We start from the raw sequence: 72,089 nt of genomic DNA, 5'->3' as shown, positions 1-72,089 counted from the left end.
ATAGATGCGAAGGTAGGGGTCTTAAGGGAAATTGCAGAAGCAGATGTTGGACCGCACTTGCGGGACCGCAAAAGCGGTTAAGTGAACCACATGTGTGAGATGCCTGGACAAAAGATATAATCAAGGGTTTTGATGATTCTCTCATTTGTGGACTTTGCAAGCTCGGCTAGTGGCAATTATTGAGAGGGGTTTCACTAGATTTCAAGAGGTTAGCAACTTTTGATCATTTCAATTCATTAATGTTGAATACCCATTGAATTCTACACCTAGATTATATGTTTTTAAGGTGAAATTTAGGAGATTTTGGACTAGGGATTGGAGAGTAAGATTTGAGGGTTTGAGGGTCGATTTGTGGTCAGAATTGGATGATTTTGGTATGGTTGGACTCGTTATTTAATGGGTGTTCGGATTTTGTAAACATTTTCAGGTTCTGAGGTATGGGCCTAGGGTTTACTTTTAAAATTTGGTTAAAGAACTTAGTTTTTTCTTGTGGGATCGATTCCTATAGCTTGTTTTGATTATATTAAATTGTTTGTGACTAGATTCGAGTCGTTCGGAGGTCAATTCGTGAAGCAAGGGTTTGTTGGAGCACTAAGTTGCGACTTTGAGGTAAGTAACACTTCTAAACTTGGTATTGAGGATATGAATCCCTAAAATACGTGTTATGTAGTTGGTGTTGAGGTGGTGCACATACAAGGTGGCGGGCGTGTGGGTGTGCACCGTGGTAATTGTGACTCGGTTGATTCTGTGGTACTATGTAGTTTTCTAATCTTGTTTCTATTCGTGAAATTCCTATGTGTTAGAGTAACTGAGCTGTGATGCATGTTAGAAATCATGTTTAGGCTATATGCTTATTCTGTTGGGACCCACTGAGGTCATTTATGTTGTTGAGTTATTTGCTTAAATTACAATTATGTACTCAGTCATATTCATTCATTTTTATATCATATCCCAGTCTCTGTTATCCTTTATTGTTACATCATGTTGTCATTGTTTGGGCTGAGTGGTATGCGATATGTGAACCTGTGAGGCTGAAGCGATTGATTGTGGGTGATATTGTGGATAGGGTTGCATGTCACAGTAGGTCATATTGGCTTTATATATATTAATATTATTATGGATCGGGCTGCACTCTGCAATGGGCATTATAGGCTTTATCTATTATTATGGAAACGGGCTGCACGCAGCAGTAGGCCATATTGGCTTTATATTATCACTTGGGTAGGATCCGCCACTCCAGAGTCTGACATACCAGTAGTGAGCACATGTACCGTACAGTGCTAAGTGATTGTGTGTGATGGGAGTTGAGGCAGACAGATTGAGAACTCTGATAGCGTGAGTACTTGAGATTATCACTGTGATGCATTGCATTTGACATGCATATTTAACATATAGGCATAAAGATGTAACATTCCTCATGCTACTGGTACTTGACATATTTTATTAGTGTTGATCTTGAGTTGTTGAACTTGAAAGCATATCTAATTTCTGTATTGTGTACGAGCTGAATATTGAAGTTCTCTATCTTATTACTATCATTATCTCGTTATATCTGTGTTGCCATTATTTTGATTCAGACTGTATCTTTCTGAGCTCGTTACTGCTTTCAGCCCAAGGTTAGTCCTGTTACTTATTAAGTACATTAGGTCAGTTGTACTCATACTACACTTTGCATTTCATGTGCAGATCTAGGTATCCGGACACGATGGTTGCTAGATTTGGTGCAATATCTGCTCAGAGACTATTGAGGTAGTTACTATGATGCCCGCAGACCTCAATTCTCCTTCATTTCGATTTATTCAGTACTGTTCTATTTTCCAGACAGTGATATTAGAAATTTAGATTGTGTTGACACTTAGTAGCTCATGTACTCGGTGACACCTAGAATTTGAAATTTGTTGTCGTTGAGTTTCAGTTGCTTTTATCAATTATTATGAGATTTTTCCACTGTTGAACTTGTTAAAAGTCATGTTTTTAATTCAAATGTGTAGTCATTATGTGATTGTCGACTTGCCAAATAATGTGATAGGCACCATCACAACAGGTTGGGATCTGGGTCGTGACAAGTTGGTATTAGAGCACCAAGTTACTTTGGTCTCACGAGTCATGAGCAGGTTTAGTAGAGTCTTACGGATCGGTACGAAGAGGTCTGTACTTATCTTCGAGAGGATACCGAACCATTAGGAAACTTCACTTTCTTGTACTCTTCTCGTGCAGATTTGTTGATTCTGGAAACTAAACTTCTATTATTCTACTCTCTCATAGATGGTGAGGAAATGTGCAACCGGATCAGGTATACTGCAGCTTGAGGAAGGGGCTGCGGTAGAGGCCGAGGTGCAGCTTATACTACAGCTAGAGCAGCACCTGTCGAGCCACCAATTTCTCCAGCTCAGGAGCAGATACCAGATGTGGTTGAGCCGGTGGTACCAGCTCAGGCACCAGCTGTGCACATTGTGATTCTAGTCCTTCAGAAGGCTTTGGCACAGGTATTGACTGTATGCACTAGCTTTGCTAGGAGGTTTCAGTACCGTCCGCACCAACCACTTCTCTGGCCGGGTGAGGTGCTCAGACCTATGTCATCCATATTCCAAAGCAGGTAGTTCAGGGACTTCAGACACCGGGGGTACTACCAGCTTAGTCGATTGTAGCTTCTTAGGCCCAGGTTAGCCCATTTATGAATGACGAGTAGGAGAAGAGGCTAGAGCGATTTGGGAAACTCATGCCTCCACAATTTAGGGGCGGAGTCAGAGGATGTTCAGGATTTCTTAGATAGGTGCCAGTAGATCCTTCACACGGTGGGTATTCTAGACACTAGTGGAGTCTCATTTACTACTTTTTAGCTATTGGGGAAAACCTTCAGATGGTGGGAGCCCTATGAGTTGAGCAGGCCAGCCGCTGCTGCACCACTTACGTGGTATGAGTTCTCAGTTCTCTTCTTAGAGAAGTTTGTTCCACAGTCTCACAATGAGGAGTTCCGTAGGCAGTTTAAGCAGCTATTCCATGAGGGTATGTTAGTGACCCAGTATGATATGAGATTTTTAGAGTTGGCTCGCCATGCTGTTTGGTTAGTCCCCACTGAGAGGGGGAGGATTAGGAGGTTCATTTATAGCCTCAACTATAGACTGCGCTTCATCATGACTCGGGAGATTACCTCAGGTGCTAGGTTCGATAAGGTGGTTGATACTGCTAGACACCTAGAGTAGGTCGTAGTCAGGAGCGTGAGGAGAGGGAGGCCAAGAGGAACTCATGGTTCAGGTGGTTTTAGCAGCGCCTCATCTGGATGACAGTCCTACCACAGTACGGGTCGTCCTTATAGGCCCGCTCAGATGGTTCGTCCGGTTCATCAAGGTGCATTAACTATCCATGGTTCAGATAGTTCTTGTCCGGGTCAGTCATCTCTCATTGACCTCCCAGCTCTGAGTTCATCTCGTGCTCTATCGGTTCAGGGTTCATTGGTACCGGGTCCTTGTAGCAGTTATTCTATTTCTTGGGGTCCGTATCCGTCTCCACCACCATTGACGGATTAGAGTTGCTTCGAGTGTGAAGAGTTTGGTCACGTGAGGAGGTATTGTCTCCATCTTTTGGGAGGTCCAGTTCAGCAAAGGGGTCAAGTTATGACTTGCACACCAATTACTTCACCACCCGCTCAGCCAGCTTGGTGTGGGGCCCATGCAGCAAGAGGTCTCCCTAGAGGGGGAGGCTGATCAGGTGGTGGTCAGGCTCGATGCTATGTTTTTCCCACCAGGCCACAGGAACTATTTCAGTGTGCCATAGGGATGCTTCTATATTATTTGACCCTGGTTCCACTTATTCATATGTATCATCGTATTTTGCTCGTTATTTGGATATGCCCCGTGATTCCTTAGTCACATCTATTCATGTGTCTACGCTGGTAGGTGATTCTATTGTTGTGGACCGTGTATATCGGTCGTTGTTGATCGCTAATTTTGACCCTCCCTTTTAAAATAAATTTATTTATACTTAATCGCTTACAATTAATATTTTTGAAAATATTTTCAATCTATAACAATTATTTTGATGTGACTAATTTAGTATTAGTAGTTTTGAAACTAATAATTTAATCATACGGTGCTTGATATTTCTAGAAAATTAATTAATTTTATAAAATATTGCATAGGCTTTATATTTGATTTGATGAATTGTTTCTTAAATTCTAATTAATTGGATTACTATGTTAATAATTTAAAATTAATGTTATAATCCGAAAAATGAAGTATTTATAAATAATTAATTGCAATAGTTATTTTTAGCAAATATACTACTAGGTTATTCACCTGGAAGATGTTATATTTAATAAATCCTAAATTGGGTCAAAGTTACAAAATCAAGTAAAACAACAATAAAAATACGATAAATAAATCCTACAGCTATTGCTACCAAATACAATGTAGCAGTAGCTTAAACATAGATTAAAAGTACAAAGCTAGTAATTTAAAATATTCAAGTGTTGTCGACGATAATAAATTGACACACCAATTGCAAACAATTTGTTGTAGTACCTACAAAGCTCTCACCAGGCGCCATTTGTTGCAATCCAAAGGAGGGTATGTATAAATCCACAGGTTGTAGAGCATTACTTCGACATCTTCACTTTGGGCCTGAATAAATGAAATTCCAGCTTCAATGGTGGTGGACAGTTATTATTACATCGAAAATAATTGAACTTGTGTATTTTAATTTCAAAAGGGATTAAAATGGCTATGGGCTATAATTGCAATTCTATTTTTAGCCCAATGCAGAAAATACCCAGTCCAAACACCCCTTCCTTTCCACTTTGGCAATCCATGCTACTCCTTATAAACCAATGGTGGTGCGCCACGTCACATATTTCAATTACTCACACAACAAACATAATGAATCCAAGTCGTCCATCTTATAGATCAACGGCTCTAAAATTGTCCCCATTTTTCCTTTTAATTTCGATACCCATCATATTTAATCGTAGCCGTTGAAATCGGGAAATCCAACGGCCCACATATTTTTTCCTTAAAAATATTTAAACCCGGAATTATCAAGGCAGTTGATCCAATGATCCAACGGCCCAGATTCATACTCTTAACCCTATCCTAGAGACTAAATACCCAATCCCCTAACCATTCCCTCTGTTGACTCTGTCATCCCTTTTCCTCTTTCTCTCTCGCTTTCTCTCAAATCCTAGACCAAAATCAGTCTCAAACCTTGCAACAAATCGTGCAAGGTGGTGAATCTTGATCCAGAATAGTCCTTTTTGCTCCCCTGTCCGCGAATCCCATCGGAACCTTCCCGTTTCATCACACACATTTAGAATCTTGAGTTATCTGAACTCGAACACAAACATGAAACTTCAAGTCTTCAAAGCAATCGATGTTGCAACCAAATCTCCCATGCATGGCACATCTCATGATGATTATTCTAATCCAGAGTTCAAATGCAATGACCTCTGGACCTCTGGTCTTTACCCGATCGATCTTCACTTATCATGGCTGTCGTGCACTCAGGTAAGAGTCTCACTCTTTTTTCTCTCAGATTCACTCTAATTCACTCTGATTTCACTCTGATTTACCCTCTTCCCTATTATCATCTATCCTTCATCATCTTCCATAATTGATTTTGAATCTCAAACCCTAGGGCTTCACAGCCACTATAAATTGAGGCTTTTAATGTCTTCACCTAACACACAACAAGATATATCTACTAGCTACACCTAACATCTACAAAAGTGAATGCGCAACACAGTTTTTAGGAAGATTTCGACTAAGCTGAGTTCTTAGTCAGTTTTCTTCTCTTCTTTGATTCTGAGTGTATTACTTAAAAAGAGCTTGAGCTCTTACTTTCCTAAAGGCTAATTTGAATACTCGTTTGGTTTGTTGCCCCAAAGGAGTCAGTAAACTTCAACCTTACTCTTCTTTTTAATAGTTTAAATCCTTAAATATGAAATGCTTTACTATCTCTGCCAGTTGATCTTACTGATAATGTATTCATGCCTTTTAGTTGTTTTATGTGTTTGTTAATGACTGATGAGTAGATTCTGCAACTCTGAACATTTTTTAAAATACATTTGAATGCTAATATGCTTATGTTGAGTCATGTCTATTGTCAACTCTGAAATGATTTCATGGTCTGCTAAGATTGTCATGATTATTACACTAACTTGTTTTGAACATCATTCACCATTTACATTGGTTCCTTCAATCCAATAGAGTATGATTGTAGGGGATAAAAATCAAATTATTATTATGGTACTGGTGTATTAGCTTATGGCCTTTGGATCTACACTCATCTTTTTAAAATATCTCCGCAATTTTGTCGATTACTTGATTGAACTCATGACTATGCATAAGGCATATATTGAATTATTTGGATCTTCATATTGCATTTGTGTATGATTCTGAGGTTGCTTTATATTGAACCTAAGGTATGAAAGTTGCTGAAGTATACTTAAGTTGTGATAACACATTTGTTCATTTAAAACATTGTTGCTAAGTTTCCTTTGTACCTGAAGCCTAATCCCAAATATACTTAGCATGTTTCCATTGATGTGATGATATCTTTATCTTTTCTTAGACATCACATGATGGCAATGTTAGTAACAATTCCATGGCATAATCTTTATTAAGTCCCCTTTGTGTGTGTTTGTGATCCTGTGTTCAGCTATGTTATCCATCACCTCCGTTTGACTTTCATGGCTATATGTATGCCTACACTGCTTTGAAAACTTCACTGGTTTCTCTCAAGTATACAAGTCTTAACTCCAAAGGAACTCTTTGTTACTAATGCTTGAATCTAACTGTCTACTTCATTTTAATGAGATTAGTTTAAAGTTAAAACTCTCAAAAGAGGTGGATATGTCGTTGATTATTTGAGACCCTTTTAAACACTCTTAGGAGCTCTAATTAGATTTGTGAACCTGTGACCTTGTTGATGTCCTTAGAATTTCTATTTATAGTTATTTCTAATTTGTGATCCTGTCAATCCTGGTTATAGTGTGATAATTTATGTCAGTACCAGTAGATGTTTTGATTATGGTTACTACTTTTAACTTCTGCCAATACTCCTTGAATATTTTATTCAAAATTGTTAGCATATTCCTCATGATTAAGGTTATTGATCTATACTTATCATTGAAGCTGCTTAAACTGTATCTGTATTAGCATTCTTTGGAAAGAATTAAATGTAGTAATGAACCTGCAATGTGGTTAACACTCTTAGGATTTTTAGTTGTAATTGTTATCCTACCCTCTCCTAATTCTCTCAGATGTTTAGTTGCAACTGTTAGTCCATACTTTTGTTAACATTTTTTCAGAAGTTTCAATCAGTATTGTTAACTTGTGCATACTTAAGGGTCAAGGCTTAATCAATTTGTGATTAGTGTGATTGAGTTCTATTAAAACAAATACGCATGTACTTATGAGTTATTACATACTGGAATTATGTTCTCTCTGTCCTAAAGATGCTTGGCCTCATATGTTTGATTTCTTAACAGCAGCATGATAAAGTATGTTTGAAGCTTATCTTCTTTGGAGTTGTTTGATGTATTAACCATCTATTTAGTTTTGAAAATGGTTATGATAGTGTAGATAAATTGCCATGTAGCCTTATGATATTCTGTTTGGACCTATTAAGAAAGGTATACACTTCTGTTGTGTGGTATTGCTATGGTGATTAGTTTACATTGAAAGTTCCTCATTGGCAGTTAAACTTGTGGAAAAAATGAGTCATTAATGGTTAGGGGTATTTGGGAGTAGAGTTTAACTCTTGGTTGGGATGCTCTCCCTGGAACAAGCATTGCCCTGGGCCTTTGAGACCCTTGGAAACTTTGAAGTGTCAGGGGATTCAAAGGGGCCTTTGACCTTAAGTATAACTCTACCCTTAACCTCTAATCCATTGATATTCATTATTTATTTTGGGTTTAATGTTTAATGACAACGAAATATTTTCAATGTAAATCATTTTACCATATGTAACCTCCACATTAGTATAACCTTTTATAATATTTAAGTACTGGTGGTTGTTATATTTTGTTCAGGTCACTTACTTACCTATTTCATGTATGATTGTATGTATAGAATATTAATGCTAATGACTTTATCTCTTTCTTTTTTGAACATGTACAACCATTGGCCTGCTGAGTTCTCAAGGAACTTAGTCCCAAACCTTGTGCCATGCATCTGAAAATCTGGAGCTTATTGCTATCCATTCCTGCTGATTACTGTGCATACCTCTTTCAGGCACAAACCAGAGTCACTCCTCACCCTTTTACTGCTTCTTTATTTTTCGTTACTTATATTCCTTTATATGTATATGACGTTGCTCTCATCATATTTGATTTAATGCTTTTACTTTATCTTTAGAATTATATAGATAACTTAGGAAAGCCTTGAAAGACATAGGATTAAAAGAAATATTAGGTAGTAACCAATTCTCCATTAGCTAATCATGTAATGTTCATATTACTAATCTGCTACGTTTTGCTAACCTTTTTCATGAAGATTTTGAATCTGAAAATAACTTAGCAAAGACGACAGCCCCTTTTTCAAAACCAGAAACGAATCGCAAAACTAGACTTCTAAAATAAATCGACTCTTTCAAAACTTAAATGCTACCCCCAACAAAGACTTTCAAAACTATTCCCTCAAGTCTAAGATTTAAGTGATTTCAGAAGCCAAGGTATATCTTAGACTCATTTACTTATACCATCTTTATCTTATTAAATTATATGAACATCTATTCTTTAAAAACAATGTGTTTTCGACATGCTTCACACAAACCACTCATTTTTAAAACTCTTCTAATTGCATCCACATTAGTTTTCAAGACTCTTTCTAAACTCTTACCCCTTTTAAATCTCGGATCCCTTTTATTAACATCATACTCTCACTTAGATAAATAGTAAGTCGTGCCTCTCTAATACTAATTAAGTAAAATACAAATAACTAACTTTTTAAACCTAGTCTAAGTCCTATGGAGCTACCTCAGGTGGATTTTAAGGGGTGCCTAATACCTTTCCCTTAGAAGAATAAGAACCCTTACCCAAAACCTCATCGGTAAGTAGACTAATAAAGAATATGACTTTAATAATTAAATAGGTACCCTAGAATTATACCTTTAAATATTAGGTGGTGACTCACTTTCATAAACAACAAAGAAACCAAAAGTTGAATCTTGTTTTGAATCGTGCAAAATAGGGTGCAACAGTCGTGTGTGGTGACTATTGGGGGATTGGAGATGAGAGTTGATCTCTTTTTACTTAATATAGTTGATTTTGACGTTATTCTAGGCATGGATTAGTTGTCCCCAGGTCATACTATTCTGGATTGTCACGTTAAGATAGTGACATTGGTGATGCCGGGATTGCCTAGGATTGAGTAGAGAGGTTCTCTGGACTATGTTCCCAGTAGGGTTATTTCATATTTGAAAGCCCAACGGATGGTTGAAAAGGGTTGTTTGGTATATTTGGCCTTTGTACGGGATGTTGGTATTGATACTTCTACCATTGATTCTGTTCTGGCAGTGCGAGACTTTCTGGATGTGTTTCCTACTGACCTGTCGGATATGCCACCCGACATGGACATTGATTTTTGTATTAAATTAGTGCCGTACACTCAGCTCATTTCTATTCCTCCGTATCGTATGGCACCAGCAGAGTTGAAGGAATTGAAAGAGCAGCTTCAAAAGCTTCTTGATAAGGGGTTCATTAGGCATGGCGTGCCATCTTGGGGTGCACCAGTTCTGTTTGTGAAGAAGAATGATGGCACTATGCAGATGTACATTGATTATAAATAGTTGAACAAAGTTACAATTAAGAACAAGTATCATTTTCCGCGCATTGATGACTTATTTGACCAGTTTTAGGGAGCTAGAGTATTCTCTATGATTGATTTGAGGTCTGGGTATCACCAGCTGATGATTCGGGACTCTGATATTCTGAAGATGGCATTCAGGACCTGCTATGGTCACTACGACTTTCTTGTGATGTCTTTTTGGCTGACCAATGCCCCAATAACATTTATGCATCTGAGGAATAGTGTATTCTAGCCATATCTTGATTCGTTTGTCATAGTATTCATTGATGATATCCCGGTGTACTCATGCAGCCAGGAGGAGCATGCACAGTATTTGAGGATTATACTACAGATGTTTATGGAGGAGAAATTTTATGCTAAATTCTCCAAGTGTGAGTTCTGGCTCTATTCGGTGGCGTTCTCGGGGCACGTGGTGTCTAGTAAGGGTATCAAAGTAGATTTGAAGAAGATTGAGGAAGTTTAGAGTTAGCCCAGACCGTCATCGACTACTGAGATTTGGAGTTTTCTTAGCTTGGCTGGATATTATCGCCGCTTCGTGGAGGGTTTCTCGTCCATCGCTACGCCTTTGACTAGGTTGACCCAGAAGGGTGCCATATTCAGGTGTTCTGATGAGTGTAAGGATAACTTTCAGAAGCTCAAGACTGCCTTGACCATAACTTCGATTCTAGTTTTGCGTTCAGCATCGGGTTCATATACAGTGTATTGTGATGCTTCTCGGATTGGTATTGGGTATGTATTGATGCAGGAGGGTAGAGTGATTGCTTATGCTTCACGCCAATTGAAGCCCCATGAGAAAAACTACCCCGTTCATGATTTAGAGTTGGCAGCCATTGTCCATACATTGATGATTTGGAGGCATTATCTCTATGGCGTGTCTTGTAAGGTATTTAAAGATCATCCTAGTCTACAACACTCGTTCAAGCAAAAAGATCTAAATTTGAGGCAACGGAGATGGTGGAGATGTTAAAAGACAGTGATATTACCATTTTTATCATCCTGGAAAGGTGAATGTGGTGGCCGATGCCTTGAGTAGGAAGATAGTGGGTATGGGTAGCCTTGCATATATTCTTGTTGGGGAGAGATCGCTTGCATAAGATGTTCAGGCCTTGGCCAATAAGTTTGTGAGGTTAGATGTTTTGGAGCCTAGTCGAGCTCTAGCTTACGTGGTTTCTCGGTCTTCTTTATATGAGCGCATCAGAGAGCGTAAGTATGAAGACCCCTATTTTCTTGTCCTTAAGGGCACAGTTTAGCACAGTGATGCCATGGATGTTTTTATTGGAGATGATGGGGTTTTGCGAATGCAGGGTCAGATCTGTGTGCCCAATGTAGATGGGTTACGTGAGTTGATTCTTAAGGAGGTGACGTTGGGCATATTTTCATATGTTTCGATATTAATTAACTCGCATTTTACAGCCTTTCGGTTATATTTGATATTGAATACGCCCAACTTAGCTTAAATTATGGATTTTTATATTTATATGGGTTTTATTGGATAATGTAGGTATTTTGAAGATGAAATTTTGAGCAAAATGAAGAAGTAAAAGTTAGTTATGCATGGCAACGTAATTAAAATTTGAGGCATTGGAGACATTAGTTGAAGAATTGAATGTGGAACTCTTTGTTCTCAAATTGGTTAATCACTACAAGAGTTAAATTAAGCAAAGTCCAAATAGTATGTGGCAGCAACTAAAAATATGATTGGAAAAGACAAATTGAAATTTTAATAATGGAAGGCGTCAAAGCTTGGTTACAAACACACAAAGAAATGAGAAAGAATGGAAAAGTTAGGCAAGGAATGAATAGAAGCAACGAAACATAAGGAAGTCAGGCGGCACAAGGAATTTGAAGGAAAACAATTCTGGTATGTGCGATGGACGCTGGAGGCGGGACTTTTTCTATTTCGCCCGAGACTTGGTTATTTCTGACCTATACACTCCCAACTCTTATAAAAGGGGTCCTAAATCTATTTTGGAGGGGGAGAACGTTTTTGGGAGGAACATTTGACAAAGAGAAATCATAGAGCCGCGATGGAGGCTGAGTTTCATCTTTTCTTCCACCAAACTTAGTAATATTCATATTTCTTTGTATGATTTGTTGTTTGACTACCATGTCTATATGGAGATAAACTTCACATTCTAGGGTTATGGTTCTTTCATGAATATTGTTATTCGAATATTGATTTTAATTTCTTGATTTGTCGTATTACTTTATTTATTCAATCATGCACTTAATTATTTGATTACTTGATCACCAATTGAATACTATCTACGAATCTAGAATTGAACTAGAAAGTAGGAATTCTAGATTGCACATAGGATTGAGTAGAGAAAGTTCTTGACCCTGGGCATCGGGGAACAGATTCGTGGTTAGGATAGACATATACCTAATTGACTTGATTGGTTGATTTACAGCAATTATAAATGCATTCTTGTTAGTTCTAATTCCATAGACATATAAGCATTGGATTAGCTTGAATAGGCGAGTAAGAACTCGTTAGATTCTTATGAGCAATATTAACCTTGTTAACCAATAAACTAGATAAATTAGTTAGTCAATTCAATTGAAGAATACAACAGGAATGTTAGATAGCTCACAACCCTAGATCGTTTTTTATCACATTGATAATATAAAAATCTGCTCTTCCTCTGTTTAAAGTTCATTAGTTGTTTTCTTCTTATTTTAATTAGTTTAGAATCAAATACTTCTAGGTTTAATTCTTGTTTACATAATTAGTATAGTCTAATTTAGTTAATAGTTAGTCGCAAGTCCTAGTGGGTTCGGCATCTGACTTTTAGTCACTTTATTACTTGACGCCCGTGTATACTTGTGTGTGCGTTTGGCCGTAACAAGAGGCCCACAGTTCGCGGTATTCCATTCATCCGAATGCTGCAAAGATGTATCAGGACCTGAGGAAGCACTATTGGTGGAGGAGAATGAAGAAAGATATAGTGGAGTTTGTAGCTCGATGCTTGAAGTGTCAGCAGGTGAAGTACGAGCATCAAAGGCCGAGCGGTTTGCTTTAGAGGCTTGATATTCCTTAGTGGAAATGGGAGAGTATCACCATGGACTTCGTTGTTGCGGTCCCTCGTACTTCGAAGAAATTTGATGTTATTTGGGTGATTGTGGACCGATTGACTAAGTCCATGCATTTAATTCCAGTTGGGACTACCCAATCTTTGGAGCGATTGGATGAGATCTATATCCGTGAGATTGTTCGCCTTCACGGTGTGCCGGTGTCTATTATTTCTGACCGGGGAACGCAATTCACATCGCATATTTGGAGAGAAGTGGAGTGAGAGTTAGGCACACAGGTTGAGTTGAGTACAGTCAAACCTCTCTATAACAACCTCGTTTGTTCTAGATATTTTTGGATGTTATAGCGAATTGTTGCTATAGAAAACATATATTATAATAGAACATGAAATTTGGTTCTAGAGAAAACTTGGCTTTTATAGTGAAGTGATGTTATATAAGGATGTCGTTATAGAGAGGTCTGACTGCATTCCACCCTCAGACGGACGGACAGTACGAGCGCACCATTCAAATATTGGAGGATATGCTACGCGTTTGTGTTATGGATTTCGGGGGTTCTTAGGATCAGTTTCTACCGCTTGCAGAGTTTGCCTACAACAACAACTGCCAATTGAGTATTCAGATGGCTCCGTATGAGGCCTTATATGGGAGATGTTGGGTACCGACTTGGTTTAGGATGCTTTGGATAAGGTCAAGTTGATTCAGGATTAGCTTCGCATGCCATAGTCTAGGCAGAAGAGTTACGCCAATCAGAAGGTTCGTGACGATGCCAATATGGTATGAGAGAAGGTATTGCTCAGAGTTTCACCCGTGAAGGGTGTTATGAGGTTCGGGAAGAAGGCAAGTTGAGACCTCGATATATTGGCCCTTTTGAGGTGCTTGAGGGGATTGGAGAGGTGGCTTACAAGCTTGCATTGCCACATAGTCTAACGCGTGTGCACCCAGTGTTTCATGTTTCCATGCTCCGCAAGTATTACAGTGATTCGTCTCATATTTTGGACTTCAACACGGTTTAGTTAGATGGATATTTTACTTATGATGTGGAGTCGGTGGCCATTTTGGATCGGCAAGTTTGGAAGTTGAGATCGAAGAATATAACTTCAGTGAAAGTACAATGGAGAGGCCAGCCAGTCGAGGAGGCTAGTTGGGAGACCTAGCGGGAGATACGGAGCAGCTATCCGCACCTATTTGAGACTCCAGGTATGATTCTAGTCCTATTCGAGGATGAACGTTTGTTTAAAAGGGGAGAATGTAACTATATGGCTGGTAATTTTGAGTATTGTAGCCCTATTTCCCTATTTATTGCTTATTCTATGTTCGTTTGTTATTATGTGACTTGCCGGGGTGGTTGGTTTGGTTCCGGGGATGTTTCAGAATGAATTGGGATACTTAGTCCCAAGGTTGGAAGCCTAAGTTAAAATAGTTGACCGAATATTGACTTATGGGTAAACGACTCCGAAATGGAGTTTAGATAGTTCCGATAGCTTCGTATGGTGATTTTGGACTTAGGAGTATGTCCGGATATATATTTGGAGGTCCGTAGGTTATTTTGGCTTGAATTGGCAAAAGTTGGAAAGTTGAAGGTTTGGAGAGTTAAGAAGTTTGACCGAGAGTTGACTTTGTTGTTACCGGACTTGGAGTTTGGTTCCGGAAATTGGAATAGGCCCATTATGTAATTTATGACTTGTGTGCAAAATTTGAGGTCAATCGGAGTTGGTTGGGTGTATTTCGGCATTGGTTTTAGAAGTTGGAAGTTCAATAGTTCATTGGGCTTAAATTGGAGTGTGATTCGTATTTTCTATATTGTTTGATTTGATTTGAGGCTTCGACTAAGTTCATATGATGTTTTAGGATATGCTGGTATGTTTAGATGGGGTCCGGGGGCCTCGGGTGAGATTCAGATTAAATTTTGGACTTATGAATTTTCTGCTATGATCAGATCTAGTGCCACCGCACCTGCTAGAAATGGGCCGCGGAAGCGGCCAAGGGATAACAGAAACAGTTCTAGGTGAGTTAGGGCGTTGCGAAGGTATGAGGAAGGTTCCGCACCTGGGAGCTCGCAGATGCGGGAGGAAGGTCGCAGAAGTGGATTATGCGAGGGGCAGGAGCTTTCCGCAGAAGCGGGATCTTGGACGCAGGTGCGCTTCTGCGGAAGCGGAGGCATGTCCGCAGATGCGAAGGTAGGGGCCTTAAGGGAAACCACAAAAGCGGAAGTTGAACCGCACCTGCGGGACCGCAGAAGCGGTTAAGTAAACCACAGGTGCGAGATGCCTAGATAGAAGATAAAATCGAGGATTTTGATGATTCTCTCATTTTTGGACTTTGCAAGCTCGATTAGTGGCGATTGTTTAGAGGGGTTTCACTAGATTTCAAGAGGTAAGCAACTTTTGATCATTTTTATTCATTAATATTGAATACACATTGATTTCTACACCTAGATTATGTGTTTTTAAGGTAGAATTTGGGAGATTTTGGACTAGGAATTGGAGAGTAAGATTTGAGGGTCGATTTGTGGTTGGAATTAGATGATTTTTGTATTGTTGGACTCGTTATTGAATGGGTGTTTGGATTTTGTGAATTTTGTTGAGTTCCGAGGTGAGGGCCCGGGGTTGACTCTTTGGATTGACTTTTTGAATTTGGTTAAAGAACTTAGTTTTACGTGTGGGATCGATTCCTATAACTTGTTTTGATTATATTAAGTTGTTTATGACTAGATTCGAGTCGTTCGGAAGCCGATTCGCGAGGCAAGGGTTTGTTGGAGCATTGAGTTGCGCACTTTAAGGCAAGTAACACTTCTAAACTTGGTACTGACGATATGAATTCCTGAAATACGTGTTATGTAGTTGGTGTTGAGGTGACACACATGCTAGGAAATAGGCGTGTGTGCGTGAACTACGATAATTGTGACTCGGTTGATTCTGTGGTACTGTGTAGTTATCTAATCTTGTTTCTATCCATGAAATTCCTATGTGTTAGTGTAATTGAGCTGTGATCCATGTTAGAAATCATGTTTAGGCTATATGCTTATTCTGTTGGGACCTACTGAGGTCATTTCTGCTGTTGAGTTATTTGTTTAAATTGCAATTATGTACTCAGTCATATTTATTCATTTGCATATCGTATCTGAGTCTCTATTATCATTTGTTGTTACATCATGTTATCATTGTTTGGGCTGAGTAGTATGAGATATGTGAGCTCGAGACTGGAGAGATTGATGACTGAGTTAGGGCTCGAGAGCCATGTTGTGAGTGAGGTTGTGGATCAGGCTGCACGCCGCAACAAGCCTTATGGTTATATTTTGATTGGGTTGCATCCGGCACGTATGTTGCACGTGTATGTCGAACCATGTAATACACGATTTTGTAAAATAGTATTGATATTATCAAAACAATTTTTTTACTAAAAAATTATACATAAAAGAATAATGTACATGTTTCTTGGAATGGCCAATGTGGATCATCGTGCGGTGAATTGTTTGTTGATGTCAATATGATTGAATTTCGTTTGATCTTATAAAAGTAGTTGACAATTCTTCCATTTTCTAAATATATCAAATAATATCTTTGTGTATTATTCTCTTAGTTTATTTGTGTTTCTTTAATTTCATATTGTTTAGTTAATAAAATATTGTATTGAGAAGTAAGATGCCAGTTGAAATTCTATTAGCGCAACATGATATAATATACTAAAAAGATAAATTATAATATAAAACAATTAATATTCTTTAATAATTGACCGCGTTCAGATATTAGTATATAATAGTAATTTATCGTAAAGCTACTTCATTTCCTTTATTCCTAAATGATATGATGACAAATTGGCCATTATGCTATACATTTCTCTTTTATAGAGCAGAACTACATTTTCACATTTTATTGCTTCATGAACTAATACTACCATCTTTTATTTAAATTTCTTAAAATAAAATTTTGCACATTTAAAAAGTTAAGTAAGATTGAATATACCACAAATAAAGTTAGAACAACAAAAATTTATCAAGACTAAAAGGAAAAAACAAAACCCTTTTCATATATTCATTATGTTTTACTTTTTTTTTTTCACAGTTTATTTAGAGATATAATGTAAAGCATAAACACCTCATAATAGGATTAAACTCATACTTCCTACTATTAAAAAAAAAGAAAGACAAAAACAATGTAGCATGTCACACAAGAAAATAATGATAATTTACACACAAGTAAATATTACAACATAGTGTTGTTTGATATTACAACATAGTTTTGTTTGTATAATAAATAAAGATAAAGAAAGAAATTTTACGTTTTGAAACCAAAAAAAAAAAAAAAAAAAATTTACAAGCTGAAAATTAGTATAGGTAGGTTTCAATTATACCTTTTAATGCTGTCATGGTCACTTCTGATTGGCTGCTACAACACATCTTGTAATTAGGTCCCAAATCTAAAAGAAAAATTAATATTAGGACAAAGCCAAAGTTGGATTCTTCAACCCCAGAAAAATTTCAATAGTGAGAAAGATGGCGAGTGGAGGTGCTGCTGGTGGAGGAAAAGTGTCGTTCAAAGTCACTCTTACTTCCGATCCCAAATTGCCATTCAAAGTGTATGTATTTTATTTATTTATTTATTTATTTATTTTTACTCATAATTTAATGTATCACTTGTGTTTTCATATGGATTTTCTCCTTTATTGTTGATATCAGTTTTAGCGTACCGGAGGCAGCCCCGTTCACGGCTGTTCTCAAATTTGCTGCCGAGGAATTCAAAGTCCCTCCCCAAACAAGCGCCATCATCACTAATGGTACAATTCTCCTCTCTCCTTTTGCCTTGTGTTATGGTTTTCTATTTTTTATTTTTGATTAGTCTAGTCAGTTTGGATACACTGGTCTTGTCCGATACACCCAGGTTTGGTTCCCGGAAATTCAAAGTAAATTGTTGACCCAAATTAGGATTGAGGCATATTTGATTGATCCATTGATTGATTAAATAAAATTGATTTTCTCTAGAACGAATCTTGTGCAACTTCAATAATAATATGCCAATGGAAAGAAATTAAAGTTTGTCGTAAGAATGAGACTAAAAGTCTAAAAAGTTGTATATGGGGCATGATTTTACCCAGGCCCAGGAGCTACCTGATGAGGAGACGATAGCCGTTCCCTCAACCAATGTTTGACATTCTAACACCTTTCCACACATCCATGGACAACATAATATGCGAGTCCAACATCAAGTACAACAAGATTAGGGATGGATCTGACTCTAATACCATCTAAATGAATCTTGGCCCTAACTCAACTCAATTAGCTGACAAGGTGAGGATTGGTTAAGACCATATAAGGAAACAACTTCCCATTCTCTCAAACAATTTGGGAAATTCTAACAAAATGCAAACTTCAACTTTGAACCCAATAGCATGCTTGTGAAGAAATGAGGGGATTAGATGATTGTTTATAGCATCGGGTTTAGTAGCCTTAACTTTCTCAATTTGGATTTGGGGTCTTGGGATTTTAGGTGGTCTTGGATGTGCTCTTTTATCTCATGAATGGTGTGTTTTGTCTTGTGGGCTGACCTTTATAGTAAATTTTGGGTTGCACTTTTTGGTGTTCTTTTAATTAAAGTTATTATCTACAAAAAGAAACTTCTCCTAAGAGTTATATAATTATAGACAAACAAATTAATTAAGGTAAGTGACACCAGAGTGAACTCTGTATTAAGTTGGTACGATGTAATCCTTATTGAGTTATTTTTCGTACTTATGAATAAAAATGATATGTAGTGCTCATCAGTTCCTCATAGGTTAAAGTTGAGTTTCAGTGAATCCTAAATTCTCGGGTGACATTTGGATTAAAATTCCGAAAGGGAAGTGATTGAAATATTTCCTGTTAAGAAAATTGATGTTTTATATTGCCAATGTAAATACGGGTTTCCTATTTGGTACCAAGAAAACAATGTCTTTGCTTCCTTCTTCCCAATGTTTTGCTATTCTTTGCTCTTCCCTTTCAATGTACAAAGGGAAGTAAAAGCAACATGCTTATTATTTATTGCATGTAATAATTAGAAAAGCTTGGGCTTTTACTATAAGGTTGTGTTACATTTCCTTTTTTTTTTTCTTTTGTCTTGTTGCAGATGGAGTGGGAATTAATCCTCAGCAAAGTGCAGGTAATGTCACACTTTACATGAATATTTTATAGTTACCTCATCTTTTTTTGTTGGTTGCTAATTGATGGTTTATTTGTTTTCTAGACGATAAGCAATTTTTGGGTATGGATGTTTTAAAATATATATTCCTCGTGTCTGATAAAAATTTAGTGCATTAGAATCCGAGGGATTTTCGAGGCTTAGTGGCTTGTTTACCACAAAACATGGTCTTCTTTGAGCTCCTTATGAGATGCAGAGATCTATAATCAGAATTTCATGGTTTGAACCTCCACTGGAAATTTTCTCAAGTGAGGAAAATCAAATTTAGGATACTCTATACAGCGGTTAAGGGCACTTTCAATAGAGTTATTTGGAAAAATCTAAGTGTACCAATGAAGACTAGAGATTGGATTATAATAACAAACCCAGTGGGATCCCACAAGCGGGGTCTGGGGTGGGTAATGTGCACGCATACCTTACCCCTACCTTGGGGAGGTAGAGAGACTGAATAGAAACAGAGATTGGATTAAGCTATCTTATAAGTTTATAGATGAAGTAAGAGAGCATGCAAATTTATAACACAAGCTTCTCCTTTTTGTTCTTTCTGCCTATAGACTAGAGTAGAAATGCAGAATTAAAAGCTGATAAGTGGAGAAAGAGTTGTTGCATGGAGCTCAAGGTACCAGTTTTTCATAGAAATATTGAGAAAAGGAAACTTGATTAGTTAGTGGAAGAATAAGATTGTTGGGAGTCTCTCTTCATCTTTTCTTTTGTTTAGAGCAATCTGAGACTGCTAAAGATAGTGTTTGAACTTTTTGGTGGAGAGTTGGTTCTTGTCTTTTCCTTGTGGATTGATCTGACTTTTTAGCAACAATTGGCGGCGATTGTTTATTCTTTTACCCTGACATGATTAAATATCTTATCCTTCAGTGCTGAACCTCTATTTTCCTAGATTATCTGGTTTTGGATTTATATGAACTCAAATGTTATTTCAGGTAACGTCTTTCTTAAACATGGATCTGAACTGCGCCTAATTCCTCGCGATAGGGTTGGTGCTTCGTGGATCTCATTCTGAATGTTTAGCTTGATATTTCATCTTACCTAGGAGGTGGGGATATTCTTTCTCAAATGACTAGCACATTATCTTTAGATGTCCTCATCTTTTGATGTTGTAATACTAAGTACAGTTGAGTATCAGATTGAAATGAAAAATATTTATAAAAAGAATGAATAATGGGTTTTGTTGAGAACTGATATCTAACTTGAGGATTCAATTTGCCATGTCCAAATTCTAATGGGAGTAATCAATAAAATGGTTACTCTGTTGCTTCTATTTCTAGCCCTTCCGTTGTGCAATCTTTTGGTTAAAAGAATTGGTCTAGTTTCTGAGATCTTGGCAGGTTTCTAAATGGACATTTTCAAACTTCTCTTCTGCTGCTGTTCGGTTTCTGAATGGTTGGTGAGAAATGATCCCTTGTTTGGGAAGTAGGGAAAGGGAAAATAGAGGAGATGATAAGTTTTCTAACTCGTATTTGCTTGTAGACTTTGTTTACGTTCTAACTGAGGGAAATCACTCCCTTTATTGTATTTACAACCTTTTTTTTCTCACAGATAAATCGATGGACTAGAAAATGTCACCAATTTCTTTCCTTCTCCTGCTTCCGTACGCAGGGTGCGGTAAGAAAGGTGTTTGCTTGTCTAACTACTTTTAATGTAGTTCTAAGTTGTTGCATAAGGGTAAGTATATGGTAAATGGAACAAGTTATACAAAATATTTGGTCTATAAATAAATTCCTAAACTACAGATGAAATTTTTATAAAACTAGTTTTGAAGCTAGTTACTAACATAACGTAGATTAAACAATGCCAAAGCATTAAAACAAATTATCCTAAAAATAGTCATTGCACGACTTAAAAATTATACATCATTCTTATCAAAAGAAAAAAAAAAGGCTCAAAGTTATGCATCATCGTTGAAGTGCTATTCTATATATAGCAACTATTACAAATTTATGCCTCCAATATACTGATTTCAATATTCTTTTGACTTCTTTACAATTTTTGGCAGTTCTAGACAAATAAACCTTTTTCAATTGGATAATAAGATAGTCCAAGAAACATAAACCATTTACTATATCTATCACAATAAGCCTAACGTCCTTTGATTTCCCTATTAAGAAAAAAGGGAAAAAAGAGGAAGTGTGCAGAGTATTAAATCGAAGTTAAAGTGTCCAAAATAATACTCCCTCGGTCCATATTAGTTGCTGTGGTTAGTAAATATATATGGTCCAAAATAGTTGTCATTTTAGAAAATCAAGGTATAATTTATCATTTTTTCCTATTTTGCCCTTAGTTTTAATTGGTCTTGAAAATGAAAAATATTGATTACATAGCATAGAAAATCTAAATTGGAAGAGTACAAACACGTAATGTTATGATTGTTCAGATTGGCTAAACCTTACTCTTTTAAGCATTTAGTCAAGTCCGTTACTGCTCCTGTGAATGCATTTAATTGCTTTGGATCTTTACTGTATTGTTCAATCTCTTATAAAACCTGATCTTAGAACAAATTCCATTATTATGAAATATATTTATAAAAAATATGGAGAGAGAACTAAAAACTCATTTGAAAGTTGAAGATTCAACAAACATTGAAGTTGAAGATGCAATAGAAATTCAATTTAGAAAAACGGTCAATTTCCATACTTAGGTGCAATGTAGACGAAATATTATTTATCCTATGTGTCTGTTTATCTACTCAATGCCAGTGAGTTCTTCATTTGCATCAGCCGACTTGTACATATCAAGTGAGTATCCCTATTGATGGATAAGGCACATAAATAAGGGGAACATTTACTGAGGAGAGATTAATATGTTGAATGATTAAAGATTTAATAAGAGTATACTAGTCAAAATCTCCTATTAATAGTTTAGTAAGGGCACGTAAAAAAGAAACATGACAACTAACATGGATCAGAGGAAGTAAGACTGAAATGTGAAAAGCATGATAGAAAGAAAAACATGTGTACACAATTGAAAGAAATTGATATTTCCCGAGTAGATTAATGTAGTACTATACTACTATCTATAAGAAGAATGGGGATCGAAAAGTTGTGGTTGCAATTTTTCTTCTTCTTCTTCTTTGTTGTTATTTATCAATAAATGTAGAAAAGAATCACTTCCAGTTCATTTTCAGAATGAATTGAATTAAAAAGAAAGAAAGAAAGGAGACATTGAATTACATGTGGAAATTAAATTACAAAACACTTTTGCATGAAGGCCTCAATTCTGTTTCTTATGAGAACTGACTTTCAAAGTTCACACTTCATCCCCATTCCAATTACCTTTCATCTTTGGACCAGTAGGCCCTTCTTCTCCATAAACTTCATTTGGCAATACTTTGACCAATTTTTCAAATGCAGTTTTCAAGTTCCCTTTCAGCAAGCTCTCAATTCTCTTGACTTCATCCCCAAGTGCATAACTTATTTTTGGTCCCCATTCTCTAGTATAATTTAGCCAGGGTGGCTCAAGTATTTCAAGATTTTCAGCTGCAACTACTGAATAATTCTCCCCACAGTCTAAAACCAAATTACTCTTAGCTGTATCATTCCTTATCCCAATATCTCCAGTCCCTTGTAAAACCAGCCCTGGTTTAGGATAAATGGCATGCCCATTTAGTGAAGAATAGGCCACAACTTTGTTACCATTTTGGAATTCCACTAGTGGTGCATTAAGCCATGTCCCTCCACTATGTTCTGACAAGTAAACTTTGTGCAAAACCCCATTGAAATTGCTAATTCTAAGTGTTACATGTTCCCAATCACCGATGTGTTCGCCTATTTTCCCTAATGGTACATCGATTAGGCCAAGTTTAGCTGTTCCAGGTCCATTGAATGGATGGAAGATCCACACAGCTATATCAGTGAAAGTTGCCCCTAGCATTGGTTTGATGTGGAGATACACCTCAGAGCTTAGTAAATCTCCTTTAATGGCTTTCTCTTTGTCCTTGGCGTCAATTGGCAAGTCTAGCCAATATGCACCATCATTGGGGCCACCTTGTGGAAGATTTGAGCCATTTGGTTCAATGGAACTAGGATTGGATTCTTGACCTTTTTGGTATAGCAAAGCACCATTAGCAAAATACCAATTGACAGAAGAAGGAAGATACTTTTCTTTGGGGTGAAAGTAAACAAGTGGAGAGTATTGTTCAAATAATGCTTGAATTTGGCCAAGGCTAGGCATAGAAGAAAAGGTACCAAACTTGTTATTCTTTAAACAAGCAAGGGATAATGTGTTGGAATCATCATTTTGATCACTTTTGATCCTAGCTAAGAATGTACCTACACTGACCCCTTGTGCTTTTATGCCCCTTTCTCGAGGTCTTGTGCTATGAACATTGATACCATTCGCATTGCTTGTTGTACCTTCACCCCAGATCCAACTCTCAACCTCTAATTTATCGGTAAGATTGGATTGAACACATTGGATTTTGTCCAAGGAAGGTTTTTCAGGTGAGGTTGTGATAACATGACCTAAAGCCTTGTAACCCTCAGGTGGGATTGGCAGCCAAATATAGCCATCATCAGTGCTCTTTTTGTTCTTGAGCTTTGAGGACTCACTACTCCAAACAAGTGTATAATCAATTGGATTCTTTAGAGTTTGACCATTATTCTTGTCTTTCCCTACAAGTACCCAGCCAAAATGGGGTTGATTGTTTGGTTGGCAATAGCATCCAAACATGGAAAATCCATCTGGAATTGGTGAAGGCTCATAAAATGTTGCTCCAAGATTATCTGGCCCTCCTTTATCAATAGCCCAAACTTTGTTAAATGTCACAATCTGGCAAACTTCTAGCCCTTCTAAATCAACATATCCACTTCCAAATTCCCCACCTGTCATTAGAGTTTCAAGTTCATTAAACTTATCAAACATAAAAGAAAAAACGAATGAAAGATATGTAAACCAATTAATTTACTGAATGGGAGTGTTCATGGTTCAGTTTTGAACTGATTTTAGCATACAACTTTCGACTCAATAACTACTAAGTTAAAAGATTGTGAAATTCAAACCTGGTGGCCAATTAGGCAATGGAGATGGAAGCTTGAAAACTGTATCAATAGGCAAAGTTTGCCTTTCTTTGTCTAAAGAAGGAATACAATTTCCCATGAGAGAAATGCTTGTGAATAGCAACCTGAGAATAGATTGGGAAAATACCATAACAAGTAAATAGATTGGAAAGAAGCATATTCCAAGTTTAAGGTGGTTGAGAATTGTAGGCCAAGGCAATCAATTTACTGGTCCCATCAAGATCTTGAGTACAACAAGTTTTGCTATAATTTCGTGCAAGCTAACATGCTAGATGCTTATCATTATACTATAGGGAATACTGTACGTATTATTCAAGCTTTTATTAATTTTACATCTTTGTTTACCGGAAAAATCGGATAACGTTAGATTTTGTGTATGGTTTTAAAGATATGCGATACAATTCGATATAAATCGTGTAGAGAAATAGAGATATGCGTATTCTTGACTATGAGAATACAAATAGTGGGCAACAAGAATGAATAAGATAAAGTAAAACAAGCACAAAGGGATATCTTTCAATATGAGAAGTGTTTTTTTTTGTTACAGTGTGTTTTTTTCTCTGCCTGCCATAGCTTACAAGGATTCCCCCTTTTATAGAAGAGGGTCATTACAAAATAATATTAAAATAAAGCATATAGTGGAAGGCCCATGATGACTTGTCTCTTCCTTGATTCCCGCCAAGATTCTCTCTCTTGGTGCGGTTGCAACGGCTCTAGTCTGTGAGCTCGATATTGGCTCGAACTCGTTACTTGGTCGGCCCTTTGGCTCGAGTTCGACCTTCGAGATGGGCGTCGCGCATTTCCGACCTCGAAGCAGTGCCTTGCGGATCAATTCGATCACAGGCTCGATAGGGTTATCGAGCCGACTCCTCGAGCGACCTTCGAGCTCGAGGCTCATTAGTACCGACTTCGGAGCTCACTCCCAAAATCTCATTTCGACTTTTTAACACTTGAACTCGATCGAACGTAGGAAGGCCGAAATCTATTTCGACTGTATACAGATAGTCCCCTCGTTTCTCACGAAGGATGCGGTGAGAATCGATGTGATTTTTGGTGATTCGATCGGGTCATAAGCCGACGTTTTCACAGGGATCGAATATGACGTATGTGATAGTTGTCCTATCGATTCAGCCTTTCAAGGTATTTAATGCTTGTCAGATGGCGGTCGGCCACCTGTGATATTGAATCGTCATGATGCGAGCCTATAAATAGCTCTTCCACCTATCATTTACTTCTTTCACGCATTCACTCCCCCAAATTTTCCCATCTTTTCTTCCTTTCTTGTTGCTACCAGAGCTTTGGTGTCGTCAATTTTTCACTTTCCTTTATCTTTCTTCCTCCCATATCAATGGCCAAGACTTCGAAAACTGTGCCTCAGAAGGAGAAAGCTTGTGCTTCACGGCCGTCCGACGACAAGGCGCCGGTGGAGCCGTCCACCTATGACTACATTCTCGGCCCGTGTACTCTAAAGATCGATTTTAAGATTGAGAATCCTTCATCTGTCCCGGGTCGATGCGAGCACGTTTCGATGTATATGTGCTCTATAACGGAGGGTCATCTCGAGGCCGTTAGAAAAGACTGCAACTGAGGTTCCGAGGTTGTGCTGCTTCCATCCCCCGAAGAGAGCGTCGTCACCCATGTGGAGGGGTTTTTAAGTGTTTACACTTATCCCTTCATATTGGGTCCAGTCGACCCGGTGATCATTGATTTTTGCAAGAGATATCAGGTCACCCTTGGTCAGATTCATCCCTCTCTATGGCGTATAGTAATCCTACTTCGTTTCTTCTCCACCAAAGCTCGGGGCTGGATTTTTCCCTAAATCACCTCATACGGTTGTATTGGCCTCAAATCTTTCGGGGATTAATCAGACTTCATCGTCGGGCATCGGAGGCTTTGATGTCGAGCATCGACGAAGACAAGGATCGGTGCAGGATGGGGCGTTACATTCGTGTGAGGACCCGTGACCTTATTCCAGGAGAGAAGATGTCGTTCCCCGATGAATGGAATTTCGACCGTAAGTTGTTCTCATAAGACGTTGCTTTTTGTATCCTTTCCCGATTTTTTCTGATGTCTCTTCCCGATATACAACTGCCCTTTGGATGCCACAAGTGGTGCCCGACCTCGAGGATTGGGTTCGGAAGTTAGCCTCGACTTCCTCTTATGCCGAACACGCTTGGCGTGATTTGGCTAAAGGCAGATGGGAAGCCAAGAACCATGGTAAGGTTTTACTTCTCGTTTCCTTCGAAGTGTTCTTTTTGCTCCATTATTTACCGATTTCCTTTCATGCAGGCGTAACCAAGGACGCCGCTTTGAGGCCTTCGAGCGGTGAAGAAGGAACCAAGTCCCCGGTCCCGAAACCGGGGAAAGACAAGAAGCGCAAAGCTGCCTCTCGGTCAGAGGGCCCCAAGCCCAAAACTCGAAGGGTGAGGAGGAAGGCAAGACCTTTCGATTGACTCGGTCCAAGGACTGAGAGAAGAAGAAGAAGAAGAAGAAGAAGAAGAAGAAGAAGAAGAAGAAGAAGAAGAAGAAGAAGAAGAAGAAGAAGAAGAAGAAGAAGAAGAAGAAGAAAAGGAGGAAGGAGGTGCCTCGACTTTCGTGACCCGATCTGCGAGAGCTATTGAGGTCACCAAAGATCCTGAACCGATGGCAGCTGTACCAGTCGGGGTTGACTCCGGGATCCCGAGTCTTGATCGGAACGCCCCGAGTGATTCACTTGGGACTATGACAGTAGGTTATTCGCCTTCTCTTCCCACTTTTTCTGAGGAGGCGTTAAAGGAAGCTCGAGAATTGAAGACCCCCGATATGGGCGGAGGCTCTAGTGCAGGAGATCCCTTTTGGGATTTCTTTACCGGAGTCGGTCATGCTTCCGACATTGGGGACGCTTCTCTTCTACTGGAAGAGGCCTAACATTTCATTACTCGAGTAATGATTTTACTATACTTGGTTTCTTTTTTCTTTTCCGAATTTGACTCGTGTTCTTTCCCTACTGTGCAGGACATTAGTAGATTTTGGGTCGACCTTAGCTAGTGTGAGGTCAAGCTTCACAAGGTCTCGAGGGAGAGAGATGCCTTGCGGCTTCTTTGCAGCCAAAAGGACGAGGCTATAAAGGACCTCCAAGCGGATTTGGCTAAAGCTCATGAAGAAGAGGCCGAACTTGACAAGCAGGTGAGCCTCTTTCTGTTAAAGTATGGGTTTGACTCGACTGTGGAAGTTAACCCTTCATTGTCTCAGCTGCAGCAAAAGGTTGAAAAGATCGGGTCACTTCGGGAAGAAGTCGATCAAATCAAAGCTAAATGTAATCGGTGGAAGGAGACTATCGATCGCCTGGCTGCGGAAAAAGAGACCATTTTGACCAACTTATTATCGGCCGATGTTCAGCTTCGAAATGTTATGCAAAAGGGTTCGGCTCAAGCAAAGAGGATCGAGGAGCTTGAAGCCCAGCTTGCTGAAGCCAAGGTTGAGGTTGAGTCGTCGAAAATCTTGGCGGATAAGTCCATTGCCGTGTATCGGGCTGATGCCGAGGCTGCTCAGATGGAGGCACGAGAGGCGGCGGACACTGCCGACACCCGAGCACATTGGATTGCCGAACTTGCTAAATGTAGGTCTCGGAGGGAGACCCTCGAGGAGATACATGCTCGGGGCTTCGACCTTACTGAAGAAATAAAAAAGGCTAAAGAGCTCGAAGTTGACGATGAAGCCTTGGTTTCTGATGGCGATGATGATGATGATGACTGAAGCAAGAGCGGATCCGAGGATGGGGGAGAGCCTGACAGAGAAGAAAGCGCCCCTGAGGATGATCATGAAGCTTAGTTCATAATTTTTTGTTTGTAATCAACCATGTAAACTTTTTTTGTATATAGACAACTTTGGCCGATTTGTGAAGACTTTATGCGTGCCTTACAAATGATTTTACAAGGATCGTGACAATTCAATCAAAGTTGAGTTAATGATTCGAACTTGAAGAAATATAATCCGTGGGCGTAATTGTCAAGTGAAATAATGTAGCCCGTGGGAGTGATAGTTGAGTGAGTGCTTGATCGAACTCGAAATAAAAGTAGCCCGTAGGCTTATCAATCGAGTGAATGATTCGAACTCGATGCAATGTAGCCCGTAGGCATAATGGTCGAAGTAGCACGTAGGCTTAGTAGTCGAGTGAGTGCTTGCTCGAACTTGAAAATAAAAGGTAGCCCGTAAGCTTATCAGTCGAGTGAATGATTCGAACTCCATGCAATGTAGCCCGTAGGCATAATGGTCGAAGTTGCCCTTAGGCTTAGTAGTCGAGTGAGTGCATGCTCGAACTCGAAAATAAAAGGTAGCCCGTAGGCTTAGTAGTCGAGTGAGTGCATGCTCGAACTCGAAAATAAAAGGTAGCCCGTAGGCTTATCAGTCGATTGAATGATTCGAACTCGATGCAATGTATCCCGTAGGCATAATGGTCGAAGTTGCCCGTAGACTTAGTGGTCAAGTGAGTGCATGCTTGAACTCAAAAATAAAAGGTAGCCCGTAGGCTTTATCAGTCGAGTGAATGATTCGAACTCGATGCAATATAGCCCGTAGGCATAATCATCGAAGTTGCCCGTAGGCTTAGTGATCGAGCGAGTGCATGTTCGAACTCGAAAATAAAAGGTAGCCCGTAGGCTTATCAGTCGAGTGAATGATTCGAACTCGATGCAATGTAGCCCGTAGGCATAATGGTCGAAGTTGCCCGTAGGCTTAGTGGTCGAGTGAGTGCATGCTCGAACTCGAAAATAAAAGGTAGCCCGTAGGCTTTATCAGTCGAGTGAATGATTCGAACTCGATGCAATATAGCCCATAGGCATAATCGTCGAAGTTGCCCATAGGCTTAGTGGTCGAGTGAGTGCATGTTCGAACTCGAAAATCAAAGGTAGCCCGTAGGCTTATCAATCGAGTGAATAATTCGAACTCGATGCAATGTAGCCCGTAGGCATAATGGTCAAAGTTGCCCGTAGGCTTAGTGGTCGAGTGAGTGCATGCTCGAACTCGAAAATAAAAGGTAGCCCGTAGGCATTATCAGTCGAGTGAATGATTCGAACTCGATGCAATGTAGCCCGTAGGCATAATGGTCGAAGTTAACTTGACTGTTTGCATAATAAATCTCCAAATAAAGGAATTTTCCTTGGATATAAGATGTCGATAAAGAAGAGAACTTTCTTCGCACGTCATTACACATGTGTTCATGTTTTGCGCCTGGGTTTGGGCCAATCTACATGAGCATGGTTCGTTTTGACCATTTGGCTCTTACAATTTTTCCTATTGGGACCCTATTGTTGTGAAATAACTCTCTTGCATTTGAACTCGATGTATTTGAGGGCCTAATGCCCCCTCAGTATTCGAGGTCGATTGTAAAAAGACTTCAGATATTGTTGAAAGTGCAGCACGATCAATGGTTGCCTCATTAAAAACCTTGCCGAAAAACCCATTTGGGATAAAACAGGTCTAAGGAAAAAAGAGTGCAACGCGTGCTTTCAATCGAAAGATCCATCTTATCCATGTTCGTACTTCTGCAGGGGTCAGTTTTGAAATGTAAACGAATATGGAAAGGTCGTACCTTAACAGTAGTACCATTTCAGATGTGATACATTCCAGTTGCTTGATAGCTGTTTCCATTTATAATGTCGAGCATGTACAATCCCTTTCTGATGTTCTCGAGCACCTGATATGGTCCTTCCCAATTCGATCCTAGTTTTCCTTCGTTCGGATTTCGGGTATTGATGGTAACTTTTCTTAACACTAAGTCCCCGGGCTTGAAATGGCGGAGCTTAGACCTTTGATTATAATATCTTTCGATTCGCTGCTTTTGGGCGGCCAATTGGACGAGAGCAACTTCTCGTCTTTCGTACGATAATTCGAGGTTGGTATTCATAGCCTCGTTATTTGACTCTTCCATCGCGAATCGAAATCTGGTACTAGGTTCACCAACTTCGACTGGTATTAATGCTTTGGACCCATATACTAAGGAGAATGGGGTCGCCCCCGTACTGAATTTTGATGTCGTCCCATATGCCCAAAGGACTTCGGGCAGGATTTCTCTCCATTTTCCTTTAGCGTCGTTCAACCTCTTCTTTAGGTTTTAAATGACAGTTTTATTCGTTGATTCAGCCTATCCATTCCCACTGGGGTAGTATGGCGTCGATAATATCCTTCTTATTTTGTGATCTTCGAGGAATCTTGTTACTTTGCTGCCAATGAATTATTTTCCATTGTCACATACTATTTCGGCGGGTATCCCGAATCGGCATATGATATGATCCCAAATAAAGTCTATAACTTCTTTCTCTCTTATTTTCTCGAACGCCTGCGCTTCAACCTATTTAGAAAAATAGTTAGTCATAAATAAAATGAATTTGGCTTTACCTGGGTCGATGGCAGAGGGCCGACGATATCCATTCCCCATTTCATGAACGGTCATGGGGATAGGACTGAGTGGAGTTGCTCTCCGGGTTGATGGATCATTGGTGCAAACCTTTGACATTTGTCACATGTACGAACAAATTCCTTCGCATCTTTGCCCATATCGATCCAATAATACCCTGCTCTGATTATTTTTCGAACTAATGTGTCGGCACCAGAGTGATTCCCGTAAGTGTCCTCGTGCACTTCTCGTAGGATGTAATCGGTATCTCCCGGACCCAAGCATACTACCAACGGTCCATCGAATGTCCTTCGGTACAACGTTTTGTCTGAAGCCAACGTGAATCGAGCAGCTTTAGTCCGTAGGGTCCTAGAATCTTTAGGATCCGATGGGAGCTTTCCGCTCTTTAAGTATTCAATATACTTATTTCTCCAATCCCAGGTTAAGCTTGTAAAATTTATCACGGCGTGACCTTTTTCGATTACCGATCTCGAAAGTTGAACAACATTGCCTGAGCCCAAGTTATCTACCTCGACCGACGATCCCAAATTTGCAAGCGCATCGGCCTCATTATTCTGTTCTCGTGGAATATGCCGTAAAGTCGATTGTTTGAAATGGTGCAAAGTGAAAAGCAGTTTGTCTAAATACTTTTGCATTCTACCTTCTCGAACTTCTAAGGTTTGGTTTACTTGACCCACCACCAGCAAAGAGTCACAGTTGGCTTCAATGACTTTTTCTCCCAAGTTTTTGGCTAGCTCGAGACCTGCAATCATGGCTTCATACTCGACCTCGTTGTTAGTCAACCTGATAGTTTTAATAGATTGCCTAATAGTGTTACCCGTGGGTGATTTCAAAACTATGCCTATCCCGGACCCTTTCACGTTCGAAGCCCCGTCCGTAAAAAGGATCCATACTCCCGATGATGTACCTGATTTCAACAGGAGTTCTTTTTCGACTTCTGGTACTAGGGTTGGCGTGAAATCGGCCACGAAGTCTGCTAAAATTTGAGACTTAATGGCCGTACTGGGTTGATATTCGATATTGTACCCACTGAGTTCGACGACCCATTTGACCAGTCGGCCTGATAGTTCGGGTTTGTGCAAAATATTACGAAGCGGGTAAGTGGTCAATACGCATATAGGATGACACTGAAAATACAACCTTAGCTTTCTAGAGGCGCTTATCAGTGGAAGCGCCAATTTTTCTAGGAGCAGATATCTAGTCTCTGCTTCTCCTAAGGTTCGACTTATATAATAAACGGGGAATTGCGTACCTTGCTCTTTTCGAACTAGGACACCGCTTACGGCAATTTCTAATACTGCCAAGTATAAGCAAAGTTTTTCGTCTGTTTTTGGAGTGTGAAGTAGTGATGGGCTTGACAGATATCATTTTAGTTCCTCTAATGCTTGTTGGCACTCCGGGGTCCAAGCAAAATTGTTCTTCTTTTTGAGTAGAGAGAAAAATTTGTGACTTCAATCAGATGATCTCGAAATGAACCGGCCTAAGGCTGCAATCTGACCCGTTAGCCTTTGTACGGCTTTCATGCTGTCCACAACGACGATGTCTTCGATGGCCTTGATTTTATCGGGTTTAATCTCGATTCCCTGATTTGACACCATGAAACCGAGGAAGTTGCCCGACCCGACCCCAAAAGCACATTTTTCGGGGTTGAGCTTCATGTTGTATTTCCTCAAAATTTCGAACGTTTCCTGCAAATGGGTCAAATGGTCCTCTGCGCGCAGGGATTTAACTAGCATGTCATCAATATAAACTTCCATTGATTTTCCTATTTGTTCTTCGAACATTTTATTTACTAGGCGTTGGTAAGTAGCCCCTGTATTTTTTAGCCCGAAGGGCATCACATTATAACAATACGTTCCATATCTGGTGACAAATGAAGTCTTTTCCTGGTCCTCCGGGTTCATCTGGATTTGATTATACCCGGAATAGGCATCGAGAAAAGTGAGGATCTCGTGGCCGGCCGTGGCATTGATCATGCGTTCGATGTTGGGCAGCGAAAAGGAATCTTTGGGGCATGCTTTGTTCAAATCCTTATAGTCCACACACATTCTAAGTTTGTTCCCTTTTTTAGGCACTACAACTACGTTGGCTAACCATTCGGGATATTTCACATCCCGAATGGACCCTACTTTGAAAAGCTTAGTTACCTCGTCCTTTATGAATATGTGCTTTCCCTCGGACTGGGGTCTTCTCTTTTGCTTCACCGGTCTGAACCTGAGGTCCAAACTTAGCCGATGCATCGTTATGTCTGGCAGGATCCCTGTTATATCTAAATGGGACCAGGCAAAACAATCGATGTTATCAATAAGAAATTGAACGAGTTGCTTCCTGAGTTCGGGGCTCAACCCTGTTCCCAAGTATACCTTTCGCTCGGGCCAGTGCTCGATTAATGTGACTTGCTCTAGTTCCTCGATTGTTGATTTGGTAGCGTCGGAGTCATCGGGAATCATGAAAGATCGAGGGACCCTTTGATCATCATACTCTTCGATCTTCTGGTTATCTGGCTGGGTCGAAGCCGATGTTTGTGATTGCTATTTGGTGTCCCGTTCTCCTTCTGATCCCGATCCTTCTATCGGCGAAGGTGAGGACATTGGTTTAGCTTCCTCGACGGCGAATATTTCTTTTGCGGCTGGTTGTTCTCCGTACACCGTTTTGACACCTCTCGATGTCGGGAATTTGAGGTGTAGGGTCGAAGGTACAGCTCTCATGTTGTGAATCCATGGCCTTCTAAAAAGGGCGTTGTATCTCATATCGCCTTCGATCACGTGAAACTTTGTTTTCTGGATGGTTCCGGCCACGTTTATTGGTAGGATTATCTCGCCTTTAGTGGTTTCACATGCCATATTGAACCCGTTTAGAACTAGAGTTGCGAGTACGATCTGATCTTGTAGGCCAAGCTGTTCTACAACCTTTAATCGGATGATGTTGGCCGAGCTACCTGGATCGATTAACACACGCTTAAATTTAGTTTTATTCATGAGTACGGATATTACCAGTGCATCGTTATGAGGTTGGATGACCCCTTCTGCATCTTCATCATCGAAGGACAAAGTCCCCATGGGTGCGTAATCTTGAGTCCGAGATCGCTTTTCCCTTAGAATCGATGTTTTAGTGCGTTTAAGCACTGGTCCCTGAGGGGTATCGATGCCGCCGATGATCATGTGAATGACGTGCTGTGGTTCTTCTTGCTCGTTTTGTTTGCTGAAATCCTTGTTTTTAAAATGGTTCTTCGCCCTATCACTCAAAAATTCCCGAAGGTTCCCTTTGTTAAATAAGCGGTCTATTTCCTCTCTTAGTTGCCTGCAATCTTCCGTTATGTGGCCATGGGTACCATGATATTCGCACGCTTGATTGGGATTTCTTTGGGCAGGATCGGTCTGCATGGGTCGAGGCCATTTAGTGGCTTTGATGCGTCCGATGGCCGACACGATAGCAGATGCACCAACGCTGAAGTTATATTCTGATAATCGAGGTGCTTCTATAGGATTGGCATATTTATCGAAGCCGCTCTTACTCATAAGTCCCCGAGAATTTTCCCTCGGTCAATCCTTTGATTGTTACGAACTGTATTGCGTGTTGAACCGTTGTTCGCCCGATCTGCGACGTACGGTCGATATCGGTCTCTGTTCGACCTTTGTTCTCTGTCGATCTCCTTTTCGTTTTTAGTAGTTGTCCTATTCTGATGCACGGGTCCATACGGAGCTCCCAACTGATCATCCTTGAGCCTAATTTTCGATTAGTATCAGTTGTGTACATCAGCCCAAGTTATCGCTGGATACTCGATCAAATTTTGTTTCAGCCGATGTGATGTTGTCGAACTTAGCTCGTTCAACCCTTGGGTGAAAGCTTGTACGGCCCAATCGTCTGTGACCGGTGGTAATTCCATGCGTTCCATTTGAAATCGGGATACGAATTCCCTCAGCATTTCGTTCCCCCTTTGCTTTACTTTAAAGAGGTCTGATTTCCTTGTTGCAACCTTTATGGCACCAGCATGTGCCTTTACGAACGAATCTGCTAACATGGCAAAAGAATCGATGGAATTTGGTGGTAAATTGTGATACCAGATCATCGCTCCTTTCGAGAGGGTCTCCCTGAACTTTTTCAACAATACGGATTCGATCTCATCGTCCTCCAAATTGTTACCTTTGATGGCACATGTGTAAGAGGTGACATGTTCGTTAGGATCGGTCGTACCGTTATATTTGGGAATTTCGGGCATATAGAATATTTTGGGGATTGGTTTCGGTGCCGCACTCGAAGGAAAAGGCTTTTGTATAAATATTTTCGAATCAAGCCCTTTTATTATTGGTGGAGCCCCCGGGATTTGATCGACCCTGGCATTGTATGTTTCCACTATCTTGTCGTTGGCTTCGATTCGTTTTGTGAGTTCCTCGAGCAATTTATTAATTCCGGGAGTAGTTCCTGATTCTTGCTCGTTTGATTTCACTATGGAGGGCTCCGTTCTGGGGATGATTTCTCGAAGTGGATTGGAATCAAGCCTGCTTTGTGCGCAAGTTTGGCTCTGTAACTGAGCTATCGCTACGTGTTGGGCTTGTAGCATCTCAAAGATCATACGTAAGCTGGCCCCGATGTTCCCCGCGTTTTGGGTGTCTCAGGCTACGGATCGAGTACCGCCCTGAATGCTTCTTTTCGGTTCGTAGTGCTGATTCGCCTCCAAAGCTATTTGTGAATTGACATCCAATGTTACTTCGGCTCGAATTTCGGGTACTTCGATTCGAGCCTCGGTGCCATCGTTAAGTGGCCTTCCGGTCCAGGGTGCCAAGTTGTTGGTTTCATCTTAAAAGTCGGCTTCGTGGTCGATAGGTAAAGCCATTGCTGAATTGAAGTTGCAAGCTGGCGTGTACTTTAGATTTATATCAAACAATCATTGTTACCCTTAGCCCCACGGTGGGTGCCAAACTGTTTACCGAAAAAATCGGATAACGTTAGATTTTGTGTATGGTTCTAAGGATATGCGATACAATTCGATATAAATCGTGTAGAGAAATAGAGATATGTGTATTCTTGACTATGAGAATACAAATAGTGGCCAACAAGAATGAATAAGATAAAGTAAAACAAGCACAAATGGATATCTTTCAATATGAGAAGTGGTTTTTTTTTGTTACAGTGTGTTTTTTTCTCTGCCTGTCATAGCTTACAAGGATCCCCCCTTTTATAGAAGAGGGTCATTATAAAAAATAGTAAAATAAAGCATATACTAGAAGGCTTATGATGACTTGTCTCTTCCTTGATTCCCGCCAAGATTCTCTCTCTTGGTGCGGTTGCAACGACTCTTGTCTGTGAGCTCGATACTGGCTCGAACTCGTTACTAGGTCGGGCCTTTTGGCTCGAGTTCGACCTTCGAGATGGGCGTCGCGCATTTCCGACCTCGAAGCAGTACCTTGCGGATCGATTCGGTCACGGGCTCGATAGGGTTATCGAGCCGACTCCTCGAGCGACCTTCGGGCTCGAGGCTCGTTAGTACCGACTTCGGAGCTCACTCCCAAAATCTCATTCCGACTTTTTAACACTTGAACTTGATCGAACGTAGGAAGGCCGAAATCTATTTCGACCGTATACACATTTAAATCTATTTGACTTCTAATTCCAAAATTCTTTTTTTGGTTCATGTATTAGTTTTATCTACAAACTGCTGAAATTTCCTTTAAATTTACGTTATTGGTCTCTTGTCCGAGACTACCGGGTATGTTGTTGTTGTTATTGGTCTCTTGCCTAACCTTCAATTGTCACATAGCTCATTTGCTCGGTTCGTCGAATTCTTTTTATTTTAACGTTACCTAATTAAATATTATCAGTATTTTTAAATATTTGAATGTCAATATAAAAAAGAATCAGTTTTTTAGATCTGATTCGTCTTTGTGCTTTTTCGGTTTCTTTGAACGCCCCTAAACATTATTAGTATTTTTTTAATATTTTAATGTCAATATCAAAAAAGTCATTTTTTTAAGATCTGGTTCATCGTCGGTTTGTTACGATTTTTTGGTTAGTTTGAACACCCCTAAAATAGCAAGACCAATTTCCATGCAGCGAACATACAAAGCACATGCATATAAATGACCGACAAAATAACTTTTGTCAAAGTAATGAATGAGTGATTGATAATATGCAACGTACGCAAACAAGAAAGTACGTACCCCATGCAATTGGGTCTTTTGGTCTTCAGAAGTTGTTGGTATCATAACTACTACCTCTGAATACTGAAAGAAACCTAATATGACTATAATGAGAAATTAAGAGGAATAATTGATACGGTGAGCTAAGAAAGGGGAAGTTATCAATCCAGTAGCGAAAATAAAAAACAAATTCACTAAGCAAAAGTTAAAATATAAAAAATAAATATACGAAAAGTCAAGAAAAATTAACATATAATATATGTCTCCGCCATTGTGCCTAATGCTACTTATATTTGAGCTGCAAAGTCAAGACTACCCATTTTCCGTCTACATAATATGACAAGATTATAATTCCCATAGTTTGGTACCACTTTGACAAAATAGTATAGCAAAATGGGGGTTAACTCCCCCCCCCCCCCAATCCAGTCCTGATCATTTCATGTCCTATAAAACATGAGATAGTTTTTGTAATTTGGGTATCAAACTAAGATTTACATACTTAGTGTCAAGGGGATTTTTCATTTTGGATCCCCTTGAAATCAGTAGTGTTCAAAGAAACGGTCAAGGAGACTCAAGACTTCGTATAATTCTTATGTTTGTATCTATTAGCACAACTTATTTTATAGTAAGTATGTTTTATTTTATATAGCATTCTTTTAAAACTAGTTTGTTCTAGAAAAATGACAGACTTTAATATATGAAAACTATTTATTAACTTTAAACTTTCCTATTTATCTTTAGTAACATGCTCTTAGAAGTATAAAAATGTCATGATATGTTTAACATCATGAGTTCTAATGATATTTTTGATGTGTAATTTTTTTTTGTCTTAAATTTCATGTTCAAGCAAATATAAGAGTATATAATTGAAATGGAAGAAGTACTTTTGTTTTCCCCCAATACCATAGGATACCTCAGTTGGCATTTGATGCCTCGTTATTCTTTTTTTTTTTTTTTTTTTTTTTGTACGTTTTGTTACTCATATTAATTGATGTATATTTTTAATAGATTTAAGAAAATGAAAGTGACAAGTAAAAGTGAAAATCTATTTTTAGAATAGTGGACAAGTTAAAAATAAATGGAGGGAGAGTAATTGAATAGGATATATAAATAGAAACTCCATTTCTGGGTGTTAGATGGCGATGTTAGTTGAGTTTCAGATCATCTACTTCCATATCTGGGTGCACCTAGAAACTCAATTTCCATAGGATTTTATTGACAAAATTTTGACCTTTTTGAGTAACCCCCTCCCGGGAAAAAACATCATGGTATTTTCTTGAAAAGGTTGGCCTTTATTGAGTACCTTAAAAAAAACATCAGATCTTCCCCTGTTTCCCTTTGTGGGTGGACCGTGTAACCACTTTCTTGAATCTTGTCACATATCGTACTTCCGAATAATTACCATAAGCAACAATGAACTAAGTATTTGAGCTCCCTTTATTGGTTATGCTCAAACAGAAAGTGTGTTTTCAACACCAAAAGTTCATTATAGTTTGCTAGCTTTTGGAACACTTCCCATAGCTTTGGCTCTCTGTCTCAGGACAATGTTTTGGCAAATCCTCGAAAATTACTGTCTTAGGAGCCATGTAATATGGTAGACGATCACGACAATGCTTGACAATCTCATCAGTACTGGCATTGCATCCATCCTTCAGTTTAACCCACTACGGAGTTAGAATTTTCATTAAAGGGAGTCAAAATATAAAGAAAATAACTCACAAAAAAATCAAGTATAGTATATATACATATTTTTTTTTAAATTACCTAGCTATACGGTGTAATTTTCCGGCGAAGATTGACCACTCCTTTGGTGCATGTGGCTCTGCCACCGAGTTTAACAAATGCACAAGGTGTTGATCATCTGGTCTTCCTACATGAACATCTGGATGGCTAAATATTACAGATTCCACTTCGATTGTACTAATGTTTTCTCCACCAGAGATAATGATATCCTTCAAACGATCTTTTAATTCTATGTAACCATCAGGGTGCTTCACCGCCAAGTCCCCACTTCGATCTGTGGCTTTGGGATCCTTTAAGTAACCATTCATTACAGTGTTTCCTCTAAGCATTACCTCACCCATTGTTTTTGCATTTTCATTGATTCAGGATCCATTACGTCTACTTCCTCCAACCCAAGATGACGAGCCTGCTCATCAGGTGACAGAGAGTTCCATTCAGGTCCATAGGTTTCCGTCAGACCATATCCGTGAATTACATTGAAACCGAACTCCTTCATCTTAAGTAACACTTGAGGTCAACACGTTTACTCTCCTTGGAAGTGGTCTTTGGACACTTTGTGGTGCGTTTATTATCATGTTCAAAACCGTAGGTGCACCAGCCATGTGACTCACTTGGTGCTATCGAAAATCCCTTCGGCAGTAACATTTCTCAGGCAAATGTTTGTGCCACCCTATATGTGCAGCCAAAGCCCAAGTAAGACACCATCCGTTGCAGTGAAACATGGGAAGAGTCCACAAATAGATAGGTATTGAAGCCATATCAGCAAGAAGAACTGCAGCCAGAGAATTAAGATGTGCCCCTCTGTGACAATAGATGATCCCTTTTGGACTCGATGTTGTCCCTGTGGTATAATTGAGAGCAATAGCATCCCGTTCATCATTTGGCCATACTATCTCAAAATTAGGTTCTCCAGTAACTAAAAAGGACTCATACTCCAGATTTTTGGGAGCCAAGCTCCTATTATTATTATTATTACTGGATAACTGACTCTCACTATCAGATATCAAGATTAGACGTGGCAACTTGGCACTTGCCTTTGACAGAATTTATAATGCACCCTTAGCCATATCAAGCAACTGGTCATCTACAAATATGATTTTGGCCTCTGAATGTTTAAGTAGCACAGAAACCATTGCTGAATCATGACGAGTATTAAGTGCACAAATAACTGCCCCGGCCATTGGAACTCCAAAGTGTAGCTCGTACATTGCTGGAATATTCGGAGCCAAGGCAGCAACCTGCAAAGAAAATTTGGAAAAACTAAGAGTTGTATTACCAATACAAAAGATGGTGATCTGAACAAGAACTCATTTCCTTCATGGTAGCAATATAAGAAAAGCTAAGTAATGTTAAGCATCTACATAATACAAAACATGATTAACTAAGTGGTAGCGGAGGCAAATTTAACTGCTTCCAAGATATGTTATACTTTCACTGACACCTGTGTTACATGAACTCGTCACTGACACCTAAGTCATCACCACATCTTTAATTTTATTCTTTTCAACAAGCCTTTTAAATAAAATTTTGTTGTCTATTATCTGAGTAACTGACCGGATCATTATTAAAATAGGAAAGTGTAGGCACGTACTTGATGTCGATGTGTGTAGGTATCCGGCATTAATAAATATAAATTTTTATTAGAGTAACCATACCCAGGTCACATCCCTTTGTAACAGTAGAATAAGACTAGTTTAAGTCTGCAAAAATTACTGTGGTTCTACATCGTTGCTTGAGAGATCTCAACAGTAGAAGAATTTAGGCCTATAGATTTGTATACGGGTAAAACCTGGCCCACTGAACAACTCGATTTCCTGGTAAGTCAAACGGAGCAGGAACGTGATCGTAATGAATCGGAGTCAGAGCGAGTAGCCCTCGTATCGGGTCTCGGGCAAAACATCTGCCCTCGGGGGTATCGGGGCCATGTCCTCCGGGCTCGGTTCGAGGATTAATACTTTGGAGGGCATTATCAAACAACTACACATGACTAACAGAGGGCCGTGATGTCCGTGTCCAACCGGATATCACGGCGTGAATCTCGGCCCGTAACGGCAAAAAATCAGTGATTAGCGAAACAAAATATTTTTACCTTTCTTAGAATTGTACTTAGGGTAAAATTCTCCTACTATATAAAGGAGAAAGATTGTTATTCATGAGACATATTGTAACACGCATATCAAGGCAATTTATTTCAATTCTCTTTGTTGTTCAAAGTTTTTATTCTTGTTCTTAAGTTCTTCACAAGTATAAGCTTCGAATCGAGGGTCAGTTCTTCATCGAGCTATCAACCGAGCTCGGAATCGCCCTTATCATTGGTTTGTTCATTTATTACTTTTTTCATTTGCTTAATCTATTGTCATTAATCACTCGTATCGAATTAATCCACATTCTTAAAACCACATATAAATTTAATTGTTTTTCATTTTTAGGATAAACATTTTGGCGCCCACCATAGGGCTAGGGATAATAGTGGTAATTTGATTCAAATTTCCACAACGCACTCTATTTTACACTTGTTCTTTGAGATTTTAATTTCAGGTCAAATTAAAAATGTCGAACTCTCAATCTGCTCATTTGAACGTTGATGCTGAGTCTGGCCACCATGGCGAGAACAACAATGTAGTACCCATCAACTAGGTGCCCCTTATTGACCCCAACGGAGTTCCAGTCGAGGACCCAATTGATGCTAACTCACATGTAGCTATCGACACAAACTTGCCTACCGACCCCGAAAACAGCGTTCGCGGGGGAGCCCGATCGATGGCCCAAAGTACACATGACGACGAAGGTGAGGGGATCAATTTACGGGTGATCTTCGAAATGTTACAGGCTCAACAGGCAGTGATCAGTGATAGCCCAGTTGCAGAACCAAAGCCGCACTCCCAACAGAGTTGAGCCCGAACCATCCTAGGAAAACACTTGCAGAAATGAACCGGCCACAAAAAGGCCGAGTGAAGTTGAACTCGGGACCAACTCCGAGATAATAAAGATACTTGAGGAACTGACAAAACGGGTGAAATCGAAAGAAAATAAAATCGAAGCCAATGATAAAAAAATGGACACCTATAACTCTAGGGTTGATCAAATCCCAAGAGTACCCTCGATATTGAAAGGCTTGGATTCCAAGAAGTTCTTCCAAAAACCTTTCCCTTCGAGCGCACCTCTGAAACTGATCCCAAAGAAGTTTTGTATGCTCGAAATTCCAAAGCATAACGGGACCACAGATGTGGATGAATACGTGACCTCCTACACGTGTGCCATCAAGGGAAATGACTTGGAAGATGACGAAATCGAGTTGGTTCTACTGAAAACGTCCCGGGAAACCCTGTCTAAAGAAGCAATGATATGGTATCACAACCTGCCCCCTAATTCCATTGATTCATTTGTTATGCTTGCGGATGCCTTCGTAAAAGCTCATGCCGGGGCCATCAAAGTTGAGACCATAAAATCAGACCTTTTTAAAGTCAAGAAAAGAGATAACGAAATGCTCAAGGAGTTCGTGTCGAGGTTCAAAATGGAAAGGATGCATCTGCCCTCGGTTACGGACGATTGGGTTGTTCAAGCATTCACTCAAGGACTCAACCCCCAAAGCTCTTTGGCTTCACAATAGCTGAAACAAAATTTGATAGAGTACCCAGCGGTAACTTGGGCCGACATCCATAACAGGTACCAATCGAAAATCAGAGTGGAGGATGATCAGCTCGGGCCCCCCTCTGGGTCCGTGTATCCCATCAGAACTAATGACAGGTCTAAAAGAGTCGTCGATCATGAACAAAGACCGAGTAGAGATCGGTACCCATCGTATAGCGGAGATCGAAGGGACACTAGATCCGGACGTAACCCAGCGAGGAGTGAAAAAAGAAGAGATCGAGGTCATAATTACCGGGGACTCATGAGCAAAAATGGTTTCGAAATGCCAATCGGGGTCAGGGAGGTACCAAGGTTATCGGAGTACAATTTTAGCGTCGATGCTGTCGGCATCGTATCAGCCAACAGACACATCAAAGATACCAAGTGGCCTCGTCCATTACAGTCTGATCCGACCCAAAGAGACTCTAACCTGAGATGTAAGTAGCATGGCACCCACAGCCACAGAACCGAAGACTGCCGATAACTAAGGGAAGAAATGGCCCGGTTATTCAATAACGGACACCTTCGGGAGTTTCTGAGTGATCGAGCCAAAAATCACTTCAGGAATAGGGACTCCAACAAGCAGACCGAGCAAGAGGAACCTTAGCACGTCCTCAACATGATTATCACTGGAGTCGACATCACCCATGGGACAATGCTGAAGTGCACTAAGGTGTCCATTACAAGGGAAAAGCGAACCTGAGATTACATACCGGAGGGGGCCATCTCTTTGAACGATGAAGATGTTGAAGGCAACATACAACTGCACAGCGATGCCCTGGTAATTTCAATACTCATAAATAAATCTCGAGTTAAGCGTGTACTGGTTGATCCAGGTAGCTCGACCAATATCATTAGATCGAGGGTCATAGAGTAGCTGGGTCTACAATACCAAATAGTGCCTGCGGTCCGGGTCTTAAACGGATTCAACATGGCATGTGAAACTACTAAAGGGGAGATAACCCTGCCGGTGAACACCGCTGGAACCATTCAGGAAATGAAGTTCTACGTCATCGAGGGGGATATGAGGTACAATGCTCTATTCGGAAGGCCATTGATTCACAACATGAGGGCAATACCCTCGAAACTGCACCAGGCATTGAAGTTCCCCACAACGCGCTATTCGGAATGCCCTTGATTCACAACATGAGGGCAATACCCTCGGCCACAAAAACAAATTTCGCTGTCGATGAGGTGATCTCGATGTCCGCCATCTCGACATCAAAGTACCCGGAGTCGGTTAGGAGGGATAAAACTAAATAGCAATCACCAACATCGGCTCTGATCGAACCGGAGAAGCAAAAAGCAGGCGAGAATGATGATTACGGAGTTCCCAGGTCGTTCATCGCCCCTGATTCCGATGCCACCAAGTCAACGGTCGAGGAGCTGGAGCAATTCATATTGACCGAACACTTGCCCGATCGGAAGGTATACCTGGGCATGGGGTTAGCTCCCGAGCTTAGGAAAAAACTTATTGAATTCCTTATAGCTAACATAGATTGTTTCGCTTGGTCCCATCTTGATATGATAGGGATCCCACCAAAAATTACTACTCACAAGCTGAGCCTGGATCCGAAGTTCCGCCCTATTAAACAGAAGATGAGGCCTCAATCCGAAGTCAATCATGCATTCATCCAAGACGAGGTATCCAAACTTCTTAAAATATGTTCCATTCGGAAAGTTAAGTACCTGTATTGGTTAGCTAATGTAGTGGTAGTGCCTAAAAAGGGAAATAAATTAAGAATGTGCATAGATTACAAAGACTTGAACAAGGCATGCCCTGAAGACACTTTTCCTTTGCCTAATATTGATCGCATGATCGATGCGACGACCGACCATGAGATACTCAGCTTTCTCGATGCCTATTTCGGGTACAACCAAATCTGGATGGACCCGGGCGATCAAGAAAAAACTTCCTTCAACACTAAATTCGGTACCTAATGTTATAACATAATGCCGTTCGGACTAAAAAATGTCGGTGCCACTTACCAACGCCTAGTAAACTGGATATTCGAAGAACAAATAGGAAAATCAATGGAGGTTTACATTACGACATGTTAGTTAAGTACCTACGAGTAGATGACCATTTGGAACATTTGTAGGAAATCTTCAACATTCTGAAGAAATACAATATGAAGCTGAACCCGGAGAAATGTGCATTAGGGGTCGGGTCCGGGAAGTTCCTTGGAGTCATGGTGTCCAACCGAGGGAACGAGATTAATCCCGACAAAATCAAATATATAGAAGGCATCACCATGGTAGACAATGTCAAGGTCATTCAAAGGCTAACCAGTCGCATAGCCACCTTGGGTCGGTTCATATCAAGGTCCTCCGATAAGAGCCATCGATTCTTCTCATTATTGAAGAAGAAGAAGAATTTTTCCGTGGACACCGGAATGCCAACAAGCTTTGGAAGAACTCAAACGGTACCTTTCGAGGCAGATGAGTAGTTGTACCTATACTTAGCGGTATCCAAGATAGAGGTAAGTGGAGTCTTAGTCCGGGAGGAGGAAGGTACACAATTTCCTATCTATTATGTTAGCAGGACTCTAGGCGAGGCAGAAACAAGGTATCCTCACCTGGAGAAATTGGTGCTCACTATGCTAAGCGTCTCTAGGAAGTTAAAGCCATATTTTCAATGCCATCCCATATGTTTCATAACTACTTACCCATTGAGGAACATAATACACAAACCCGAGCTCTCGCGATGATTGGCCAAATGGGTCGTGGAAATTAGCGGGTACAATATCGAATATCGACCCCAAAGCGCCATTAAATCTCAAATTTTGGCAAACTTCATGGCCTACTTCACGCCGACTTTAATTCCCGAAGTCGAAAAGGAATTGTTGTTAACCTCGGGGACCTCCTCGGGAATCTGGAACCTCTTTACGGATGGTGCCTTGCACGCAAAGGGATCCAGACTTGGCATCATGTTGAAGTCGCCTACGAGTAACGTAGTTAGACAATCTATTCGAACTATGAAATTGACTAACAATGAGGCCGAGTATGAGGCCATGATTGCAAGTCTCGAATTGGCTAAAAGCCTGGGGGCCAAAGTGATCGAAGCTAAATGTGATTCCCTCCTTGTGGTAAATCAAGTCAATGGGACATTCGAAGTGAAAAAGGAACAAATACGGAGATACTTGGATAAACTATTGGGAACGCTGCATCGATTCAAGGAATGGACCCTACAACACTTTTACCATGATCAAAATAGCAAAGTCGATGCTATGGCTAACTTGGGGTCATCGGTTGATGACGATGAATTCAACTCGGGAATGGTCGTAAAACTCATGAAATCAATAGTGGAAGAAGGCCATGCCGAGATAAACTCAACGAGTTTAACTTGGGACTGGAGAAACAAGTACATAGACTACTTGAAGATTGGGATGTTTCCCTTGGATCCCAAAGAATTGAGAGCTCTGCGCACGAAGGCAGCCAAGTTTAGCCTGTCCGAAGATACTCTGTTTAGAAGAACGTTCGATGGCCCACTCGCCATATGTTTGGTGCCGGGAGACACCGAATATGTTTTAAGGAAAGTTCACGAAAGCACCTGTGGAAACCATTCGGGGGCAGAATCGTTGGTTCGTAAGATAATCAGATGCGTCTATTACTGGATCGACATAGAAAAAGATGCGAAGGACTTTGTGCGAAAATGCAACGACTGTCAGAGGCATGCACCAATGATCCATCAACCTGGGAAGTTACTACATTCGATCATGTCTCCTTGGCCGTTCATGAAATGAGGAATGGACATCGTCGGTCCCCTACCATGGGCACCCAGTAAGGATCAATTTATACTATTTATGATAGACTATTTATCTAAATGGGTCAAAGCTCAAGAGTTCGAGAAGGCCCGGGAAAAATAAGTCATCGACTTCGTATGGGAACACATAATATGCCGGTTTGGTATACCGGCCAAGATAGTATGTGATAACGCGAAGCAGTTCATCTGCAGCAAGGTAAGCAAATTTTTCGAGGACTATAAGATCAAAAAGATCTTGTCAACACCCTATCACCCTAGTGGGAACGGACATGCGGAGTCGACGAACAAAACCATCCTTCAAAACCTTAAGAAAAGGTTGAACGATGCCAAAGGAAAATGGACGGAAAGTCTTCCCAAATCTTGTGGGCATACCGCATGACCTCAAAATCCAGTACCGGGGCCACTTCATTTTCATTGGTCTATGGTGCCGAAGAACTAATACCGGTTGAGGTGGGAGAACCGAGCCTTAGGTTCCGATATGCAATCGTTAAATCAAATGGTGAGGCCATGAGCACGAGCCTGAAACTACTAGATAAGAGGCTCGAGGTCGCCCTAGTCCGGCTGGCCGCCGAGAAGCAGCGGATAGAAATATATTATAACCGAAGATCCAAACTCCGAAATTTCAATATCGGGTACTTGGTGTTAAGAAGATTAACACTAAACACCCGGAACCCGAACGAAGGGAAGCTGGGACTGAATTGGGAAGGTCCATATCGAGTCATCAGTATTACCGGTAAAGGTTCGTATAAAGTCGAAGCAGGAAACATCGCACAACTACCGAACAACTGGAACATGACCCACTTAAAATGATACTACTCCTAAGGTACGATCTCATTCGCTTTCATTTTTTTTATTATGAATTATACTAACACTTGCAGGCAACATCCAAAGGAGAATGTAGTTGTTAGGTCGGAAATCACTCATTGCACTTTGTTTCCCTTGAACCGGTTTTGTCCCAAATGGGTTTTCCGACAAGATTTTTAACGAGGCAACAGTAAATCGTTCTAACTTAGAGTCGAAGACCGATTTTAAATCGAAGTCAATGGTCATATCAACATTATTTGACCCCTCTCGAAGATCGACCTCAAATACTGGGGGTCATCACCCTCGGGTCAAGATTTTTAGAAAGTAAGGAAACTTTGTGTTTGAACAGTCTAGGCTCGGTTGATAGGATTTATTATAATGGCCAAACTGTCAAATGAACCGTGCCCGCGTAGGCCACCTCAGCCATAATACGAGCTTTTGCATGCATACAAGTGTACGTTTCACACAGAAATGAAAGAAAGTTTCTACCTTGCTAACAAACATTTTTCGCTTCTTAAAAGCATCAAGCCAAAAGGCTATTCCTATCCAGGAACTATCGAACCCAAGGGCCACCCTTATCCAAGACCAAAGGGCTACCCCCACTCGGGGACTACCATCCCAGAAATGTTCGGACAACTAGGGTTATCGAAACTTGGAGGCATAAAACCTATTAAGCAGTTCCCAAACCAAAAAGGCTACGGCCACCCTAAAAATGGTTTGGAGACGTCCGAAGTTTGTAATCAAAACAAAAGGCCTTCAACAAAATTCTAAACTTGTTCAAAGGTTACCCTCAACAAAGATATAGTCTAAAAATATTTAAACAAGCATCTTGGGAAAATTTTCGGTTACTCCGAGCTTCCATAAGTTCAAACAAAAATTGCATCGAGGACAGGTCTTGTTCGGACCTCCAAAAAATGACTTATTACTACGTTTGATTCTGTGCTAAAACATTAGAAATATTTTTAATTGTAAAAAGATGCTGAAGATAATAGACTTGCAAATTTCAAAAAGGGAAACTTTATATATTCCAGAATATCTTTACAAAGGCCAATTAAAAACGGCCTCAACAAAATATATGTACAAGATACAAAAATAAAAAATAATCCTAAGGCATCTCCACCTGGTCTTACTGGAGCCCGGCTCGTCACCAGAACCATCGGGGCCTTCGGATTCTTCAGAGCCCTCTTCACTTCGGGGTTCAGCTAGCCTCTTAACCTCGACCTCAAGTCTTTTTTCCTCTTTGATCTCGGCAGATAGGTCGAAGCCTCGAGCATGTATTTCTTCAAGGGTCTCCCTTTGGGAAAGCCGCCTCGACTACTCAGCAGTAATCTTCAGGCGGGCCTCGACTGCTTCAACATCGACCTTATATTGAGCCATCATCTCGTTAGTATTAGCCGAGGTTGCTTCCAACTTGGACCTCATTATTTCTAGCTCATTGCCAAGGGCATCTCGTTCAGCGATGGCAGAACCCATTTGAGCTTGGAGGTTTCATTTTGTCGAGCCGGTGCATCGACCTTCTCCTTCACCACCCAAAGCTGAACTTTCACCGAAGACAGCTTGGCCTGGGTAATCTCCTTCTCCGGGGCCAGTAGGTCTATCTTGGTTTTCCACCCGTCGGCTATCACTTGGATCTCATCCATCTCCTTGCGGAGTTAGTCGATATGGTCGATCTTCTGTTGGACCTGCGAAGTATTGTTATTAGCTTCTGCGACCGAACTTTCGTTTCTAACTTCGAAAACCTTTACCTTTTCCACCAAGTCGGCATGCTCCTGCCTTAAGGCCGATGCCTCTTTCTGAGCCGCATCCAGCTCGGCCTGGAGGTTCTTGGCGACTCCCTCATGTTGCTCGTTAAGAAGCTTGTACATGTCCTTTTTTTGGGCAAGCTCCTTGATCTCGAGTTCGAGTTGATTTACTTCAACCTAGTATTGAAGGAAACTCTCGTGGTGAAGTATCGAGACATGCAAAAAGACAAAGAAAACATGATAAACATCAAGCACAGATAACTCTAGACAGATGGAAGAAAATGATGCCTTACTCGATTCAGCGTCTACTGCGCCTCACTGAAAAGGCATGGAACGTTCACCGCATTTATTTTTTCCTGGTCCTCCTCGGTCACCAAGCATCGGAGGTAGCTAGCTACCCCCATAGGAGCAGACAAAACCTGGGCATCCTCTGGGACGTTCAGTATAATTGACCTCTTGCGGCCAGGGTCCACGCTCGGAGAGGGGAACTGATTGACTAATTTCGGGCTCGAGCTCGTCCCGCCAGCTTCCGAGGAAGTGTCTTTCTTCGGAACTTCTAGGTCACCCATATTAGAGAAGTCTTCCAAAGCGGACGAATCCACTCCATCGAAAAAAGAGTGAAGAGGATCTTTCACACCCTGGCCCCCTTTGTTAGATTTGTCCTTCCTCGCTTGGGCCTCCTCGGGCATAGACTCGGTGTAGGAGGGAATCCCCGAGATCTCAATTATGTCAAGCACTTCCTTTGGTGTAGAACCGACATCTTGGGAAGTTTCACCCCTAGTATCCACGTCGGCTTTTTGAGTTTGAGGGGGGTCAATCTCATGAGTCCCCCCCTCAGATGAATTCCAATCCCCGGGATAGGTCATCCTGTGGGTTACGAAAATAGATTTATCCTCCGGCTCCTCCCTAAGCTGGAAAAGGGATTCAGAGGCTGGCACTCGGGAATTGGAGCCCTTCCCGGGCTTACGGAGCACCTGCTTCTTTGGTTTCTTTGCCTCGGAGGTCGGGGAACCGAGGGTTTTCTTTTCCTATTTTTTTCCCTCTGTGGCAGCAACGGAGGGATCAACAGGAGGGGGAACATCTTCATCCCCTTATGAAGTCCTAAGTTTGGTGGTCTTAAGAAAACCTGCAATAACCAAGAAGGAAGAGGAGCTAGTATAATAGAAGGTAAAGACACAGTGTTTGCTACTCGAAAAGAGGCCTTACCATGAGAACGGGCCTCCCATCAACCCTTCGAGATTCCGTGCCATGTGTCCTCGAAGTAGGACATCTGAGTACAGATGCCCTCGATCCACTCCTTTAACCGGGGAACCGCATTTGGAACCCAGGCAACAGCTGCACAACCACAAGCATAAATGAGCAGATAGAAATGAAAGGAGAAGAATTTTTTATGTTGAAAGAGGAAGTTTCACTTACGAGACGAATTTCACTTCTCAGGGAATGTCATGTATTTCGGGGGATCAAATCCTTGGTCTTCACTCGGACAAAGCGTCCCTACCTGCCACGATCTCGGTCTTCATCGATACTGGAGAATGGGGCCTTGCTGGTTTGGCAAGTAAGATTGATCAATCCCCCTCAGAATATCCGGGGACTGTATAATCGAAGTAGGTGGTCGATCGTGATTCGACGAGATTCAGTTTTGTTCATGAAGTAATGAAGGGGGGTCACGATCCTCCACAATGATGGGTGAATTTGCCCGAGTCACACCTCGTACCTCTTGCAAAAAATCTAGAACGATCAGATCCATCGGGCCCAACGTGAAGGGATAAGTGTTAACACTTAAGTACCTCTCCACGTGGGTAGTAACGACGTCCTATGGCCCAGGGACTACTACGTTCTTGCCTTCCCAATTGCAGTCCTTATGAACTATGGGAAGAACGTCTTCGGTGACAAAACATATATATCTCAAGACTCCTTCGCCCCAGTCCTGTTTGCGCGAAGGCTTCTTGACTTTAAAGTCATCTGCAATCGAGAAGACCCTGGGGATGAATGCTGACAAGGGAGGTTCGGCGGCCGGTTTGTTAGCATCCACAACGGGGGAAACCATTTTGAGGGCAACCACCTCAGAGTTAACCGCTTCAGTACCAGTGGCTGGTTGAGAAGATGAAGAGGCAACTTGTTAAGTAACGATTTTCGAAGTTTTTTCCATTTTCATGTGGGGGAGTGTTTGAAAATTTGAGAAATGAACACGAATTTTTGAAAAAAGGGTTTTGAAGATGAAGAATAGAGTATGAAGATTTGAAGGGAATCTAGGCAGAAATCTAAAGATTGCTATGGAAATTAAAGAACAAGGATGAAGATATGAAGGTTTGTTGATGGCTGGAAAACTCGAAGGTAGTGATTTGCTCGAAAAGTAAAAAAAGGACAAAAGGAGGAAGCTTTTATAGGGAAACAGTCGACGCTTCGCATTTGGATGAACCCTGCCGGTTAGAGACACGTGTTCGAAGTCAGAACGACATAATTGATGGGCCATTTCGGCTCCCTCGTCATATTGTACGAAGGAAGGAACCAGAGTTATCTGTCGTTTCCCATCGTTTCGGTAAACCTACTCTCTGATAAATGAGGGGACTATCTATATATGGGTAAAACCAGGCCCATTGAACACCTCGATTCCACGGTAAGCCAAACGGAGCAGGAATGTGACCGTAATGAATCATAATTAGAGCAAGGAGCCCTCGTATCAGGTCTCAGGCAAAACATCTACCTCGGGGGTTTCTAGGCCATGTCCTCCGGGTACGATTCGGGGATTAAGACTTCGGAGGGAATTATCAAACAGCTACATACGACTAACAGAGGGTCGTGATATTTGTGCCCAACCGGATATCACGGCGTGAATCTCGGCTCGAATCGGCAGAAAATCAGTGATTAGCGAAATAGAAATTTTTTACCTTTCTTAGAATTGTACTTAAGGTAAAACTCCCCTACTATATAAAAGGGGAAAGATTATTATTCAGGGGACACATTGTAATACGCATATCAAGTCAATTTATTTCAATTCTCTTTGTTGTTCAAAGTTGTTATTCTTGTTCTTAAGTTCTTCATACGTATAAGCTTGGAATCAAGGGTAGGTTATTCATTGAGCCATCAACCGAGCTCGGAATCGCCCTTATCATTGGTTTAGTCATTTATTAAGTTTTTTATTTACTTAATTAAATGTCATTAATCATTCGTATTGAATTAATTCACATATCCTTAAAACCAAATATAAATTCAGTTGTTATCCATTTTTTAGGGTAAATAAAATTCTTTCTTGTTGTCCTAATAACTATAATGTTTTGTTTAATTTGGTGGCTTCCCTCTATATCACATACTAAAGACGATGATTCTCAATAATTTGACTCTACTTAGATCTGCCACTGCTCACCACACTACTACCAAATACCAAATATTAAGAGAAACTAACACTTTTTATGGTTTAATCCACAATCATAGAGGAAAAGGCACATATATATGTATTATTTATACTATCATGACACTCAAAGATAATTATCTATATTAAAAAAAAATTAATTCATGTTTGGGACAGCTTGCACGTATTCAAGCTACCTCCACAGGGTACTGGCTACCTCCCACCAGCACAGGTTACAGGTGACTTTGTTCACAAGAATTGGACAGGTGGATGATCACAGTTGAGCTACAATTATAATGATAGTATCATAAAATTAAAAGGCGCAGGGAAAAGGACATAAAACAACGCCGCGAGAAATGTCGAGGAGGGTAAGAGAAGAAGCAAGATGGAAACACCGATCACGGGGCGCTAAATACAATATATTAAAAAAGATATTTTAAGTGTTGTGTAAGTATTTGGGACACCATTTTTGATTAACAAAAGGCTGACTAATTAAGAATGATTTGGAGTGGTCTAGGTCAAATTAGAAATAAAACAAGTTTAGGGAAAAATTTAAAATACTAAAAAATAAAAATAAAAACCCATCTTCTAATCTAACCTTTTCAACTTTTCTCTTTCTTCCCTTTACAAAACCAGACACATCTTTCCCCCAAACTTTTGCAACTTTTCTCTCAAATTCATTCTCCAAAATCAAGAGTATCATAGGGCTCTAAATATTGGCTCCATTCCGTTCAAATTTGCTTTGAACTCGAGATTCCATCGTCAAATTAAGTTTTTTTTTCTTTTTTCTACCATATTTTCAACCCTAAATTGATTTTTTTGGGTGTTTTTGTATATTTTTGTTGTTGTGTAGTTTTGTGCCTCAATTCTAGAGTTGTTGTGTAGTTGATATTTTTGACCAAAAATTTGGTATTTTTATGTTGTTTAATTGTAGCCGTTGATTTGGTTGTTCAACATGCCCATAAAATTAGTTGTTGTGATCTTGAAACGGCTATATTGCTATATTTTGGGTTTGTGAAATGCGTTTTTGCCCTGAGTTTTCAAACATGTTAGTTGAGTGTTTGAAACATCTTAAGATATTGTTATAATATTCGTGTTGTTATTGTTGTTGTTGTATGTTGTGAAGTTATTGCAATGTTATCTGCGTTTAGTTAATGATATTTTGGGCTGAGTATTTGACACATCTTATTAAGATGTTTGAAGCTTCATAAAAGATGTTTGAAACATCTGTAAGGATGTTTAACAATTCATGAGATGCTTCACCAAAAGATACCTGATTATCACAATGAGATGGTTGATTATTTTAGCGATTAAGAAAATTATTGATAGAGACGTATAGATAAAAAAGTTTGGAGAACTATAATATGAACATTGCTAGCTTGCTTTCAAACTCCATCTAACTAGCTAGAAACTTAAATTACTATATCTTGCTTAGCATTTGTAGATGGGAGAAAATTGATTTTGCTTCTTAAGCTCAATCTTGTATGAAACATCTTAAATGAGATGTTTGAAACATCTTGTTGAGATATTGGAAACATCTTATATGAGGCTTCAAACATCTCACTGAAATGTTTCACCAAAGAATATTTGAATATATATAGTTTTAGTTTTTATGTGTTAGGAATAAATTATTTATTTATTTTTTTGAATGTCATTACTTGTTTGTGTGCGCAGATAAAATGGCAAAGGGACGTGTGTCAAAGATAGGTGGAAGAGGAAGAGATAAATCTCCTTCCAAAAGATCTAGCAAAAGAATTAGGACATCTTTGAAGGATGAGCTACAAAAATCAATTGTAGTTGTAGTGGAAGCCAAACCTCATCAGGTAGTAGGAGGAGGGAATGCTGGAGAAGAAGAAAAAGAGAAAGAAAATGAAGAGAAAATTGAGAAAGATAATAAAGAGGAAACAAAGAATGTACTAGGAGGGAATGCTAGAGAAGAAGAAACAGAAAAGGAAGAAGAAGAGGAAACAAAGAAAGTAAAAGAAGAAAAGACAAATGTTGATGAAGAAGAATAAAAATAGAAGACAACAATTGATGAAGGAGAAGAGGAGATAAATATTGATGATGAAGCATCAATAGAAAATACTGAAGAAGAAGAAGAAGAAGAAGAAGAAGAAAAAGAGGCAGCGGCAGAAAGAATAAAAAAAGAGAAAGAATGACAATGCACATTCTCAATCTGTTGAGGTAATCTTAATAAGTTTCCAACATCTCTCTGGATGTTTGAAGCATCTCTCTGGAAGTTTAAAACATCTATCTGGATGTTTGAAATATTTCCTATGATGTTTCACTAAACATGACTGTAAAGAGATATTTTTAATTATTGAATTAATTATTCTTGTGCCTTCGATTAATCAACACCTTTAAATCATGTAGATGATGAGATGCATGAGGATTAGTTTGACAGTTATGAGGTTGAAATCTTAAAGCTTCGATTGGAACTTTCACCCTTAAAGTACAAGACAGTTATAGATGATAATGAGACCTTCAACAAGAAGATCACTATGAGATCCTCATTAGGGTTAGCAGGTATGGGTGAGTTCCGAAAGTTGTTGCAGGATGAGGGCCTCGAAAACAAATTTAAGAGTAGTCCTTTCGAGCACTTTTTGGATTTGCTTGAGAGGCTACTATTTCAAGCATCTATAGTGCATGGCTTTCTACTCTGTAGAGTATTGTGTGAGAAAACCTAGGAGTTATGGTTTGATTACAAAAGATTACCAGTTCACTTAGGCATTCGTGAGTTTGCCATAATGACTCGACTCAACTGTGAACATTCTTACACGAATTCAAAGGTTCAAAAGTACCTTCTTGGTAGTGAAGAGTTGTGAAAACTTATTGACAAAGGAAAGAGGTATGTGACTGGTAAAATAGTGTTGGAGTTGATCAAATCTGAATCCAAAAAAATAAAAATATACAAGTATGCATTATGCTTTATTTGGTTTGTCCATTATATTTTATTGGCAAATGATTCGAATTGTGGTATGTCTGAAACTACAGTCAGATTGGCCTCCACAGAAGAGGCGATTGGCCTACATAGAAGAGGATTTCTATAATTATCCATTGGGCCGGAATAGTTTCCGGTTGACTGTTGTTTATCTTATGAAAGATATGAAAGAGCGTCAACAATCTAAAGGGTGACTCGTTTAACCTCTACGGATTTTCTTGGGCTTTCATGGTAACTAAATAAATCTTGTTCATTACTTCTATTTTAGTTTTATTTATATAATTTTCTATTTACTTATTAACACACAATGTAGGCTTGGGAATTTGAAGCCATGCTTCAATTGCAGCCAAAAGAGAGGACATTGCCGAGGATGAAGAAGTGGCTATTTAAAAATGTAGAAAAAGATAGGCCTGATCCATTTCAAATAAAAAATGGTCTGGTAAGGCTCATTTTGATAGATGTTTAATGTTTGAATCATCCACAAGATGTTTGAAACATCTTTCAAACATCATCCACAGGATATTTAAAACATTCACATGATGGCTGAAACATCTTTCAAACATCATGTGGATATTTTTTTAAATATTTTTAAACATCAAGCATGCCTCTAATTTTTTTTGCTTATAATTTTTTTTGTTATCTTTCCGGTGGTACACCCTTTTCTTTACCCTACAAAGGCTTAAAAAGGGAGTCTTACATCCAAAATCTTATTATCTTATGTGACAAAGAGGAAATGATGATAGATAACCTAAGTAAAGAGTTGGATGGAGTGATAGTCTTAAGTCATTTGGGTGGTGCCCTTAAGATAAAGAAGGGTAGTTTGAAAATTCCGCAAGTTGGAGATAGCCATGTGGTTGGAGGATATGATGATAGAATAGAAAATTCTATTGGTGGAGATGGTAAAATATAAGGAGAAGTTGTTGATGACGATGATGGTGATGGTGGAATGCACTTTAGTGATGATAATAGCAGGGGGTTCTAATTATGATGATGGCAGATGAGCCGCTTCTATGGAATAAAAAAGGGTGATAAAATAAAAGATCATGTTATTGTGGGTACATCTAGTATCCATTATCCTTGCATATGTCTGGAAAAGGAAAAAGAGCAAATAAAGTGGAGGGATGACATGCAGCGTCAGTTGAGCCTTATGCATGATCAGTTGAACTTTATGCAAAAGACAATGGATGACTTGGTTCAAAAGCTATCAAAGAGACATGTGGTTCTTCCCCGAGCTATTCAAGATCCTTACACTGAAGAAAAAAAAGGAACAAAAAGAGGAAAAAAACTAAAAAGGAAGAAACCTCCATAGCAGTCAGTGAGGAGAGGCTGAAAATTGATATTTATAAACCGATTGACTGGGAGACGAGAAATGCCCTCATGACATTTTATCAAAAATAGGGGGCCTCAAATACAATTCACATGGGGGATGTTTGATTATGAAGACTTTAATAACATTCAAGATTCTCAATTCTAATTGGAGGATAAGGTACATATACATAACCCTTTCATCTTGATTTGATTTTTACTTCCCAGTTTGAAACATCCTCTAGGATTAATTATATATCTCTATTAGAAAGTTTTAGGCAGAAGTGTTGCCTATTTGTAGTATCATGAAACAATAACTGACATATAGCTAATGTTTTATCCAATTGTTTCTTCACTTTCGCCAATCTGGTCTTTGATGTTACATATCCTTAACTTTAGTGTAAGATGTCCTGTAAGATATTTGAGACATCCTAATGGATCTGTGACTGATGTTTGATGTTTAATACTACTATGTGGATTAGTAATTTAGTTATTTTGATCCTGCAGCGCATGGAGGATTTCTTGGCCCTTATGCGTATTAGACACAAAAGGTACCCCAAGCACTATGATCAAGAAGATATCATCATGGATTGTAATATTTTTATATCTTAAAGGAACACAATAGTACTTTATGTGATGGGATTGACAAGGTGAATGCTGATCCATCTCTTCCCATGATCTTTAATGAGTACCAATTTCATAAGGATAATCTAAAGTATGCTCGAAGAGAGATGCCTTTCTGTGGTTGCCAACCTTGGAATGGTGCAAAGAGGATCTTCTGTGTATACAACATTGAGAGAAATCATTATGTCACATATGTATTTCTTGTTGAAGAGTCAAAGATTCTTATTTACGACTGTAATACTTTTGTGTACACTGATAAAAAGTTGGGTGAATTTTTGTATCCCATTGACACAATGTTCCCAAGATACCTCCGATCATGTGGTCTTTTTATGAACTTGCCTAAAGAATCCTTGAACGATGATTGGATACCTCAAAGGGTATTTGATCTTCCACGAGATGACACATATAATAGTTGTGGAGCATAGTATTTAATGTTCATTGAGCACCTCATCACCAACACTCCGATGGACAAGATGAATGGCAACATTGTTAACGAGTTCATGGAGAAAATGTCTATAGATATCTTTCAGGAGAACATGGAACCATGATATGATTTGTAATTGATGCATATTTTTATATTTTGTTTTGGATGGTATAAATGGTTGATTTACCAATTTGTTTGTTTAAGTCTATTTTTACAGATATTATCTGATTTTTTGGATGGTTTGAATGGATATTTGGAATATATCTTTATGGATGTTTGGTCCTAACATTGAACATATCTCAAAAGATGTTTTAAACATCTATCACGATGTTTTATCCCGATTACTGTTAAATTAACAAGTTATGTTTAATCGAGTGATCCTATGGATAAATAAGCATCATAATTAAACATCAACCTATTGATTAACCTATTAATTCTTCAACATATTGATCTTGTAGATTTAACGACAATTAATATCAAACATCCTGATAGATGTTTCATAAGATGTTTGAAACATCTAAAACAGATGTTTCAAATACCTAATTAGATGGTAGTTGAAGGTGAAAAATAACACAAGGACATAATAACATCAACATTAACATCAAACTACCATTAAACATCAACCTACTTAATACTTCAAATGATTGATCGTCAACCTAATGATCTTGTGAATAATTAAACGTGAAATAATTAAATACTCAAAAGGATTGATCGTCAATCTATTGATCTTCTGGATAATTATACGTCAACCTATTGAATACTTCAAATAATTTATCGTCAACCTATTGACCTTATGAATAATTAAACATAGAATAATTGAATACTTCAAATAATTGATCGTGAACCTATTGACCTTGCGAACATCAACCTATTTAATACTTCGAATAATTTATAGTCAACTTATTGATCTTCTGGATAATTATACATCGACCTATTAAATTGACATAGTAAATACTTCTATTATTAATTATAACCATATTGACCTTACAAATTATTAAATATCTACTTATTGAATAGTTCAAGTGAGTGATCGCCAACCTATTGAACTTATAGATTTAATGACAATCGATATCAAACATCCTGATAGATGTTTGAAACATATGCATTACATGTTTCAAACATCCTAAGGATGTTTGAAGAAATTAAATAGTAGTTGAAGGTGAAAAAGAACACAAGGACATAATAACATCTAAGGGTTGACATAGCGTGTGGACAAGGTATTTTGTCTAGGTCGAACTCTCTACAAGAACATGTTCTGTTGCGTAGATCAACCTTTGCAACCGCATCATGACTGGTGATGCTGAACACATGTTGCCTTATTGGATGGACCAATAGCTTATTGCCCAAAGTTGCATTTTTATTAATCCTCTTTTCAACTGAAATGACACAAATGGTTGGAATGTCGAGGAACTATATATGCCTCTCATGGAATGTTTTAGCAAACCTCTTATTAATAGCATCAAATAGGGTAGTAATGGGGAATTCTCTTTCGAATAGAAACATTGAGTTAACAGACTCGGCAATATCTGTGGTCGATACTTCATACCTAAAATAATAACATATAAGACTTTTTTAGAATCTGAAATATAAGCAACAAGGGTCAAACATCTTGCAGATGTTTCAAACGTCACGAGAGATGGATGTTGGGAGTATTTTCATGGATGTTGGAAATATCTCATAAGATGTTTGAAATGGGAATGAAGTAACATCTTAAGAGATGGTTGAAACATCGTAAAAGATGTTTGAAACACCTTCATAGATATTTGAAGCATATCGTAAGATGTTTGAACTGGAAAGTTCAGTAACCTTCATCTGAAGCCTAAAACATCTGAAGAGATGTTTGAAACATCTTAAAAGGTGTTTGAAACACCTTAAGAGATGTGTCAAACATCTTAGGAAATGATTCGAACCCCTTCAAAGATATTTTACCAAGGGAGTTAACATTAACGTACCTGTTACCACGGAAGTGCGCTATGCTCAACCCAACATCCTCCTCAAGATATTTGGCAAATCTTACATCGTTATCTTTGATTTATTGAAAATGATCATTGAACTAATCAATCATGTATGCTTTAGCTGCAGAATAATAATGGTGAAACAAATATCTGCAATGAAAAGGTTTGCGAATATTTTCAGCAAGGTGCCTCATAAAAAATCCGTGATGAGCCTGAGGGTAAAATTTTGAGATCCCATTTGCTATGTTATGTGCCTATCAGAAATTATACACAACTCAACACTGCTGGGGTGTATGCTGGATAATTATTCAAAAACATATTCATATGCGGCATCACACTCCTTGTCTAATACACAAAATGCCACAGAAAAAATATGGTTCTCTAAATCCTGTGCCACTGTAGACAACAACACTCCACGATACTTTTCCGTCAAAAATGTCCCATCAACGGCTATGACTTTCATAAGCTGCAAAAAAGTACTGAAACTTCCTACAGTTATCAAGCTTCAGTGCTATCTTGCTTCCTTGATTTGCCTTCCTAAGCGCGTAGCAGTACACATCTAAAATTGCATACACGTGCTCTGGAATCCCCTTACCATAGACTTTGCAATATGACCTCCCTTCATACACTTCTAATAATTAACATTACAACCCAAATCTAAACGAACTGTTTCTATAATTTCTTTGTTAGATGGACCCCTGCCCTCTTCAAACTTAGAATGGATGTATTCACCAATGACATCCGCTGAGGCGTGTGGATGCTTTTCTGTAATATGTTGTGACCCGCATGTGTGCTCATTCTTGTACCTCGTAATATAAAACATGTCAATACTTATATATTTGATGGCACACAACCACCACTTGTAATTGTTGTCTACACATTTAACACAGTACACAAATTTAGTACTCTTCATTGATTTGAAACGGAAAAGAGCCTTCAAGTAAGTAAGCTTCAATGACACAACTAGCTCGCGCTTGTTTTTCAAACTTAAACCCTTATAAAACTTCGTGTCGTCTTCATAATTGTGGCTGCTTTGTGTTGTTGGTTCTACCTCTTGTGAATTGCCTTTAACTCCAAAAAAGTTTGCATATTCTTCTTCTTCATTTTCTAGAATATCCATATTCAAGGATCCATTTTTGGAATATCGATATTCAAAAGATTTTCTTCAATATCATCCAATCCATGGCTATCATGTTGTTCCATTAAAGGTGAATTTATAAATTCTATCGATCTTTCAATCATAATTCTTTATTTTAAAGGGAGCTACTTTCTTGTGCTTTTCAGCAATGCTATGCATGTAAGTTATGGAGATATCACTCAGATAACAAGTTAATTCACAACCAGTAATAATCTTGTCAACAAACTCATCATACGTAACATCTCTACGCACCTTTATTAGAACAGTCTCTTTATTCTTCGAACGCCAGGTAAAACGGGTAGAGCACTCCACCCATTCACCATGACAATCAACTCCCAATACAAGATAATCAACCATTTTATAATGGGATACCTTAAGATATCACAAATATATAAATAATTTGTATAAAGAATTAACTTTTTGCAAACATCCTAATGTTGTTTCAAACTTTCTAAAAAGACGTTTAAAACATCTTGAGAATATGCTTAGGATGTTTGAAATATCCTGAGAGGATGTTTGAAATATCTTGAATGGAATTTCAGGATGTTTGAAACAACTACCCTACAATTATATCGGGATGTTTTAAGCATCTCAGTGGATGTTTGAAATATCTCACTGTATGTTTTAAACATATCACATGATGTTTAAAGAATCACAGAAAATCTGATATTTGCAGACGAATAAAATAAGATTAAACGCCAATTTTTACTTACCAACAGTGACGAATAGACTGAATATCTCCCTTGAAATAGCGCACAAGTCAATTTAGCAAAACACGATTAAGTGTTTCTCAATGGTGCAAGGATCAATCTCCAATTGTTCTTGTTCTTTTTTCACCAATCTTTCTCAACAAAGAACAAGAATCTCAAAGAAGAAGATATGTGGAAAAATAATATCGGGATTAAAGAAAGAAGAATAAAAGATTGAACATAGCAAAAGAAAGAAGAAGAAGAAGAGATTGAACATAGCAAAAGAAAGAAGAAGAAGAAGAAGAAGATGTAGTTTTTGGTGAATTGGGAATGAGGAATGGGGCTGGGAGCGGGAATGGGTTTCCGTTTTTTTAGAGAGGGTAGTGCCCATTTGGGACAGTTGTGATAATTCTAAAAGTTTGAATTTTTTTAAACTTAGTTATAAATATTAAACACTAAGTGTTCTTTTTACACCAATCTTAACACCTTTATCTTATAAATTATTTTAAGTGTTCAAAAGTCCTATAAATCTCTCTCCAAATAAACTTGACATTTCCACGAACAATTGAGAGCCTGTCGCAGACGGTTGTTGATCTCTCAAAGAAGCTTATGGGACTCAATGGCACGTAGTTTGCTGAGCATTTCACACTGCCCTCCATTTTGAATATGTCGGATTTGCTTTTGCTTCACTCAAGAAAATTAGGCTGGAAGAGGGGTGGGAGAGGGGCGGAGTGATATTCTTTGTTTATTTGTTATGGTTTGGGAAAAGAAGTAGTACTACTTAATTATATAACAAGTTGTGTTAATGGGGACAAATATATGCATGTATTTTGCATAAACAAAGTTTGGATCCCCATGACCGTGAAGTTAAATATTTCTAATGTTTGACACAAATAAGAAATATTTGTGCCATTATTGATTTCTTGATTTCGGTAACAACAATTTTAGGACAGAAAATTCAAGCAAGAATATTAAAGTACGCTTGGGTAAGATTTTACTGGACGACTAGAATTTATCTAAAACATTTTTAACATAATCAAAATATAAATAGTAGTTTAAAAAAGGTCCATCCAGTGTCCGGGAATTCAATAAAATAATGCATAAGTAATGGTTTTCTAGATACAATTCATTTATTAAGTACTCTCGCCGGTTTCAAATTATGTGTTTTACTTTTTTCTGTTAGTTTGTTTCAAAATTAATGCTTCTTTTTATATTTAGTACTCCAACTCTTTAATTCTAATATTTCACATAATATATTTAAGACTACAAGATTGAAGGATATTTTGTACATATCACACATCTTTAATAATACTCCTACCATACGATTTTAAAGTCTTGCTTATTTTTCTTAAACTTTACGTACAGTCAAACTAAAACACATAATTTAAAATAGAGAAGTAATGAACTTTTCTGACAAAAGGGGTTTAAGCCCCCTTGGCACAAAGTAAATCTGTCACGGTTCGAAGGCGTAGCCTGAAATTCCGCCAAGGGTGTTCAAATTTTAAACAAGTCAATAATTTTTTTCGTTGATGAATGGTGTACCAAAGTTTTTGGAATCAAACTAAGCAGCATTTAGTTAAACAATAAAAATACTTGTAATCGAACTATCATTTTATAAATTAAAATTAACATAAAAAATACAACAATAAAATTTTTACTAATAAATATAAGCATAAAATTAAAGGAAAGAGAGTCGGGAGGCTTTGTAGTTTATACTCTATAGAGAGCTTTTGTTGAAGAAAGTTTTTTAGAGCTTGACTTTTAAATTATAAAATTTGTTTTAAAAATAACTTTTAAGTAAAAAACTACTTTTAAGATTAGATATTTGTCTTTATATAAATTTTAAGAGTTATTTTATTTGAAAAAAAGAAGTCAAATAGACCATATACTCGGTGGTCTCTGTTTAATTTTGGCAAACAAAATGAGCATATAATTTTGAACCCGTGAACAACATATCATTATGAACACCTTCGACCGCTGGATTGCCTCACTCAATTATGTTAAGGGTGTTCAAAATATAATATATAGCCATATAAAGTAGTATTTGACTTATATATATTGTATAATTTTTCGGCGAAGGGTGATCACTTGATCACACGTGGCATAGTGTGACTACGCCACCGGTTCAAACCTTAATAACAAAAAATAACTCATGTAAGATTGGATTAAATTATTAAAAGGTACAAATATATTTGTATTTGATATTTATACTAACTCTATAAATTTATAATACATGTCTTGACATATACTACTAAATTGTAGTTAATTAAAATTGACTATAATAAATTAAGACAGGTTGGTGAAAGTGAATCAAATTGAATCATGATTATACAAATTATTTTGAAATTTGAGAGATTTAATTTGTGAAAGCAGACCTTTAATTTCCTTAGATCCGTAATAATTTGTCATTGGATCTGTATATCCTTTTCCTTTTTCTTTTGGAAGGCAAGATTTTACCATTCTAATCTGTACAAGATTCCTCAAATGACGTTATTTGATGCCTCTGTTCTATTATTTTTAAAAAATAAAATAAAAGTACTCCATAGAAACCATAAAACATAGAGCAAATCCGATATATGCAAATGGAGGGCACTGTTAAATGCTCAGCAAACTGCGTGCCGTTGAGTCCCATAAGCTTCTTGGAAAGATCAGCTATTGTGTATAGGGATAGGCTCTCTATTGTTCATGGAAATGTAAAGTTTACTTGGGGAGAGACCCGTCAAAGGTGTCTCCGACTTGCTTCTGCTCTCACCCTCCTCGGGATTTCTCGTCGCGATGTCGTATGTCCTTCTCCAATCTCCCCTCCACTTCATTTCTTTCTTATTTGGCTTTTAAAATCAATTACTACTAGAAATTTCTGGTGCAGGTCGAATTGACATGTTTCTTAAATTTTAGTTTAGGTAATGTAAGTTTGTCTTTGACACTAAACATATCAAATTACTGGAAATCAGTATATGAGAGCATGGGCAACAGCTATTAGGTCAAGAAAAAAAAGAATCTTTCGACCTAATTTCCTCTTTACTAATTGCTCGAAACCATACCTAATTCCCTTAATTAAATTTGCCTATTATTTAGTAATTCTTTTCCGATGTAAGACTGCATTCAAATACAACTAAGATATGAAATATGATATATGCCACTTATTGAGGGAAAAAAATTAAAAGAAGAAAAGAGATACTCCTTCAAGTCTACACTCAATCTGATATTTGCTGGACTATTGAGGAAGTTAGGATTGGAAGTGATGTGGCAGGTGGTGAAGGAGAGGGAGATCACAAGATGTTATTTATTGGCTTAATAAAACTTCCTTTTTCTCACGTTGAAGTTTCTCAATAATGACCCTTTCCAAGAACTAAAAATGAAACGTTCTTGAGTACTTTTACATGTTATGTGCTTTTCCCTTTTCTTCTCCCTCTTAGGTGTTGAGATGAGTTTTATTTTTAATTTGAATACAGATTCTACTACAAGTTCATCCTCTCTATGGGACCAACAAAAAAATCCTCTCTTTTTGTTCCTGAATTATTCACCAAATAAGTGTTAGAGGGTACAACTAGTTGGTCCTTACAAAAAAAAAAAAGAAAAAAAAAGGGTACAACTAATTGGTCTTTAACCCATTTTCTGCTTTATAAACAATAAAATGATAACCCCCCTCCCCCCCAATGTTGGATCACCAACCTTCTGCTGTTGAAATCTTTCAAACAACAATGTACCTCAGTAATCTTTGCAGTCTGTAACAAGTCTTATTCTACTGTTACATAAATCCTCGTTTATCTTGATGTAACTACATCAAAGGGATGTGCCATGGGTATGGTTACTTGTGCAAATTCTTCAAAATACACAAAAAATAATAAAAAATAGTATATACAGATGCTGGATACTTACAGATATCCAACCCAGTAATTTTTACACGAAATATGGATATATAGTAAAAAATCACTATAATTTTTATGAATATTCATAATTTCAAAAGTAAAATAAGTTCAACGTTAAGAACCTTAAATGATGAACTAATCAAGTTTAAATCCTGGATCCTCCTCAGCAGACATCCACTTTGAGTGCGTGCCTACACTTTCCATTTTTATTAGTGATCCAGTCAGTTAGTAACTTTTGTACTAAAAAAGACAACTTAAGTTTATTTAAAAGGCTTGTTCAAAAAAATAAAAGACATGGCGTGATGACTTTCGTAAGTGACGAGTCCATCTAACACGTGTCGTTGAAAGTATAACATATCTAGGTAGCATTTAAGCATTTGCTGCCTCTGAACTTAGTTAATCCTGTTTGTGTTTTGTCATCTGTAGGATCTTTAAACATTGGTCACCCTTTCTTATATTGTTGCCAAGAAGGAAATGAGTTCTCGTTCAGATACCATCTTTTGTATTGGTACTGCTCTTAATTTTTCTAAATTTTCTTTGCAGGTTGCTGCCTTGGCTCCGAATGTTCCTGCAATGTATGAGCTACACTTTGGAGTACCAATGGCGGGGGCAGTTCTTTGTGCACTTAATACGCGTCATGATTCAGCAATGGTCTCTGTGTTACTTAAACATTCAGAGGCCAAAATAATATTTGTAGATTACCAGTTGCTGGATGTTGCTAAGGGTGCATTAAATATTCTGTCAAAGGCAAGTGCCAAGTTGCCACATCTAATCTTGATCTCTGATAGTGAGAGTCAGTTATCCAGTAATAAGAATAATAGGAGCTTGGCTCCCAAAAATCTGGAGTATGAGTCCTTTTTAGCTACTGGAGAACCTAATTTTGAGATAGTATGGCCAAATGATGAATGGGATGCTATTGCTCTCAATTATACCTCGGGGACAACATCGAGTCCAAAAGGGGTCATCTATAGTCACAGAGGGGCATATCTTAATTCTCTGGCTGCAGTTCTTCTTGCTGAAATGGCTTCAATGCCTGTCTATTTGTGGACTCTTCCCATGTTTCATTGCAATGGATGGTGTCTTACTTGGGCTTTGGCAGCACAGGGTGGCACAAACATTTGCCTTAGAAATATCACTGCAGAAGGGATTTTCGACAGCATAGTTCAGCACCAAGTGAATCACATGGCTGGCGCACCTACGGTTTTGAACATGATAATAAATGCACCACAAAGTGTCCAAAAACCACTTCCAAGGACAATAAACGTGATGACAGGCGGTGCACCACCTCCTCCTCAAGTGCTACTCAAGATGAAGGAGCTCAATTTCAATGTTATTCACGGATATGGTCTAACGGAAACCTATGGTCCAGCAACTGTTTGCGCTTGGAAACCTGAATGGAACTTTCTATCACCTGATGAGCAGGCTAAGATCCAGGCTCGTCAAGGAGTGAACCATCTTGGAATAGAGAAAGTAGACGTGAAGGATCCCGAATCAATGAAGAGTGTACCCTCAGATGCAAAAACAATGGGTGAGGTGATGATTCGAGGAAACACTGTAATGAACGGTTACTTAAAGGATGTCAAAGCCACAGAAGATGCTTTTAGAGGGGGCTGGTTTCGAAGTGGGGACTTGGCAGTGAAGCACCCTGATGGTTACATAGAATTAAAGGGTCGTTCAAAGGACACCATAATCTCTGGTGGAGAAAACATTAGTACAATCGAAGTGGAGTCTGTAATATTTAGCCATCCAGATGTTCTTGAAGCTGCTGTAGTGGGAAGACCAGATGATCACTGGGGTGAGACACCTTGCGCATTTGTTAAACTGAAGGATGGATGCAATGCCAGTGCTAATGAGATTATCAAGCATTGTCGTGATCGTCTACCACATTACATGGCTCCTAAGGCAGTAATTTTCGAGGATTTGCCAAAAACTTCAACAGGAAAGACTCAAAAATTTGTCCTGAGACAGAGAGCCAAAGCTATGGGAAGTGTTTCGAAAGCTAGCAAACTATAATATACTTTGGTGTTGAAATGGGGCTTGCTTAGTGAAACACACTTTCATTATTGTGCTGAAATACTTATTCCCTTGTTTCTTGTGTTAATTTTTCTGAAGTAAGAAATGTGACAGGATTCCAAAAAAGTTGGTTAAACAAAAATCTCACTTAATCTATATCTATATTATTATAAAAGTGGGAAGCCCATAATCTAAAAGTTAAATTACATAAATGTCCTTCTAAGTAAATTAAATATCTTACTTACAAAAATTGAAGAAAAAAGGCAACGGTTCATGCTATATCAACGGTCACACCTATTAGTGGAAATAACCTACAAACAAACTTTTGTGTGGCACCATATATATTTTGACTATCCGTTTGATATTACATTCAATTTTATCCCAAGGCCACTTTGAAAAAAAATTATTCCCTCCGTTTCAATTTATGTGAACCTATTTTCTTTTTAGTCAGTACCAAAAAGAATGACTACTTTCCTTATTTGGAAACAATATACTTTTATGCAATGATTTATAGCCACACAAAATATATGTGTCTCATTTTACACCACAAGTTCAAAAGTCTTCTCTCTTTTCTTAAACTCCGTGCCCAGTCAAATGAGTTCACATAAATTAAAACGGATGGAGTATATTGAAGGGATTCCAATAACAAAAGCCACTCCAAAATGTGGCGTGACATAACAGAAAAGGGTAAAGATGAGTGTTATATTGTTGGCAGAGTCATGAGAGCAAGTCTCCAGTTATGATTAAAAGAAAAGGCCCATTTGGCAACATTTCGATCCATATTATAGATAGTTATTTTAATACGATGGTGGCGGACTATAGGAGATGAACCACCCTCTTGGCTTGGTTTATAGAGAGCTACGACTTCTGTTTGAGTGAATGCTCACTATCGGCTTTTCTTTCTGGGAAAATGTCAAGCATTTTGTTTTTTCATTTGAAGGAAGAATTGATTATGGTAAGTTAAATTACACGTGTTCATGAAAAATATTCATTTGATGTACTATATAGATAAGTTAATATAATTTATGCAATTTATAATTTAAAATTTATGTGTGATTATACAACTGCTACCTTATGTGGTGATTTTGCTGGAAATAACGGTTAAATTCTTGAGAAAATAAAAGATGATAAACTAATCCTTGGCTTCAGTGGCGGACCCACATGGTGAAAAGCGGGTTCAACTGAACCCGCTTCTTCAAATATAATACTTTGTATATGTATAAATTACGATTAAAGTTGCATAAATTTTGTATAAATATTTTATTTGAAACTTTTTGACAACTACTATTTTACGACTAAAGTTATGTACTTCTAAGATTGAACCGGTTTGTACAAAATCTTGGGTATGCCACTGCTCGGCTTTGGTGATGTTAGAGTCGCAATTTACAAGAAATCTTATAGATGTGCTTATATATCATATTTAATGGACTTAAATTATGCTAAATTCCTTATTTCTTTTCTAACTAGGAGATTCTAGAATATTGACTATTCTTGTCAGTATTGTGTTAAAATAATTCAAAAGGCAATAAATCTGCGAAATTGATAATGTTTATTTTATTTGCATATAGCAAAATTTTACTTGTGAGTTGTGATAATACTATTGCATTAGAAGTCATGTCTTGTGAAGCTTATACGACTTTTAAAATTTCTTGCTTTTTTTTAAAATTCAGAGTTAGTGTATATACTATAATGATTCCTTTTGTGGCTTAATTGCTACAAGGAATGAATCTTATTGTTTCCTTAAGTAACTGCATATTTTCTAATTGCAAATTAATATTGATATACATGTCAATATCTTTTTTACTTTTTCCCCAAAAAATGAGTAATACATTTTAACATAAACTGTGCATAGTACCATGAAGACAGCACATAAAGGAATCCACTAATACCAAGTAATAAAAAAAGTCAAAGAAGTGAAGATAGTCGATCTTATATGTTTGTAATATAATCTAATGAATTTATTAGTTTATGGAAGGATTCATATTAGTTCATGACAAGATTAAAGACGTTATAAGCAAAACTGAGTCATGGTATTCTTTTTGCAAAAAGCGGACTATATAAATAACCGTACAACTTGTAGCAACTGTAACATAGAGAATGCTGATCAAGAAGGGAGGTGAGATGCATTAAAAAAATCTTTTCCTATTTCTTAATGAAAAAGAGTTATTAATTTTTAATTAATGTTGTTTTATCCAAAATATACAGGGAAAGGATCCGCTCCAGTGAAATTCTGTCCATTAATGTTCAATACCATTACAAAATATTGTCATTTGTTCACTCATGTTTTCTATGGGTTGAGATTCATTCTTATAATGATATACAATCAAAAAATGGTAAGACAATTATTAGCAATAAAATAATGAAAAAAAGACAATGCTAACAGCGGACGTTTTTATTGTAACGTGCGTTTCCTTTTTTAAAAAAATAAATTGCCAAGCTTTAAAACTGCACAATGCAATATGTATGGTCCGTTTTGTTTTTATGTAAAGAAATATTTTGTCATTTGTCAAAACATAGTAGAGTAATTCTTTCATATGGTCTATAATTAACTTTTTATTTGTTGGAATCGATCTTTTCCTTTCTTTTGGAATCATTTGTTTCATGTTGACAGAAGAGGTATTGAATAATGAGATTTATATGAGGTTGTTTAAATGTTATAATTATATTACAAAAAGAAAATTTTATTTATGCTCATACAGTTACTTCTATGTTTCAAAGAGCTATGATATTTAATAAATGACATGTCCAGTATATTACCTACAAAAATGAAAATCCACGAGAAATAAAACTAACGGATAGCTAATAGCATAATAAATTCTTCTTGAAATATATGTGCTCCTACATTGTCGAAAAGGTTGCATGCCATAAATAAATATTTTTTATACGTTACTGGATGATTATTATGCAAATTAAAAAGCAAAAATAAATACTTTATTAATATTAAACTGGTCATGAGGAAAAGAATAAGAATTTCGTGCATGTGCAAAATTATTAAAATAAACAGGCTCATAATAGAAATGAAGTTAACTGAAAAAAATTACTCCTATATGTTTTGACAAAATATTTCTTTACATAAATAATAATAATAAAAAGCAGGACCTACATGTTAAATTTATGTATGGTTCTAAGGATACGTAATACCCTTTGATATAAAGATAACAATACAAGTATTTTGATTATGAGAATGACAATGATGAACAAAAAGAATGAATAAGACCCAGTAAAACAAGCACAAGAAGATATCTTTGTATATGAGAAAAGATCTTTTTGTTCCAAGCTATTCCGTGTGTTCAGTCTGTCCATAGCTTACAAGGATTCCCCCTTTTATAGTAGAGGGTCATTACAAAAAATAATAAAATAAAGCATATAGTGGAGGACCCATGATGATTTGTCTCTTCCTCGATTCCCGCAAAGATTCTCTCTCTTGGTGCGGTTGCAACGACTCTTGTCTGTGAGCTCGATACTGGCTCGAACTCGTTACTGGGTCGAGCCCTTCGGTCTTGGCTCGAGTTCGACCTTCGGGATGGGCGTCGCGCATTTCCGACCTCGAAGCAGTGCCTTGCGGATTGATTCGGTCACGGGTTCGATAAAGTTATCGAGTCGATGCCTCGAGCAACCTTCGGACTCGAGGCTCGTTAGTACTGACTTCAGAGCTCACTCCCAAAATCTCATTTCGACTTCTTACCACTTGAACTCGATCGAACATAGGAAGACCGAAATCTATTTCGACCGTATACAGATAGTCCCCTCGTTTCTCACGAAGGATGCGGTGAGAATCGATGTGATTTTCGGTGGTTCGATCGGGTCATAAGACGACATTTTAACAGGGATCGATTATGCCGTATGTGATAGATGTCCCATCGATTTAGCCTTTCAAGGTATTTAATGCTTGTCAGATGGCGGTCGGCCACCACTGATATTGAATCGTCATGATGCGAGCCTATAAATAACTCTTCCATCTAACATTTACCACTTTCACGCATTCACTCCCCCAAATTTTCTCATCTTTTCTTTCTATCTTGTCGCTACCAGAGTTTTGGTGTCGTCAATTTTTCACTTTTCTTTGTCTTTCTTCCTCTCATATCAATGGCCAAAACTTCGAAAACTGTACCTCAGAAGGAGAAAGCTTCTTCTTCACGGCCGTCCGACGACAAGGCGCCGGTGGAGCCGTCCACCTATGACTACGTTCCCGGCCCGTGTACACTGAAGATCGATTTCAAGGTTGAGAATCCTTCACCCGTCCTGGGTCGATGCGAGCACGCGTCGATGTATATATGCTCTATAACAGAGGGTTATCTCGAGGCCGTTAGAAAAGACTGCAACTGGGGTTCCGAGGTTGTGTTGCAAATTCCATCCCCCGAAGAGAGCGTCATCACCCATGTGGAGGGGGTGTTAAGTGTTTACACTTATCCCTTCACATTGGGTCTGGTCGACCCGGTGATCATTGATTTTTACAAAAGATATCTGGTCACCCTCGGTCAAATTCATCCCTCTTTATGGTGTATAGTAATCCTACTTCGCTTCTTCTCCATCAAAGCCGGGGGGCTAGATTTTTTCCTGAATCACCTCATACGGTTGTATCGGCCTCAAATCTTTCGAGGATTAATTAGACTTCATCGTCGGGCATCGAAGGCTTTGATGTCGAGCATCGATGAAGACAAGGATCGGGGTTGGATGGGGCGTTATATTCGGGTGAGGACCCGTGACCTTATTCCGGAAGAGAAGATGCCGTTTCCCGAGGAATGGAATTTCGACCGTAAGTGGTTCTAATAAGATGTTGCTTTTCGTATCCTTTCCCGATTTTTTCTGATGTCTTTTCCCGATATATAGCTTCCCCTTGGATGCCACAAGCGGTGCCCGACCTCGAGGATTGGGTTCGAAAGTTAGCCTCGACTTTTTTTTATGCCGAACGCGCTTGGCGTGATTTGGCAAAAGGTAGATGGGAGGCCAAGAACCATGGTAAGGTTTTACTTCTCGTTTCTTTCGAAGTGTTCTTTGTGCTCCATTCGTTACCGATTTCCTTTCATGTAGGTGTAACCAAGGACGCCGCTTTGAGGCCTCGAGCGGTGAAGAAGGAACCAAGTCCCCGATCCCGAAACCGGGGAAGATAAGAAGCGAAAAGCTGCCTCTCGGTCAGAGGGTCCCAAGCCCAAAACTCGAAGGGTGAGGAGGAAGGCAATTTCTCTTCTGATTGACTCGGTCCAACGACTAAGAGAAGAAGAAGAAGACGAAAAATAATAAGAAGAAGAAGAAGGAGGTGCCTCGGCTTTGGTGATCTAATATGCGAGAGCTATCGAGGTCACCAAAGCTCCTGAGCCAATGGCGGCTGTACTGGTCGGGGTTGGCCTTGGGATCCCGAGTCTTGATCGGAACGCCCCGAGTGATTCGCTTGGGGCTATGACAGTGGGTTATTCGCCTTCCCTTCCTACCTTTTCTGAGGAGGCGTTAAAAGAAACTCGAGAATTGAAGACCCCCGATATGGGTGGAGGCTCTAGTGTAGGGAATCCCTTTCAAGATTTCTTTACTGGAG

At 38.8% G+C, this 72,089-nt stretch overlaps 3 protein-coding genes and 1 pseudogene across 3 annotated transcripts; 2 read left to right on the top strand and 2 right to left on the bottom strand.

Annotated features, from left to right (window-relative positions):
- Nucleotides 1–17,223: 17,223 nt before the first annotated feature.
- Nucleotides 17,224–20,199, top strand: LOC107792428 (ubiquitin-fold modifier 1). The gene is made up of 4 exons (XM_075246726.1): nucleotides 17,224–17,414; nucleotides 17,515–17,612; nucleotides 18,938–18,970; nucleotides 19,945–20,199. Exons 1-4 carry the CDS (start codon nucleotides 17,332–17,334, stop codon nucleotides 20,022–20,024), a joined length of 294 nt encoding a protein of 97 aa, XP_075102827.1. The 5' UTR covers nucleotides 17,224–17,331; the 3' UTR covers nucleotides 20,025–20,199.
- Nucleotides 20,200–22,138: 1,939 nt separating this feature from the next.
- On the bottom strand, nucleotides 22,139–24,183 carry LOC107792427 (hypothetical protein At1g04090-like). The gene is made up of 2 exons (XM_016614640.2): nucleotides 24,019–24,183; nucleotides 22,139–23,841 (listed from the first exon to the last, which is right to left on the bottom strand). The coding sequence occupies exons 1-2, from the start codon at nucleotides 24,164–24,166 to the stop codon at nucleotides 22,268–22,270; spliced, it is 1,722 nt and encodes a 573-aa protein (XP_016470126.2). The 5' UTR covers nucleotides 24,167–24,183; the 3' UTR covers nucleotides 22,139–22,267.
- A 13,578-nt stretch (nucleotides 24,184–37,761) lies between these two features.
- LOC107792426 (butanoate--CoA ligase AAE1-like) lies at nucleotides 37,762–61,336 on the bottom strand (annotated as a pseudogene).
- Nucleotides 61,337–63,124: 1,788 nt separating this feature from the next.
- Nucleotides 63,125–66,701, top strand: LOC107792425 (butanoate--CoA ligase AAE1). The gene is made up of 2 exons (XM_016614639.2): nucleotides 63,125–63,457; nucleotides 65,090–66,701. The coding sequence occupies exons 1-2, from the start codon at nucleotides 63,254–63,256 to the stop codon at nucleotides 66,557–66,559; spliced, it is 1,674 nt and encodes a 557-aa protein (XP_016470125.2). The 5' UTR covers nucleotides 63,125–63,253; the 3' UTR covers nucleotides 66,560–66,701.
- The last annotated feature ends 5,388 nt before the right edge of the window (nucleotides 66,702–72,089 follow it).

The sequence above is a fragment of the Nicotiana tabacum genome, chromosome 23 (assembly GCF_000715075.1).
Source record: "Nicotiana tabacum cultivar K326 chromosome 23, ASM71507v2, whole genome shotgun sequence".
NCBI lineage: Eukaryota > Viridiplantae > Streptophyta > Magnoliopsida > Solanales > Solanaceae > Nicotiana > Nicotiana tabacum.
The sequence above is the reverse complement of the archived record's forward strand: the minus strand, read 5'-3'. Positions and strand labels throughout refer to the sequence as shown.

Excerpts from the sequence above, each read along its gene's own strand:
- LOC107792428 (XM_075246726.1), top strand. The coding sequence starts at position 17,332 with ATGGCGAGTGGAGGTGCTGCTGGTGGAGGAAAAGTGTCGTTCAAAGTC. Across the intron at positions 17,613-18,937 it reads AAGCGCCATCATCACTAATG|ATGGAGTGGGAATTAATCCT; the intron begins GTACAATTCTCC and ends GTCTTGTTGCAG. Across the intron at positions 18,971-19,944 it reads TAATCCTCAGCAAAGTGCAG|GTAACGTCTTTCTTAAACAT; the intron begins GTAATGTCACAC and ends ATGTTATTTCAG.
- LOC107792427 (XM_016614640.2), bottom strand. The coding sequence starts at position 24,166 with ATGGTATTTTCCCAATCTATTCTCAGGTTGCTATTCACAAGCATTTCT. Across the intron at positions 23,842-24,018 it reads ATTGCCTAATTGGCCACCAG|GTGGGGAATTTGGAAGTGGA; the intron begins GTTTGAATTTCA and ends CTCTAATGACAG.
- LOC107792425 (XM_016614639.2), top strand. The coding sequence starts at position 63,254 with ATGCAAATGGAGGGCACTGTTAAATGCTCAGCAAACTGCGTGCCGTTG. Across the intron at positions 63,458-65,089 it reads GGATTTCTCGTCGCGATGTC|GTTGCTGCCTTGGCTCCGAA; the intron begins GTATGTCCTTCT and ends TTTTCTTTGCAG.